The sequence below is a fragment of the Triticum urartu genome, chromosome 1A (genome assembly GCF_056163025.1).
Source record: "Triticum urartu cultivar PI428250 chromosome 1A, HENAU_Tu73, whole genome shotgun sequence".
In the NCBI taxonomy this organism is placed as follows: domain Eukaryota; kingdom Viridiplantae; phylum Streptophyta; class Magnoliopsida; order Poales; family Poaceae; genus Triticum; species Triticum urartu.
In genome coordinates, this window is record NC_141873.1 from 506,960,470 (window position 1) to 507,031,913 (window position 71,444).

The window sequence follows — 71,444 nt, forward strand, 5'->3', positions numbered from 1 at the left end:
TATCAAGCATAGAAGTAGTTTCATCATAAGTATCATGCATAGCAGAAGTGGCATCATCAATAACATGCGACATATCAGAACGAATAGTAGAAGCAGGTTTAGGTGTCGCAAGCTTAATCAAAACAGAAGGTGAATCAAGTGCAGAGCTAGATGGCAGTTCCTTACCTCCCCTCGTAGTTGAGGGATAAATCTTGGTTTTAGGATCTATCAAGTTCTTCATAATGATAAGCAGATATAAATCCCAAGTGACTCAAAGAATAGAGATATGCTCCCCGGCAACTGCGCCAGAAAATAGTCTTGGTAACCCACAAGTATAGGGGATCGCAACAGTTTTCGTGGGTAGAGTATTCAACCCAAATTTATTGATTCGACACAAGGGGAGCCAAAGAATATTCTCAAGTATTAGCAGCTGAGTTGTCAATTCAACCACACCTGGAAACTTAATATATATATAGCAAAGTATTTAGTAGCAAAGTAATATAATAGTAGTGGTAACGGTATCAAAAGGTAATGATAGAAAAAGTAATGTTTTTGGTATTTTGTAGTGATGATAGCAATAGCAACGGAAAAGTAAATAAGCGAAGAACAATATATGGAAAGCTCATAGGCAATGGATCGGTGATGGAGAATTATGCCGGATGCGGTTCATCATGTAACAGTCATAACCTAGGGTGACACAGAACTAGCTCCAGTTCATCAATGTAATGTAGGCATGTATTCCGAATATAGTCATACATGCTTATGGAAAAGAACTTGCATGACATCTTTTGTCCTACCCTCCCGTGGCAGCGGGGTCCTAGCGGAAACTAAGGGATATTAAGGCCTCCTATTAATAGAGTACCGGAACAAAGCATTAGCACATAGTGAATACATGAACTCCTCAAACTATGGTCATCACCAGTAAGTATCCCGATTATTGTCACTTCAGGGTTAACGAATCATAACACATAATAGGTGACTATAGACATGCAAGATAGGATCAGGAACTCTCATATATTGATGAAAACATAATAGGTTCATATCTGAAATCATGGCACTCGGGCCCAAGTGACAAGCATTAAGCATAGCAAAGTCATAGCAACAACAATCTCAGAACATAGTGGATACTAGGGATCAAACCCTAACAAAACTAACTCGATTGCATGATAGATCCCATCCATCCCATCACCATCCAGCAAGCCTATGATGGAATTAATCACGCATGGCGGTGAGCATCATGAAATTGGTGATGGAGGATGGTTGATGATGACGATGGCGACGGATTCCCCTCTCTGAAGCCCCGAACGGACTCCAGATCAGTCTCCCGAGAGGTTTTAGGGCTTGGCGGCAGCTCCGTGTCGTAAAACGTGATGATTTCTTCCCTCTAATTTTTTTTCTCCCCGAAAGCAAAAATATAGAGTTGGGGTTGAGGTCGGAGGTGCTCCAGGGGCCCACGAGGTAGGGGGCGCGCCCCCACCCTCGTGGACAGGTGGTGGCCCCCATGGCCTTCATCTTTTGCAAGGATTTTTTTATATTTTCCGAATAGATGTTTCGTGAAGTTTCAGGTCGTTCCGAGAACTTTTGTTTCTGCACACAAATAATACCATAGCAATTCTGCTGAAAACAGCGTCAGTCCGGGTTAGTTCCATTCAAATCATGCAAGTTAGAGTCCAAAACAAGGGCAAAAGTGTTTGGAAAAGTAGATACGATGGAGACGTATCACGCATGTTCACGCATGTAGTTGAAACAAAATCAACATAGCCTTCACGATATTTATGTTCATGGTGGATTATATCCTACTCATGCTTGCATTCGGTGTTGATTAATTTTAATGCATGTTCATGACTGTTGTCGCTCTCTAGCTGGTCGCTTCCCAGTCTTTTGCTAGCCTTCACCTATACTAAGCGGGAATACTGCTTGTGCATCCAACTCCATAAACCCCAAAGTTATTCCATATGAGTCCACCATACCTACCTATATACGGTATCTACCTTCCGTTCCAAGTAAATTTGTATGTGCCAAACTCTAAACCTTCAAATAAATATCCTGTTTTGTATCAACTAGGGCTGTCCGTATCTTCCATGTTAGGCGGGTTATTCTCAAGAGGAGTGGACTCCGCTCCTCACTCACGAGAAAAATGGCCGGTCACCGGGATGCCCAGTCTCATGCTTTATGCAAACTAAATCAAAATAATTGCAAACAAAACTCCCCCTGGGACTCTTGTTAGTTGGAGGCACTCATTGTTTCGAGCAAGCCATGGATTGATGCTTGTTGGTGGAGGGGGAGTATAAACTTTACCATTCTGTTTGGGAACCGCCTATAATGTGTGTAGCATGGAAGATATCGCCATCTCTTGGTTGTTATGTTGACAATGAAAGTATACCGCTCAAAATATTATTCATCTCTATTTTAAAACCGAGCTCTGGCACCTCTACAAATCCATGCTTCCCTCTGCGAAGGGCCTATCTATTTACTTTTATGCTGAGTCATCATCCTCTTATTAAAAAGCACCAGTTGGAGAGCACCGCTGTCATTTGCATTCATTATTGTTAGCTTACATTGAGTATGACTTGACTGGATCTCTTTTACCATGAATTACAATGTCTAGTCAGTCCTTGATCTTTAAAGGTGCTCTTCATTTATGTTTTGCGGTCTCAGAAAGGGCTAGCGAGATACCATCTTGTTATACCATATTATGATTGTTTTGAGAAAGTGTTCTCATCTGAGATTTATTATTATTGCTCGCTAGTTGATTATGCCATTGATATGAGTAAACTTGAGACCTAAGCGTTATTGGGAATGTGGTTAGTCATAATCTTTGCTGGAAACTTGAATGCTGGCTTTACATATTTACAACAAAAAGAGCAAACAGAGTTTGTAAAAGTTTTTCTTTATCACTTTCAGTTTATCAACTGAATTTCTTGAGGATAAGCACAGGTTTAAGCTTGGGGGAGTTGATACGTCTCCGTCGTATCTACTTTTACAAACACTTTTGCCCTTCTTTTGGACTCTAACTTGCATGATTTGAATGGAACTAACCCGGACTGACGCTGTTTTCAGCAGAATTGCCATGGTGTTATTTATGTGCAGAAACAAAAGTTCTTGGAATGACCTGAAACTTCACGGAACATCTTTTTTGGAAATAATAAAAAAATCCTTGCAAAAGATGAAGACCAAGGGGCCCACCACCTGTCCACGAGGGTGGGGGCGCGCCTGCCCCCCTAGGGCGTGCCCCCCTACCTCGTGGGCCGCCTGGAGCTCCTCCGACCTCAACCCCAACTCTATATATTTGGTTTTGGGGAGAAAAAAATCAGAGAGAAGAAATCATCGCATTTTACAATACGGGGCCGCCGCCAAGCCCTAAAACCTCTCGGGAGAGCTGATCTAGAGTCCGTTTGGGGCTCTGGAGACGGGAATCCGTCGCCATCGTCATCATCAACCATCCTCCATCACCAATTTCATGATGCTCACCATCGTGCGTGAGTAATTCCATCGTAGGCTTGATGGACGGTGATGGGTTGGATGAGATTTATCATGTAATCGAGTTAGTTTTGTTAGGGTTTGATCCCTAGTATCCACTATGTTCTGAGATTGATGTTTCTATGACTTTGCTATGCTTAATTCTTGTCACTAGGGCCCGAGTGCCATGATTTCACATCTCAACCTATTATGTTTTCATCAATATATGAGAGTTCTTGATCCTATCTTGCAAGTCTATAGTCACCTATTATGTGTTATGATCCGTTAACCCCGAAGTGACAATAATCGGGATACTTGCCGGTGATAACCATAGTTTGAGGAGTTCATGTGTTCACTATGTGCTAATGCTTTGTTCCGGTACTCTATTAAAAGGAGGCCTTAATATCCCTTAGTTTCCAATAGGACCCCGCTGCCACGGGAGGGTAGGACAAAAGATGTCACGCAAGTTCTTTTCCATAAGCACGTATGACTATATTCGGAATACATGCCTACATTACATTGATGAATTGGAGCTAGTTCTGTGCCACCCTAGGTTATGACTGTTACATGATGAACCGCATCCGGCATAATTCTCCATCACTGATCCATTGCCTACGAGCTTTCCATATATTGTTCTTTGCTTATTTACTTTTTCGTTGCTATTGCTATCATCACTACAAAATACCAAAAACATTACTTTTACTACTGTTACCTTTTGCTACCGTTATCACTACTATCATATTACTTTGCTACTAAACACTTTGCTGCAAATATTAAGTTTCTAGGTGTGGTTGAATTGACAACTCAGCTGCTAATACTTGAGAATATTCTTTGGCTCCCCTTGTGTTGAATCAATAAATTTGGGTTGAATACTCTACCCTCAAAATTGTTGCGATCCCCTATATTTGTGGGTTATCACCCGGTCACCCGCTCCCGTGCTCGCAGCTGCTACCGTTGTCGTTGCTTGCTGCCACTCCCACCGCTGCTGCCGCCTTCCACTGGCCCCGCCCGTGCCGGCTCCAGCCGCCATTGCTCCCGCGGCTTCCCGAAGCCCCTCCGCCCGTGCCGGCTCCAGCCGCCGCTGCTCCACTGGCCAACTGCCGGCAACCCACATCTGTGTGTTCGTGCATGAGCACCGGCATATAGTGGCTGGCATGTGCCACCGACACGTGCGCCCTAGTAGATTAGATTAGGAACTAATTTGATTAGTCTAATTTGCTCACCGCTAATAGACACTAATAGTAGGGCCCCACCTACTAATTAGGACAAATTAAACTAAAATAAAACCCTGTTAAATAGTCTGAGTCAATGACATGTGGGCCCCACTGACCATATTGACCAGTTGACCAGTCAACATTGACTGGTCAACTGCTGACCGTACATACTGATTCAGCCCCCTGGACCCCACTGATCATACACATCGACTAGCCAATACCCTAGTAACAAAAGTATTTAGGGATTTAAATTCTAATTGAATAATTCCAGAAATTAAAAAATGATTTAAAACTTTGAAAACTAATAGAAAATAAACCGTAACTCGGATGAAAATACTTTGTACATGAACGTTTCTCAGAACGATGAGACGAATCCAAATACGCAGTCCATTCGTTCACCACACGTCCCTAGCATAGCGAACCTGCAACCGTCCCCCTCCGGTCCGTTTGTCCAAAAACGTGAAACACCAGGAATACTTTCCCGGATGTTTCCCCCCTTTGCCGGTATCACCTATCCCTGCGTTAGATCACCCCTGGCACCGCGTATTGCCTTTTTATATTTTGTGATGCTTTGTTTGCTCCGTATTTACTGTTTCTCCCCCCTCTTCTTCTTCGGTAGACCCCGAGACCGGCGCTGATGCCACTGAGTACGACTACATCACCGACGACCCTTCTTCCTGTACAACAGAGCTTCCAGGCAAGCCCCCCCCTTGATCAACCCGATATCGCCTATTCTTCTCTCTACTGCTTGCATTAGAATAGTGTAGCATGTTATTGTTTTTGGTTAATCCTATTCTGTTGCATAGCCTGTCCTTGTTGCTACAGTTGTTGATACCTTACATGCAATCCTAAATGCTTAGTATAGCATGCTAGTTTATCATCAATGACCCTACATTCTTGTCCGTCTGCCATGCTATACTATCGGGTCGTGATCACTAGGGAGGTGATCACGGGTATATACTATATATCTTATACATGATACATGTGATGACTAAAGACGGGTCGGCTCATAGAGTACCCGCGAGTGATTCACGGATTGGGGGCTGAAAGGACCTTTGTCCCGACGGCCCTCTGGGTGGATCTTTGTGGCAGAGCGACAGGGCAGGTTGAGACCACCTAGGAGAGAGGGTGGGCCTGGCACTGGTCGGCGTATGCGGTTACATCAATTAACACGCTTAACGAGATCTTGGTATTTGATCTGAGTCTGACCACTGGCCTATACGCACTAACCAACTACGCGGGAACAATTATGGGCACTCGATGTTGTGGTATCAGCCGAAGCCTTCTTGATGTCAGCGACTGAGCAGCGCGCGCCGGATTGGACCATAGGCCTGCGCTTGAATTAAGGGGGCTAGGTCTGCTTCAGGACGCGTACGCAGCGTGCAGGTGTGCAATGGGCGATGGGCCTAGACCCCTGCGCGCATAGGATTTAGACCGGCGTGCTGACCTCTCTGTTGTGCCTAGGTGGGGCTGTGATGTGTTGATCTTCTGAGGCTAGGCATGACCCAGGAAAGTTTGTCCGGCCAAAGGAGATCGAGCATGTTGGGTTATGTGGTGCACCCCTGCAGGGAAGTTTATCTATTCGAATAGTCGTGTCCCTCGGTAAAAGGATGACCCAGAGTTGTACCTTAACCTTATGACAACTAGAACTGGATACTTAATAAAACACACCCTTTCAACTGCCAGATACAACCCGGTGATCGCTCTCTAACAGGGCGACGAGGAGAGGATCGCCGGGTAGGATTATGCTATACGACGATACTTGGTGAACTTACCATCTACTCTCTTCTACTACTTCAAGATGGAGGCTGTTAGAAGCGTAGTCTTCGATAGGACTAGCTATCCCCCTCTTATTCTGGCATTCTGCAGTTCAGTCCACAGATACTACCCATTTCATTGATACCAATGCATATGTAGTGTAGATCCTTGCTTGCGAGTACTTTGGATGAGTACTCACGGTTGCTTTGCTCCCCCTTTTTCTACCTGGTTGTTGCAACCAGATGATGGAGTCCAGGAGCCAGAGGATCCCGAGGATGATTCTATGTGGAGTTCGACTTCGAGGAGTAGTTAGGAGGTCCCAGGCAGGAGGCCTCGCCTTTTTGACCGTTGCTACTTTTGTGCTAGCCTTATTAAGGCAATCTTGTTTAACTTATGTCTGTACTCAGATATTGTTGCTTCCGCTGACTCTTGTGTCTTCGAGCATTTGTATTCGAGCCTTCGAGGGCCCTGTCTTGTAATATAAAGCTTGTATTATTTTATTTGTGTCTAGAGTTGTGTTGTGATATCTTCCCATGACTCCCTAATCGTACACATTTGAGTGTATGATTAGTGTACGGTAAAATCGGGGGCGTCACACCTGCAAGCTTAAATAATCCACAAACTTCATCCACATAGATTAGGTGCATATCGGGATGTAATGTTCCATCTCTTGTAAAAGGATTAGCTAGCAGTTTCTCTATCATACCCGAAGGAATTTCAAAGTAAACATTTTCAGTAGGTTCGGTAGGTTGAGGAGCAACTCTTTGCTCTACTGGTCGGGGTGAAGATACCCCGAACAAGCCCCTCAAATGATTGTTTTCCATAGTAACAAGTGACAGTAAATTTCAGCACACTATATAAATTTTTTCTTACCAAATTCCACTTACCAAAGGCGCTTCACTCCCCGGCAACGGCGCCAGAAAAGAGTCTTCATGACCCACAAGTACAGGGGATCTATCGTAGTCCTTTCAATAAGTAAGAGTGTCGAACCCAACGAGGAGCAGAAGGAAATGACAAGTAGTTTCCAGTAAGGTATTCTCTACAAGCACTGAAATTATCTATAACAGATAGTTTTGTGATAAGGTAATTTGGAACGAGTAACAAGTAACAAAAGTAAGCAAGGTGTATCAAGGTGGCCCAATCCTTTTTGTAGCAAATGACAAGCCTGGACAAACTCTTATATAAAGTAAAGCGCTCCCGAGGACAGATGGGAATTATCGTCAAGCTAGTTTTCATCATGCTCATATGATTCGCATTTGTTACTTTGATAATTTGATATGTGGGTGGACCGGTGCTTGGGTACTTCCCTTCCTTGGACAAGCATCCCACTTATGATTAACCCCCTTCGCAAGCATCCACAACTCCGAAAGAAGAATTAAGGTAAACCTAACCATAGCATGAAAGATATGGATCCAAATCAGCCCCTTATGAAGCAATGCATAAACTAGGGTTTAAGCTTCTGTCACTCTAGCAACCCATCATCTACTTATTACTTCCCAATGCCTTCCCCTAGGCCCAAACAATGGTGAAGTTTCATGTAGTCGACGTTCACATAACACCACTAGAGGAAAGACAACATACATCTCATCAAAATATCGAACGAATACCAAATTGACATGACTACTTATAGCAAGACTTCTCCCATGTCCTCAGGAACAAATATAACTACTCACAAATCACTTTCATGTTCATAATCAGAGGGGTATTAATATGCATAAAGGATCTGAACATATAATCTTCCACTGGATAAACCAACTAGCATCAACTACAAGGAGTAATCAACACTACTAGCAACCCACAGGTACCAATCTGAGGTTTTGAGACAAAGATCGGATACAAGAGATGAACTAGGGTTTGAGAGGAGATGGTGCTGGTGAAGATGTTGATGGAGATTGACCCCCTCCTGATGAGAGGATCGATGGTCATGACGATGGTGATGATTTCCCCCTCCTGGAGGGATGTTTCCCCGGCAGAACAGCTCCGCCGGAGCCCTAGATTGGTTTCGCCAAGGTTCCGCCTCGAGAGGGCGGTGCTTCATCCCGAAAGCTTCCTTCTGATTTTTTCCCGGGCGAAAGACACCTTATACCAGAAGATGGGCATCGGGGGGCTTCCAGGTGGCCCACGAGGGAGGGGGCGTGCCCACGGGGTAGGGCGCGCCCTCCACCCTCGTGGACGGTGGGTGGCCCCCTATGGTGTTTCCTTTCCCAATATTTTTTATATATTCCAAAACCGACTTTCGTGGACTTTTAGGACTTTTGGAGTTGTGAAGAATAGTCTCTAATATTTGCTCCTTTTCCAGCCCGGAATTCCAGCTGCCGGCATTCTCGCTCTTCATGTAAACCTTGTAAAATAAGAGAGAAAAGGCATAAGTATTATGACATAATGTGTAATAACAGCCCATAATGCAATAAATATCAATATAAAAGCATGATGCAAAATGGACGTATCACTAAGTATAGGTCTTTCTTGAGCTAACCCAGGTAACTAAGCATATTAGAGCTAATTTAGCATTTTAGAGCTAACTTAGGGCTAACTTAGGTCATTTTGGAGCTAACTTAGGTAAAATTGATCATTTTCGAGCTACTTAGGCTTATTATGTCATTTCAAGAAAAATAAGCTAACTATATGTCATATATGAGGTTACCAAGATTGTTATGCCATTTCAAACCTAAGTAAGCTAATTATGCCATTTTTACATAAGTAAGCCAAGTGTATTTCATTATTGAGCAAACCTAGGTAACTAAGCATATTAGAGATAACTTAGCATATTAGAGCTAACTTAGGTCATTTTGGAGGAAACAAAGCAAAGTATAGATCATTTTGGAGATCTGACATACCTGACATAGTTCACTCCTCCTTCTCCTTCATCATTCTGATGCGCTTAGAGCGGCGAGGCAGTGAGATGTACTCTTCTACCACAATTGGCATGGTCATGTCGCTCGGTTGTGGGATCGCCGGCGCCACCACCATCGCGAGGTCATTGTCAGGCACCACCACCATCGCGAGGCCATCTTCAGGAAACACCATCGCTAGGTCATCCTCATCCACCACCATCTCTTGCCCATCGTCAGCCACCACCATCGCTTGTCCATCGTCAGCCACCACCATCGCGAGGCCATCGTCAGATAGAATAGGCTGCACCTCCTCATCCCCACTCTGCTCCTCTTCTTCCCTACTCCATTCCGGATCATCCTCGCTGTTGCTTTTGTTGTAGCCAGACTCGGTGTTGCTTTTGTTGTAGCCAGAGTCACTATCGCTGCTCTGATTGCCTGGCCAAATGCAACAAAGTTTTTTTAACAATCAGTGTGATACAAAGCCAAATGGAGAGGAAGAAGAGGCAGAGCATACTGGCATCGCCGTCCTCCTGATAGCGCATGCGGCACATATTCGCGTTGAACACCTTCACGGTGAGCATGGCGTCGCCGTCGTACCTGAAGACAAGGAAGTACCTGTGCCGCAGGTCATAGGCACGGAAGAACTGCTCACAGCCACGACACAGGTACATGTGGTCGTTCTTGATCACCACCTCCACGTCCCAAAGCCTGCGAAGCCCGCTGCCGGCCTATCGCAGGTTCACATTCTTTGGCCGATGGCCGTCCAGCATCTCCATAAAAATGTCAGGCGGCCTCTGCAACGTGGGTCAAGGAGTGATGTAGGAAACAACAGAGTTATGATAAAGAGATGGGTGAAGGGGAGATATCTCCTTTTATATACCTGCCTCTTGGAGGAATTCTCAAGTATGATCGTGAAGAACTCGAAACCTTCCAAGTCATACTCCAGTGTGGCAGAGCGCAGCCTGCGGTGGCGGCCTCCCCCCCCCCATCTCTGATAAGCAGCAGAAGAGACCAATTACTACCCTTACAACATTATCATATAACATTACAGTAGCAGAAGTTTTGAGCAGAAGATAATCAACTACAGTTAATTAATTTGGTACGTTAGTTAGCAATAGTTGGAACAGAGCCAAGTTTTTAGACATGAAAGAAAACTAAGAAAAAAAAGCAATGCACTTGTGCTCAACAACATCAACAACACTTAATTAATTTCATAGGTTAGTTGGCAATGGCAATTGGCACCCTTCAAAACTAGGGATTTTTTAGACATGAAAGAAAACTGAAAATGTTGAAAAACAGAGCATAGTAATATAAAAAACAGAGCATATTTTAGGTGGCTCTAGGTTGACATACTAGAGCTGAGCACAAGATTTATTAGCAGCATGTTATTCAATATATTCTTGATCATCAAATGAAAGAGTATATATATCGTCACCATGCCTATATGGTTCAATTTGTAAATCAGCCATAAACCCCCGCGGAACTACTCTCATTGCACTACATGGAAATTTACTAGGTGACATGGCAAAAATTTCAGGAACAAAGCAGATTTGACGTTGTGGTCCATGGCAGTTTTCTACACGAACTGTTCTAAATCAAGTGTGTTATCCTCATTTTTATTCTAAGTGTGGCAGTGTTTACATACAACATGGCAATTTCACACAATCTCCTGTCGGCTACATGAAACAGAAATTAAACCTAAACTAAATGTCAATTTTTCATCTTCTTCTTCCTCCTGTCGGCTAAACCTAAACAAACAGGAAGTAAACCTAAACCTAAACACACAGAGAGAGAGAAGAGGAAGGGTGGTGCACCTCGGTGTTGGAGACGGCCGGGGTCGGAGGCAGAGGTGGTTGGGCGTCCTTCTCGGGGGAGGGCCGGGCCGGGGGGTCGACGGTGACGACGTAGGAGGGGCCGGAGCTCGGGGCGGTGGTGGTCGACGACGGGACAACGACAGCGCGATGAGATGGCCGTGTTCAGCGACAGCGTTGGCGAGGCGAGGCAGAGGACTCGGGCGGCGACGCACGGGGGCGAAGGAGGGGCGAGAAGGTGACAGCCAAGGCGAGGAGGAGGCGGTGACGGGCGGGGCGGCGCCGGGGACAGCGGATGGCGGCGGGGCGCATCAGGGCACAGCCCGATCCAGAACTGGATCTGGCGGCGGGGCGGGGCGCCGGGGCGGTGAGGGCAGGGGGTTGGGGGTGGGGGCGCTGGTGAGGTGAGGGCTGGGAGAGAGAGAGTGACACCCTCGATTCAATCGTACACTAATCATACACGCAAATGTGTACAATCAAGATCAAGGACCCACGGGACGATATCACAACACAACTCTAGACACAAATTTAAAATAATACAAGCTTTATATTACAAGCCAGGGGCCTCGAGGGCTCGAAAACATAAGCTCGAAGACACAAGAGTCAGCGGAAGCAACAATATATGAGTACAGACATAAGTTAGACAAGTTTGCCTTAAGAAGGCTAGCACAAAAGCAACATCGATCGAAAAGGCAAGGCCTCCTGCCTGGGAGCCTCCTAACTACTCCTAGTCGTCTGCGGTCTTCACGTAGTAGTAGGCATCCTCTGGGTAGTAGTAGTCATCAGTGGCGTCGGCTGGCTCCTGGGATCCGTCATCTGGTCGCAACAATCGGGTATGGGGGAAAAGGAAGTAGCAAAGCTTCCGTGAGTACTCATCCAAAGTACTCGCAAGACTTACATCATATCTAAACTAAGTATGCCTCTGTATCAAAGGAATGGGTTGTATCTGTGGACTAAACTGCAGAATGCGGGGAAAGCCTAGCCTATCGAAGACTAGCATCTTCTGGAAACCACCATCTTGCAGCAACAGGAGGGAGTAGAGTAGCATAAAGTAAAGTAGCAGTAGTGTTATCAACCTCGGCCAGAGATCCTTTCTCGACTCCCTGCGAGAAAGAAATCCCAGAGCCATACTATCCATTTCTCATGTCCATTTCTCATCACCATCCATTTCTCATCACAATCCATTTCTCATCTCAAGTAACCAATTCTAGTTGTATCGATCGGGATACAACTCCAAGTGTCTGTTACCGTAGGACAGGCTATCGATAGATGTTTTCTTCCCTGCAGGGGTGCACCAACTTACCCACCACGCTCGATTAACTCCAGCCGGACACACTTTCCTGGGTCATGCCCGGCCTCGGCCAAACAATACGCCGCAACCCGACCTAGGCTTAATAGAGAGGCCAGCACGCCGGACTAAACCTATGCCCCCAGGGGTCATGGGCCATCTCCCCAGGAACTCATGCACGTTGCGTACGCGGCCGGTGAGCAGGCCTAGCTACCTCCTTCAACAAGGCAGGAGCTTACGCAGTCCAACCCGGCGCGCGCCGCTTAGTCACTGACGTCCACTAAGCTTCGGCTGATGTATACGACGCAGAACACCCATACTATGCCCACGTGATGGTTAATGCTATCAGGTCAGAGGCCCCTCGGATCAAATATCCAAACCGTAGTGGATTAGGAGCACGCGGTAACGAGCAGAGACTCACGATCGATGTGACCCCGTCGCCCCGTCTCGAGTACTTGCGGCAAGGGCTAAGAATGCCCAGCCACGCCTCGTAAGTATCTCGCGGGCACCTTCCAATTCAACCCGACTCCACATCACTCGCTATTAAGCTCGCGCGGGTACCTCTCAGGACCGACCCGTCTTTAGTAACATGGCTCAGTGCAAATTCATAGTAACCATAGTAACTGTGTGTCTAACACCAAGGGGAAAACCCGAGGAATCACCCCCGGTGAATTCCACTCGATGTTATGATCAAGGTGAACGTAAGAGGATCCACACTCGAGGTTCACACTTGAGGGGTTGCACGACAGAGCCGTAACGGAAGTGGTTAAGGAGGAAATCACCCTCGATGATCACGACCGAATAGCTACACTACAGAGATCTCATCAGGAGTGATGTATGAGGTTCACCCTCGGCACTCGATAGTAACTCTGTAGCGTCGTACAACTAGGGGGATGATGTGCGGTGTCGGGGCCTGGACGTCGATCACGTTGATCGAGTCATCGAACATAAAGCGGGGCAACTGGGACAAGGTGGGGTCACTGATTGATCACTAACCAACCTATACTAAGCAGTTTAGGATAAGCAGGTAAGTATGAAAGCAGGTAACAAAAATATAGGCTATGCATCAGAGTAGGATCATACAGAAAGCAGTAGCAGTTCTAATGCAAGCATGAGAGGGAAAGAAATGGGCGATATCAGAATGCTCAAGGGGGGTTTGCTTGCCTGGTTGCTCTGGCAAGGAGGGGTCGTCGACGACGTACTCGATCACAGGGGCGGCATCGGTCTCGGGGTCTACCGGAGAGAAGAGGGGGAAGAAACAGTAAATATAAAGCAAGCATAGCATCACAAAGCATAACATGGCAATATGCTGAGCCGGGTGTGACCTAACGTATGGCTACACGATAAAGGTGAAGGGGGAATTCAACCGGGAATGATTTCCCGGTTCCGGACCTGTGTCATACACATGACCCGAGAGGGAATGTTCCATGTTCAGCATGCTAGGGGCATGTGATAGATGAACGGATCGCGTATTCGGATTCGTCTCGTCGTTCTGAGCAACTTTTATATATAAAGTTTTTCAATCCGAGCTACGTTAATTTTCTATGAATTATTAAAGTTTTAGCGATTTCCTGAAATTATTATTAAATATTAAATTTGACAGAAATTGAATAATGACGTTAGCATGAGGTCAAAGTGATGTCAGCGGTCAACTTTGACCTGTTGACAAGTCAAACTGACAGATGGGTCCTACTGTCATAGAGACAGTTTAGTTAAACAATATTAGATTAACTAATCTATCTAGTTAACTAGGTTATTAAGCATGTTAATTAAGTTAATTAATTATATTGCTAATTAATTATTATTTTTACTTTTTAATTTTATTTTTCGTTCTTTTTTTTACAAGGGCCGGCCCACATGTCATAGGATACAACTAAAACTAAGTGTAATATAAATTAGTCTAACAAAGGGACTTGTTTTAGCTGGGGATTAGCCCCTAAGCTAGCAAGGGGCCGGCCACACACGGCCGTGGCAAAACCCAGCCACACACAGCACGTACGCACGCACAACACGCACAGTCACAACTCACGCACACACACACTGCGCTCTCACGCACCACGGCCATGGCCTTTGCCGTGGCTAGCATCAAGCAGAACAGAGGCAAGGCAGCGCAGAAGCACGCAAGGAGCATCAGCAGTGCGGCGGCAGTACGCAGCAGCAGCGGCCAGCAGCAAATGGAGCAGCAGCGCAGGCACGCACACGCAGTAGGGGCGGGCGAGCACGGGACAGCAGCAGCGACAACCGGCAACAACGATAGTAGAAGAAGTAACAGGCGGCAGCGAGCGCACGCACATACGCGTACACGGGGGTTCGAGCTCGACGGAGATGACGGCCTACGGCGTCCAAATCGAAGGGCTAAAAGGGGGACCCGAGGGAGAAGCTCACCCCGGTTCTCGTGGACGAGGTTAGAAGGTCGGAGGCGGCCCGGAGCAGTGGCAACGACGACGAGTTGGTGACGTCCGCGGCGGAGAAGGGCTCGATAGCGAGCACACGGACCGTCCCGGCTTGAGGTGGTCCCCGGAGCGGACGGATCCGGCCGCGGCGGACCTCCTGGACATGCTCCCGCACGCCGGAGATGACGGTGGCCGCGGATGACGGCGAGGTCGGCGGGGCAGAGGCGGACCGGTCAGGGCGCAGAAGGAGGAGGGGGCGCGAGGGAGAGAGATGCGAGGGGCTAAGGTTTCGGTGGGGTGTGGGGGTTCCCTTATAGGTCAAAACGAGGGGCTCGTGGCAGCCATCCATGGCCATGGCGCCGTGGATGAGCGCCACGCCCTCCTGGTCTCCTGTAGAGGAGGAGGGAGAGGTGGAGGTGGGCTGGTTGTTTAGCTAGATGGGCCAAATGGCCCAGGGGAGGAGGGTTTCTCTTTTCTCTATTTTTTGATATATATATTTTCTGTTCCAATGTTAGCTGTTGTTTTCTATTTAAAAGTAAGACTAAATGAGTTTTGTTAGATTTGAGACTTGTCACATAAATCAAGTACATTATTTCTAGGAGTCACAAAATGTTTGAGGCCAAAAGGAGATGTTTAACCATTTTTAGAAATTGAAAAGGCCAATTTTAAATGCCGCTGGACCACTAAATAATTTCCAGGGGCACTTCGGGAATCCAAAAGGGGTTGGTTCCAACATGAAAAATATCCAGGGATTATTTGGCACACTTTGACCATTTTAGTTTTCATGTTTGGAAAATTTGAATTTTTTACTTTGAATTTGAGTTTGAACATGAACAGTGATTTGGATCAAGTGAGGATTAGCAACGGTAGTGTGATGACATGGCACCATCAACAGGGGATTACTGTAGCATGACACCGGGGGTGTTACAGAGAGAGAGAGGGGGGAGGGAGATCACTTAGCGGGGTGGGGCCGGGGGGAAACGGCCACTTTCTTTGTCGTCTGCTGGCTGACGGCAAATAAGCTTTGTCGCCCGCTAGCAGACGGCAAAGAAAGTGGCTGTTAGGTCGTCCTCATAGTCCGCCACCCACCATCTGCAAAGCTTCTATGCAGTTAGCTAGCAGACGGCAAATACCTTCTTTGACGTCTGCTCTTTCTTTGCCGACAACTTTATTTAAGTTGATGGCAAAGAACTTCTTTGTCGTCAGCTAGCAGACGGCAAAGAGCTGGCTGACAGCAAAGATCCTGATTCCAGTAGTGACTAGCATGAATGTAATATCACCATAATCATATCTCAAAACAATCATAAGGAATCAAACTTCTCATAGTATTCAATGCATTTTATATGAAATTTTTTATTATATCCCTCTTAGATGCCCATCATATTAGGACTAAATTCATAACCTAAGAAAATTACCATGCTATTTAGAGACTCTCAAAATAATATAAGTGAAGCATGAGAGTTCATCAATTTCTTCAAAATAAAACTACCATCGTGCTCTAAAAATATATAAGTGAAGCACTAGAGCAAATGACAAACTACTCCAAAGATATAAGTGAAGCACACTAAGTAGTTGAATAATTATGCAACTATGTGAAGACTCATTCTCATAAATAAAATTTCCAATCTTAAGTACTTTATTCAAACAGCAAACAAAACAAAATAAAATAAAATTACATTGCAAGGATAGCACATATCATGTGAAGAAGCAAAAACTTATGTTAGAAAGGTGGGATGCCAACCGGGGCATCCCCAAGCTTAGATGTTTGAGACTTCTTGAAATATTAATTTGGGATGCCTTGGGCATGCCCAAGCTTGAGCTTTTGTGTCTCCTTAATTCCTTTCATATCGCGGTTTTCGTAAATCTCAAAAACTTCATTCACACAAAACTCAACAAGAACTCGTGAGATAAGTTACTATAAATCCATGCATAAACCGTATCATTCTCTACTGTAGAAAATCACTAAAGTTATTATTTGATATTGCCTACTAAATGCCTCTGCATATTTAAGAGTCCTATATTCAAATAGAATCATTAAACAAACAAACATATGCAAACAATGCAAACATAACAGCAATCTGTCTAAACAGGATAGTCTGTAAAAAATGCAAGAGGAATCATACTCCTTTAACTCCAAAAATTCTGAAAAATTACCACACTGTAGAAAATTTGTTGTTACTAATTGTGTAAAAATTTCAAGATTTTATCATGTTCTAACTATTCATCAATATTCAAAACATAACAACAAACTTTCTGTTTTTAAAACAGCAACATATAGACTTGCAAAATAAGCATGGTAAAGGTTGTACTTTACCTTTTTATTGAACTAAAAGATGCAAAACATTATTCTAAATAACAGAAAGCAAATTCTAATAAAATAAAATGATGCTCCAAGCAAAACTCACATCATGTGGTGAATAAAAATATAACCCCAAGTAAAGTTACCGATGAATGAAGACGAAAGAGGGGATGCCATCCGAGGCATCCCCAAGCTTAGTTGCTTGGGTATTCCTTGAATATTACCTTGGGGTGCCTTGGGCATCCCCAAGCTTAGGCTCTTGTCACTCCTTATTCCGTAGTACATCGAAACTTCACCCAAAACGTGAAAACTTCACAACACAAAACTCAACAGAAAATCTCATAAGCTCCGTTAGTATAAGAAAATAAATCACCACTTTCGGTACTATTGTGAACTCATTCTTTATTTATATTGGTGTAATATCTACTGTATTCCAACTTCTCTATGGTTCATACTCTCCGATACTACTCATAGATTCATCAAAATAAGCAAACAACACATAGAAAACAGAATCTGTCAAAAACAGAACAATCTATAGAAATCTGGATATTTCAAATACTTCTGTAGCTCCAAAAATCCTGAGAAATTAGGAAGTCCTAAGAAATTTGTTTATTAATCTTCGGCAAAAAGAATTAGTATTTTATCACGCTTCTGCTAAAAATACGATTGTTTTCCTGAATGCAAAGGTTTCTGTTTTTCAGCAAGGTCAAATCAACTATCACCACAAAGCCATCCCAAATGTCTTACTTGGCACTTTATTGAAACAAAACCCATAAAACATGATTACTACAGTAGCATAATCATGTGAACACACAAAAACAGTAGGGGTAAATATTGGGTTGTCTCCCAACAAGCGCTTTTCTTTAATGCCTTTTAGCTAGGCATGATGATTTCAATGATGCTCGCATAAAAGATAAGAATTGAAACATAAAGAGGGCATCATGAAGCATATGACTAGCACATTTAATTCTAATCCACTTCCTATGCATAGGTATTTTGTGAGCAAACAATTTATGGGAGCAATAATCAATTAGCATAGGAAGACAAAACATGCATAACTTCAAGATTTTCAACACATAGAGAGGAAACTTGATATTATTGCAACTCCTACAAGCATATATTCCTCCCTCATAATAATTTTCAGTAGCATCATGAATAAATTCAACAATATATCCATCACATAAATCATTCTTTTCATGATCTACAAGCATAGAAATTTTATTACTCTCCACATAAGCAAATGTATTTTCATCCGGAATGGTGGGAGTATCATAAGAAACTCGAATACTATAAATTGTTTCCGTATTAAAAGAATAATGTTCAGAAAAAGGGTAATCATAATTATGACAAGCTTTATAAATATAATCATCACTACATTTTATAACATAAGTGACATCACAATAATCATCATAAGTAGCAACTTTGTTGTCATCATAATCGATTGAAACCTCTTCCAAGATAGTGGAATCATTACTAAATAAAGTCATGACTTCTCCAAATCCACTTTCATAAATATTGCAATCATCATAAATAGGAGGCATACTATCATCATAATAAATATGCACATCAATACTTGGAGGACTAAAAATATCATCTTCATTAAACATAGCATCCCCAAGCTTGGGACAAACATTAATTGCAGCAAATAAATTCTCAAACATGTCATTTTCATCAAACATAGCATCCCCAAGCTTGGGCCTTTGCATATCACAAGCATAATCACTCTCATCATTAATAGTATGAATAGCACCAATTGTATAGCAATTATTATCACAACTTTCTAAGTTGGTGCCAAAAAGATTTTCAAGGTTATAACAAGTATCATTACTTTCCCAACCATAATCATCATAATGAGTAATAGGCATAACAATAATAGGAGCAACATCATCTGGGAGGGATACCTTTTTACCTTTGCTTCTCCATCTTTTATTTTTCTTCTTCACATCATGTGTGGGTTTTATCACCCTTTTGGAGCTCCTTATTTATGATATTGGTTGAATAAAAGGCTCCTCCTCATTACTTGATTCATCATAAGAAAAAACAGGAGGATATTGGGAAACCTCTTCACCTTCATTAGTATTCTATTCATCTTCTATTTATTTTCTTATGATGAATCAGGTAATTTACCGCACAATACATATAAATTTCCTCTATATCAAAATAAAGAAATTTATCAAGGTTATATTTTGGAATGCCCTTAGTTATACGTTTTATTTCTTCATAACCCAAAAGCAAACTAAGTTCATTATGATGCGCAAGGGAAATCAAGTCATCACAACTTTTGGACACGATTCGATCATGAAACAATTTGCATTGGAGATTTAAATGACCATGTTCATTGCAAAGTTCACAAGGATGGCTAAACATTTTAAATTTTTAGCACAAACATCTAGCCTCTCTTGCAACCATTTAGTTTCTCAATGCTTATGTTCTTGCAAAATCTATCTTCCCTTTTTGGTATGTAACAACAAACTATGCACTCCACAAAAATTTACATGCTTATAAGAAACATTTTTATCATGACTAGTGCAATCATCATTAGTACTATGGATATTCAAAGAATTCATACTAACAACATTGCAATCATGCTCAACATTCAAAGATTGTATGTCAAACATTTTATTGCGTTCTTCCTCTAGCAATTGAGCACAATTATCGGAATCCTTATTTTCACAAAAGACATTAAAAAGATGAAGCATATGAGGCAACCACAATTCCATTTTTTGTAGTTCTCTTTTATAGACTAAACTAGTGATAAAACAAGAAACTAAAAGATTCGACTGCAAGATCTAAAGATATACCTTCAAGCAGTACTCCCCGGCAACGGCGCCAGAAAAGATCTTGATGTCTACTATGCACCCTTCTTCTTGTAGACGTTGTTGGGCCTCCAAGTGCAGAGGTTTGTAGGACAGTAGAAAATTTCTCTCAAGTGGAGACCTAAGGTTTATCAATCTGTGGGAGGCGTAGGATGAAGATGTTCTCTCTCAAACAACCCTGCAACCAAATAACAAAGAGTCTCTTGTGTCCCCAACAAACCCAATACAATGGTAAATTGAATAGGTGCACTAGTTCGACGAAGAGATGGTGATACAAGTGCAATATGGATGGTAGATATGGATTTTTGTAATCTGAAAATATAAAAACAGCAAGGTAGCAAGTAACAAAAGTGAGCGAAAACGGTATTGCGATGCTTGGAAACAAGGCCTAGGGTTCATAATTTCACTAGTGCAAGTTCTCTCAACAATGATAACATAATTAGATCATATAAAAATCCCTCAACATGCAACAAATAGTCACTAATAGCGGAGAACAAACGAAGAGATTATTGTAGGGTACGAAACCACCTCAAAGTTATTCTGTCTGATCAATCTATTGATCTATTCTATAAGTGTCGCAAATAGCCCTAGAGTTCGTACTAAAATAACACCTTAAGACACACATCAACCAAAACCCTAATGTCACCTAGATACTCCAATGTCACCACAAGTATCCGCGGGTTTGATTATATGATATGCATCACACAATCTCAGATTCATCTATTCAAACCAACACAAAGAACTTCAAAGAGTGCCCCAAAGTTTCTACCGGAGAGTCAAGACGAAAACGTGCACCAACCCCTATGCAAAAGTTCACAAGGTCACAGAACCCGCAAGTTGATCACCAAAACATACTTCAAGTAGATCACGTGAATATCCCATTGTCACCACAGATAAACACATGCAAGACATACATCAAGTGTTCTCAAATCCTTAAAGACTCAATCTGATAAGATAACTTCAAAGGGAAAACTCAATCAATTACAAGAAGGTAGAGGGGGAAAACACCATATGATTAAACTATAGTAGCAAAGCTCGCGGTACATCAAGATCGTGTCATATCAAGAACACGAGAGAGAGAGAAAGAGAGAGAGAGAGATCAAACACATAGCTACTGGTACATACCCTAAGCCTCGAGGGTGAACTACTCCCTCCTCGTCATGGAGACCGCCGGGATGATGAAGATGGCCACCAGTGATGATTTCCCCCTCCGGCAGGGTGCCGGAACAGGGCCCCGATTGGTTTTTGGTGGCTATAGAGGCTTTTGGCGGCGGAACTTCCGATCTAGGTTCTGTTCTGGAGGTTTGGGGATATATAAGAGGTGTTGGCGTCGAGAACAAGTCAGGGGAGTCCACGAGGGGCCCACAAGTTTGGAGGGCGCGCCCTCCACCCTTGTGGAGGCCTCGTGGCTCTTCTGGCCCAACTCTTTTGCTTCGGGGGCTTCTTCTGGTCCAAAAACAATCGTCGTGAAGTTTCAGGTCAATTGGACTTCGTTTGATATTCCTTTCCTACGAAACTCAGTAACAAGGGAAAAAATAGAAACTGACACTAGGCTCTAGGCTAATAGGTTAGTCCCAAAAATCATATAAAATAGCATATAAATGCATATAAAACATCCAAGATAGATAATATAATAGCATGGAACAATCAAAAATTATAGATACACGTTGGAGACGTATCAAGCATCCCCAAACTTAATTCCTGCTCGTCCTCGAGTAGGTAAATGATAAAACAGGTTTTTTGATGTGGAATGCTACCTAACATATTTATCCATGTAATTCTCTTTATTGTGGCATGAATGTTCAGATCCGTAAGATTCAAAACAAAATTTTAACATTGACATAAAAACAATAACACTTCAAGCATACTAACAAAATAATTATGTCTTCTCGAAATAACATGGCCAAAGAAAGCTTGTCCCTACAAAATCATATAGTCTGGCTATGCTCCATCTTCATCACACAAAACATTTAAATCATGCAAAACCCCGATGACAAGCCAAGCAATTGTTTCATACTTTTGATGTTCTCAAACCTTTTCAACTTTCACGCAATACATGAATGTGAGCCATGGACATAGCACTATAGGTTGGAGACGTATCAGGCCACCAGGGAGCGACAAACTGAGGGGGCGCGCCCCACTCCCTCGGTGCACCCTCTGAGCTTGTGGGCTCCATGGCAGGCCTTCGGTGCTCATCTTCTGCTATATGAACCCATTTGCCCTAGAAAAAAATAAGAAGACTTTTGGCACGAAGCGCCACCGTCTCAAGGCAAAACCTGGGCAGGAGCAATTTTGCTCTCTGGCGGAGCGATTCCGCCAGGGTAACTTCCCTCCTGGAGGGGGAAATCGAAGCCATCGACATCACCAACGATCCTCTCTTCATGGAAGGACCAATCTTCATCAACATATTCACCAACACCATCTCATCTCAGACCCTAGTTCATATCTTGTATTCAATCTTTGTCCCCAAATCTCATATTGGTACACGTGGGTTGCTAGTAGTGTTGATTACATCTTGTAGTTGATGCAAGTTGGTTTATTTGGTGGAAGATTAAGTGTTCAGACCCTCAAGTATATTCAATACACCTCTGATCTTGAACATGAATATGATTTGTGAGTAGTTACTTTTGTTCTCGAGGACATGGGAGAAGTCTTGTCATAAGTAATCATGTGATGTTGGCATTTGTTTGATATTTTGATTATATGTATGTTGTTGCTTCCTTTAGTGGTGTCATGTGAACGTCAACTACATGACACTTCACCATACTTGGGCCTAAGGGAAGACATTGTGGAGTAATAATTAGATGATGGGTTGCTAGAGTGGCCGAAGCTTAAACCTTAGTTTATGCGTTATTCAGTAAGGGGCTGATTTGGATCCATATGTTTCATGTTATGGTTAGATTTTTCTTAATTCTTATTTCGTAGTTGCGGATACTTGCGAGAAGGGGTAATCATAAGTGGGTTGATTGTTCAAGTAAGAACATCACCCAAGCACCGGTCCACCCACATATCAAAATATCAAAGTAGTAAACACGAATCAACTAAACATGATGAACGTGACTAGATGACAATTCCCATGTGTCCTCGAGAGCACTTTGCTTTACATAAGAGAATGTTCCTGCTTGTCCTTTGCTATAAAGGATTGGGCCACCTTGCTGCACCTTGTTACCATTGTTACTTGTTACTTGCTACGAATTATCCTACTACAAAACTATATGTTACCGTTACTTCCAGTGCTTGCAGAAAATACCATGCTGAAAACGGCTTATCATTTCCTTCTGCTCCTTGTTGCATTCAACACTCTTACTTATCGAAAGGACTACAATTGATCCCCTATACTTGTGGATCATCAGTATGCATCAACACAATGAGATGAGACATGCAACACATACTATACAACACCCATTTTGTTCTTTTTTTAGCTGGAGAAGCTTTTCATTTTGCATCATTATTGGGGTCTACTCTAGTTACATGAAAAACCGTGAACACACGTCACGTTTATTGGATAGCTAAGGTGCATGCATGCCCAAGCACCATGCAAGCTGCAGAGAGTTCTATCACTGGCTAGCCGACAATGCGTCGCCCCCCTCCATCTGGCACATTGTCGGCAGCTGTGCCACCGGATGGTGCGCCTTTGCCACCTTTGGGCTGGCCGCTTGCTGCTCCACGCTAACATGGTATGGGCTGTCGTAGCCTTGTTGCTCTTGTCCTGATTGTTGCCCTTGTCCTGGTTGGTGTCCTTGTCCTAACTGTTGCCCTTGTCCTGACTGTTGCTCTTGTCCTGGCTGCTGCAGAGAAGTTGGGTAGTATCCTTGTTGCCCTTGTCCTAGTTGTTGCGCTTGTCCTATTTGTTGGCCTTGTCCTGGTTGTTGCGCTTGTCCAGAAGTTGGGAAGTGCCCTTGTTGCCCTTGTCCTGGTTGTTGCCCTTGTCCTGGTTGCTGTGGAGAAGTTGGATAGTACCCTTGTTGCCCTTGTCCTGGTTGTTCCTCTTGTTCTGGATGTTGCCCTTGTCCTGGTTGTTGTGTTTGTCCTGGTTGTCCTTGTCCTGGCTGCTGCAGAGAAGCTGGGTAGTGCCCTTGTTGTCCTTGTCCTGACTGCTGTAGAGAAGCTGGGTAGTGCCTCTGTTGACCTTGTCCTGGTTGTTGCCATTGTTCTGGCTGTTGCCCTTGTCCTGGCTGTTGCGGATAAGTTGGATAGTACCCTTGTTGCCCTTGTCCTGGTTGTTGCTCTTGTTCTGGTTGTTGCCCTTGTCCTGTTTGTTGCCCTTGTCCTGGTTGTTGCCTTTGTTCTCGCTGTCCTGTTTGTTTTCCTTGTCCTGGCTGCTGCAGAGAAGCTGGGTGGTGCCCTTGTTGCCCTTGTCCTGACTGCTGCAGAGAAGCTGGGTGGTGCCCTTGTTGCCCCTGCCCTGGCTGGTGCTGAGAAGCTGGGTAGTGCCCTTGTTGCCCTTGTCCTGGCTGCTGCAGAGAAGTTGGGTAGTACCCTTTTTGCCCTTGTCCTGGTTGTTGCCATTGTCCTGGTTGTTGCCCTTGTCTTGGCTGCTGCGGAGAAGTTGGGTAGTACCCTTGTTGCCCTTGTCCTGGTTGTTGCCCTTGTCCTGGTTGTTGCCCTTGTTCTGGTTGTTGCCCTTGTCCTATTTGTTGCTCTTGTCCTAGTTGTTGCCCTTTTTCTGGTTGTTGCCCTTGTCCTATTTTTTGCACTTGTCCTGGTTGTTGCCCTTGTCCTGGGTGCTGCGGAGAAGTTGGGTAGTACCCTTGTTGCCATTGTCCTATCTGTTGCCCTTGTCCTGGCTGCTGCAGAGAAGTTCGGTAGTACCCTTGTTGCCCTTGTCCTGGCTGCTGCAGAGAAGTTCGGTAGTACCCTTGTTGCCCTTGTCCTGGCTGCTGCAGAGAAGTTGGATAGTACCCTTGTTGCCCTTGTCCTAGTTCTTGCCATTTTCCTGGCTGTTGTGGAGAAGCTTGGCCTGGATAATATGACCCCTGCTGAGGAGATATTACACTTGGGTAATACCCTTGTACTGTTTGTGAAGATGTTCCCCCAAATATTCCTTGTTGGAGTTGCTGTAGTGGCGTGGTCTCGCGAGAGTAGAAGGATCCGCCCTTGGGCGGCACCGCGGTTTGCCCATATTGTCTTGCGACTTGGCTGACGGCGACGGGGCGACACTTGGCACTAATATCTCGGAGCTGCTGGCAGCACCGCATCTGGAGCCCCGTGCTCCATGGCAGCCGGCCGGCCAACTGTTGGTCCACGACCAGCCGGCATGCCTCAAGCGAGCTCTCCTGGAGCTCGCGCTCGCACTGTAGTTGCCTAGAGGCCTCACCTTCAGCGACGGTGAGAGCCACGAGGCCAATGACTACTGTCGCAAAGAGGACCAACCGCTTAGCCATTTCGGTGGACTGTCAGTGAATTGATCTCTATTTTGTGGTGCTCGGTGTTGTGGGTGATGATGAGATTGTGGGGATTGGTTGGGCTTTTATAGGGACGTGGTGAAGGTTCATGACAATGGTTGTGTGTACGGTGATGTTAGTTCAGCCTAAGAAGAAACACGAGAAGAATAAAGTCAGTTGTAAAAGAGCAATTTGCCAACACAAAAGAAGCTGGATAAGCAAGGAGCAATTGGAGCTTTGCAAAACAGATTTTTGGACGGTCTGCTAAAGCCACGTAATCAGTTCAATCCTAATTCTGGCTTTTGGGTACTGTTTACAGAAGTGTAGACGTTTGTATATCGATCTGCTATTTTTATCTAAAAGAAGTGGTTATGCAGTGGAAGGTAGCTTGCATGGATAAGGAAAGTTGATAAATCATCTTTCAAAATCACATTTATGTTTTGTTTCTTTTCATGTAGTTGAATTTTTAGGCAACACAAATGCATGCTATGACTCACAATATCTATCCAATGACTCGCAACATTTATGTGTGCTATGACGCACCGTACCAAAAGCTGGTAGAATTTTTGGGCTTATGTAAACACCTTTCGATGACAAGACTCAACTAACTGAAACCTTTGGTCATTCATGTCTAAAATTAACATAGGATCTTGAGAGAAAACTCGCGTCAATTAGTTTGATTTACACCAGAATAGGGGATTTTTCCACTTCCCAAATGAGTTCAAGTAATGTGGATTTAATTGTCCATTATATCCTCCTCCTATGTTTAACCTCTTATGTTCTTCTATGATCTCCATGTGTTTCTTCCTCGCCCCCGCCCCTCTGCATGTCCATTGTCTTTCCCTGGCCTTTGTAGACGGTGCACTTCTTCTCTCCTTGGCATTATCACTTGCAGGCCATCACTAATACTCCCTTATAACTAGATGTACCCCACATGTTGTCGTGGAAATGTTTTGCAGTATATTTGAATGAAATTTGGTTATATGAAACATTTATATTTGGAGTAATAGTGTGAGAACCAAAACTGAAAACACATATGATTTATTCGGTTTGATTATTGTATATCTGTGAAATTTTATCAAATAAATAGCCTAGTAAAATGAAAATTTTGATGCATGGTTGCTTGTTGAAGTGGACATTTTTCCATGCATGCTACATGCTGAGGTGGCATGCTTGCATGTTGAGGGAAATATGTTATTTAGATATAGAAGATTGCGGCTGTGTAACTGCAACTTTGAGTTGGCTGTTTGTTTCTTGTCGGTATTAACAAAACATATAAGAAAACTAAGCTTCATTATCTCTGTTAATTAATACTCCCTTTGGGCCCATGATTTGCAGGGGGTCTGAATTTCAGCCCATACGCTGGAGGCACCCGAGCAGAACCGCTCAGCCTGAAAAATAAATCTATATGGGTTATTCCGGCGTTACTTTTGAGATCGAACCGGCGACCTCACGCGAGCCTAAATAAACATCGACCACCTCAGCTACATTTCCTATGTGAAGCAAAATGGAATAAATGCTACTGGAATTATATAAGACTCCTTGTCCGCTCGTCGTTTGTAAACCTTTAACTCCATAGCTAGCGTTCTTTTTAGTCTTTTCATGCAGAATGATGATTTGAGGCGTCATGAGAAACAGTTTAGCATACCATCTAAAGAAAGACACCTTAGCTTGGAAGGTATCCTGAAGTGTTTTCCCTTATTGCCTTTATATAGGTAGGTTTTAAGACATTTTTTGATGGAAACGCCATGGGAAAAAATTAAGGCAAATTTTCTAAAATATTTCAAATATAACTTTGATGAAAAAAGGACTAAGAAATTGTACTCGATCATGGATGACGTTTTGGTCATATGTTGCAGTGCATCTCTTTGCCGGACGTTCTTCTAATGGTAGGCCCACTTTTAGAGTTTGGCACAGGGCCCCTAAGTTTGCCGGCCCGGCCCTGACTCCTAATACACATCTTGTGGTTGCTAAATTATGCTTTGTTAACCTTAATCATTGTATCAGCAACAAAAAGAGATAGCCATGAAAGCAAATAAACTGTTGAACAAATAATAAAACAGGCAAAAGATAGATTGTCATAATCCACCTCAACAACAAATGCAGACATCCCCACAAGAAAAAACACAAACGTCCTCAATCCTCCAATGCCGCCTTGCCTCTAGGTTTGGTGCAAAAACTTGTGTATATTACTTCTCGTTCCACTCATAACTAATAGAAACTTGTATTAACAACAAAGCATTCATCACCACTAGAGATTGTAATTGTTTGCCTGAGGCGAGGATGCATCAATGGGGAAGCGGATCAACTAGGAAAGAATTCCTGGAAAAAAACTAGGAAGGAATCCAAGTGAAGTCATGCATGCAGAAAATTTGGCAATAGTTGTTTATTGTGTCACATAATCCGCCATTTATTAATTGTGTTTAGCATGCAATCAATTCTAAGTATAACTTAATAGTACTAAAAATACAATTATAGTTATAATTATAGTTATACTAAGTGCAGTACAAAATATGTAAAACTTAACAACCGCTATGTCTTAACTACAAGTGAGCAAAAAACAAAATGGTGGGCACTCGCAGAGGAGGCCGGGAGAAACCACCGGAGAACTATGTAAAACTTAATGTTGATGCGGTCTTAATCATTCTCGAGAAGAATGACGCTTCAGGTGTGGTGCTTCATGATAATCATGGCAGGCAAGCAACTGCGTTGTAACCTACATCAACTCGGCTACCATGGTAGAGGCTATCGCCCTCCGAAATAGCCTGGTCCTTGCTGGACAGGTGGGGTGTAACACAATTCTATTGAATTCAAATTCCATGATGTTGCCGGCACGATGAAGAATGGAGGCAATTCAATTGGTGTTGCGTCTGCAATTTACGAAGAATGCTCCTTTCTATGTCAAGGTTTTGTGAATGTCAAATTCGATCATTGTCCTAGGGAAGCCAATCAAATTGCGCATATTTTAGCTTGTAATTCTAATGTTTCTCTTACTAACAGGCGGCAGCTAGCAGGAATCTTCCCTTTTTTATCTTAATGAAATCAGCAACCGATGTAACTTTTACACCTTATGAATAAAGTCACCATGATGGCTTTTCCCTTAAAAAGAAAGTGTCAACGCAAAACTTATTCACTTCAAAATTGTCACCATCCAGTCATTTAGAACATGACATTGTACTATCACTTATAACTACACGCCCTCCCATCCAAAATAAATGTTGTGGTTTTAGTTCAAACTAAAACCACGGCATTTATGTTGAAAAGTTAAAAGCGTGCATTTTTAAGTTCCAAAAAGATTCCTTAATAAAAATGTGATGCACTGAAAATGAAAATGAAATGTGGTGATCCATAATTTCAAATCGTGATGTGCCCTCGACCTGCAAATAAAAGCATTTTCCCATAAGAGTTTTCAAGATTTATTTTGTATTCCTGTGCCGTGTACATGCATACATCAGTGACTTTTTTGGGAGTTTTGTGAATCACGCGTTTTAAATTTTGAAAGTAAAAGAGTTACGGGATACTTAACCGGTTCTGCCGAATAAACTCATTTCATTATTCATTGCCTTTTCATTATCACTGTCATTTCCGCATGGAGGATTGTGATTACAGGTCACACTTATTATCAGAGCTCACACATTGCATCGACCAATCAGCTAGCCTAGTAGTAGTACTGGTCGGCGGAGAAGACGCTACACTCCTGGGGCTCGATCCGGCACGCGGTCGGCAGCCGCACCTTCGTCAACCTCACGCGACCGGCCTGCGGCTTCTGCTGCGCCCCCTCGCCGGAGAACCCTTCTCCCTGCTGCCGCTGCGGCCTCTTGTGACAGAGCACCTGTCCTTGCCGCTGGCCACCACGCCCGACGGTCACCCCGTGGTAGCCTCCTCCCTGCTGCTGCTGCTGGCTTCCTCCTGTCTCACTGCCATACTGCCCCCCTTGTACCTCCTGCCGCTGCTCCGGCTCCGTGGACTCGCCGGAACATCCCTGCTCTTGTTGACGCTCCCCCGACGAGGGCATGGACTGCTCGTAGTCCCGCACCATGCCGCGGAGGGCGGCGCAGCGGCACTCGCGGCTGACGCTCTCGAGCTGCCGGCAGCACCGCTCCCTGGCGCCCCACTGCGCCTGAAACAACGGGACGCCGACGGCGCCCTCGCCGGCGCGACCGGTCAGCTGCTGCTCGAGGATCTGCCGGCACGCGAGGAGCGGCTTCTCCCGGACCTCGCCCCGGCACTGCGCGTCCGTGAGGCTCTGCTCGAGCACGCCTTGGGCGGCGGAGACGGACACCAGAGCCGCCAGGAACACCGCGAAGAAGACGAACTTGCCCATATCGAGTCCAGTACGAAATGTGGTTGCGTTTCCGATTGTGGTTTATTTGTTGTGTGGTGAGATGCTGAAGAGATTGAGATTGAAACTGAGACGATCACGTTGCAGTGACAAATTTTGGAGTCTGCTATAAACGATTTCCGGATAATGTCGGATGAGCTGGAAAGTTGCTTTTACTGCCAACAATCTTATCGTGTAAGTATGGATGTAGCACTCAGCATGTAACGTCTTTTGCACTAGTCATGAGTCACGATGATGAGGATCATGTATGGAATTATCCATAATAATAGTTCCTTGAAAAATCTCATCTATGATAATCTTGTTCTGGCTGCATGCATCATTCTGATGCAGAGGCCGAGGATGATCCTCCTTTTAAAAAAATGATAATCTTGTTTGTACTTTGTACACTTTGCAATGAATTTTGAGGGTTTCCTAAATCTGATATAGGAACTATGCAAAGGGTTAATCAATCAGCTTTAGCTGTACTTTTCCTTTGGAGTTTCCCTTGTTTTGAGTGGTATTTCAGGAGGAACTGGCCAACGCTGGGTATCGAAGTTAGAAAGACCACTGTGACCATCTGGATTCTCTCTTCCAAACCAAAATACTTAACTGATAAGACGGGAAGATATGTTAATACTACTCCGGTCACTTCGGTGAGGTGCTGCAACGCTGTCCGACCACTGCCCTATTCAACTTCAGTGTGAAGCCAATAAGAAACTTCCATTGCCGGTAGGGCACTAGCCTGTCGGCCGTGGTCTGCATGCTAGACTGTCGAAATCATCATAAAATTCATGGTCTGCATGCTTGACTGTCTGAAATCATGCTAAATTCCAGTGGAAACTCCCGTGTGCGAAAAGTACAATGCGTGAAGCATGGCAAGACTTGCTCTGGCCGGCGCTTTCTACTTGGTGGATGAGTTTCGGGTTGGCCGGATACAAAGGGTAGTGGTATGTTTACTCCTTTGGCTCTGCAGCTATTGTTCCACCGTGATGTCTGGTTCAAAAGAGTGAAGATGTCACTGTTAGAGTAGAACGAGAGAAGTAATGAAACTGTGTGTCCTTTATTACTAAGATGAGATCTGCTATTTATACAAAGGGAAGAGACACCACTAGGAAGGCGTCTGTTCAGGGAGGTGCCTATTCGACAGGGATCAGTAAAAGCAGGGATTATCCCTTAATTAATAATCATTAATTAATCCTAACAGTCACCACAGAGTAGAAAAATTGACAACTGTATTCGATGCTGAAAATGATGACCCTTTTTATCAGTTTACAGATATATGCTGGGGGCAATCTATGGAAGGTCAAAATAATAATGAAAATTTTCTTGTGTTCTTTGTTTTGACAAAATCGGCACAAGATAGTGTTCCATTGCTTTTGTTTGAGACTGGAACTATATGATAGACTAGTGTAAAGCCTGCGCTTCGCTGCAGATATTATTAGGCGATTTTAGTCAGTTTTATTTTGAAATGTTTATATATATAATTTGTATTTTAGCAAGTATAGAGTTACAAAGTTTAAATATTTTTGAAGTGCATAAGAAATTGAGATGTAAAATTTTGCGATAGTATTTCCCTGCCGTCGATGAGTCTCATAGTCTTCTAATTTATTTCGCTTTTGCGATAGTATTTCCCTGCTGTGGGCGACTCTCATAGTCTCCTGATTTTCATTGACTAGTACTCCCTCCGTTCTCAAATACTTGTCTTTCTAGACATTTCAAATGGTTACAACATACGGATATATGTAGTCATATTTTAGAGTGTAGATTTACTCATTTTACTTCGTACGTAGTCATTTGTTGAAATTTCTAGAAAGACAAATATTTGGGAACGGAGGGAGTACATCATAGGTGCATGGTACACAATTGCAGTTCCTACTTGTATGGCGCCCCCAACCAGCAGCTGGTATTGATTTTCTTTGCCTGGCCATGGAGATCAGACGATGGCTCCTCCAGTTTCTTGCCCTTCTCACCATGACCACTGCCCTTCTTTTGAACCCATCCGCTTCCACTTCCAGCTCCATCAGCACCGTCGACGACCTCCCCACTCTCCTATCATTCAAATCCCTCATCACGAAGGATCCCTTGGGCGCACTCTCCTCATGGACAATCAACAGCAGCTCCAACGGCAGTACTCATGGCTTCTGCAGCTGGACCGGCGTGAAATGCAGCAGGACTCACCTGGGCAGTGTCATGGCACTGCGCTTACAAGGTCTTAGCCTCTCCGGGACGGTTTCACCATTTCTTGGGAACCTCTCCCGCCTCCGCGTACTCGATTTGTCCAACAACAAGCTTGAAGGTCAGATCCCTCCTAGCCTTGGTAACTGCTTTGCTCTCCGCAGGCTCAACCTGAGCATGAACTCCCTGTCCGGTGCCATCCCTCCCGCCATGGGAAACCTGTCAAAGCTGCTTGCTATGGGTATTAGCATCAACAATATCTCGGGTACCATTCCTCTTTCGTTTGCAGATCTTGCTACAGTCACCGTGTTAAGTATAACAAGTAACTCTGTGCATGGGCAAATACCACCATGGCTTGGCAATTTGACAGCGCTGAAACGTTTGAGCATGGCTGAGAATATGATGAGCGGCCATGTTCCACCAACTTTGTCTAAGCTTATCAACCTTCAATATCTGACTCTAGCAGTCAATAACCTGCAAGGTTTGACCCCTCCAGTGTTATTTAATATGTCGTCACTTGAGTACCTCAATTTTGGGTCAAACCAACTGTCAGGCTCTCTACCACAAGATATTGGCTCTATGCTTCCTAACCTGACAGTTTTCAGTGTATTCTACAACAAATTTGAAGGCCAGATTCCTGCCTCCTTGTCAAACATATCTGGTCTTGAACTTATCGTTCTCCATGGGAATAGATTTCGGGGACAGATCCCATCAAATATTGGCCAAAATGGATGTTTGATTGCATTTGCAGTAGGGGACAATGAGCTGCAGGCTACAGAGTCAAGGGATTGGGATTTTCTGACCTCCTTGGCTAACTGCAGCCGCCTATTTTCTGTAGGTCTTCAACTGAATAACCTTTCAGGGATTTTGCCAAATAGCATCAGTAATCTGTCGCAAAAACTTGAAACTCTTAAAGCAGGAGGAAACCAAATTGCTGGGCATATACCTACAGGCATAGGAAGATATTACCAACTCACGATGCTTGCGTTTGAGGAAAACCTTTTCACAGGAACCATCCCTTCAGATATAGGAAAGCTATCCAACCTCAAAGCACTATCTCTATCTCAGAATAGATGCCATGGGGAGATTCCATCGTCAATAGGCAACATATCACAACTAAGTCTGCTAACCCTTTCAGCCAACAATTTGGAGGGTAGCATTCCAGCTACTTTTGGCAACCTTACTGAGTTAATCTCCCTGGACCTTTCCTTGAACCTCTTGAGTGGGCAAATCCCAGAAGAAATGATGAGCATTTCCTCCCTGGCTGTATTTCTCAATCTCTCAAACAATTTATTAGATGGACCTATTTCTCCACATGTTGGGCAGCTAATCAATCTTGTAGAAATGGATTTCTCATCAAACAAGTTATCAGGTGCAATCCCAAATACTGTTGGTAGTTGTGTAGAATTGCAATTTCTATACTTACAAGGGAATCTCTTGCATGGAAACATTCCAAAAGAACTCATGGCATTAAGAGGGCTAGAAGAGCTGGATCTCTCTAATAATAACTTATCAGGACCTGTCCCTGAATTTCTTGAGGGCTTCCAGCTTCTGAAGAAGCTAAACCTTTCATTCAATCATCTATCAGGTCCGGTGCCAGATAAGGAGATCTTTTCAAATGCAAGCGCTGTATCTCTCACGAGTAATGGCATGCTATGTGGTGGCCCTGTATTCTTTCATTTCCCTACATGCCCATACCCAGCGCCTGATAAACCTGCACGTCACAAACTGATTCACATCTTGGTGTTTACTGTGGCGGGAGCATTCATCCTTCTCTGTGTCAGCATTGCTATACGCTGTTACATTAGGAAGTCAAGAGGTGATGCCCGCCAAGGTCAGGAAAACAGCCCTGAGATGTTTCAGAGGATCTCATACGCTGAGTTGCATTCGGCTACAGATTCATTCTCTGCAGAAAATTGGTTGGCCATGGAAGCTTTGGCAGTGTATATAACGGGACTTTTGGTTCTGGTGCACATTTAATTACTGCGGCAGTGAAGGTACTTGATGTCCGACGACAAGGAGCCACAAGGAGCTTCATCTCTGAGTGCAACGCTCTCAAAAGGATTCGACATCGCAAACTAATCAAGGTTATCACAGTGTGTGATAGCTTGGACCACAGTGGCAGCCAATTCATGGCACTTGTGCTAGAGTTCATTCCAAATGGAAGCTTGGACAAATGGTTACACCCGAGCACAGAAGGCGAGTTCCTGACACCAAACCTGATGCAGAGGCTAAACATTGCTCTTGATGTGGCGGAGGCACTGGAATATCTCCATCACCATATTGATCCTTCAATTGTTCACTTGTCAGGACCCCGATTCCAAGTCACATCGATCTAGCCGGTAACACCTCATATCACTTTGCGGCCTCACGCATGGTATTCCCATGGGTGTCGCCTTACCATGGCCCGGGACCGTTTGCGCCTTTTGGCTCACGTATATGATAGTGTCGCTAGCATCCATATGACAGAGAATCCGGGCCGACATGGCTAATCGTGAACCTAAAGCGGCACTAACCTATGGGGACAGGCATACATGAATCACATCGAGCGTGTCGGTCAGTAGCGTGTGAATCCGGGCTGTAGCACTGGGTAACAGGACTCCGGGAACCCGGGCTGTAGCAGGCTAGGCAGGACTCCGGATGTCACCGCGTGACATTTCCCCGAAGGGACAGACAAAGGAACGAAGTGAAACACATGCCGGCCAGTCAAGTGTCCTGAGCAGTAGTGCTGGGCTAGCAGGACTCCGGTGAATCGGGCTGTAGCGGACTACTATGACTCATGGAAGCACTAGACTACATTTCCCCATAAGAAAGGCTGCCAAGGATAAACCACTAGATTGTCGGATCCCACACATACCAAGCATTTCAATCATACACACAATATGCTCGATATGTGTAAATACAACATGGCATCACAACATAACTCTACAACTCAAGTATTTATTCATTAGGCTCCGAGGAGCAAGATATTACAAACATGGGTCTCATGACCCAACAATCATAGCATACAAATCAAAGCACATGCGAAAGCTTAACATGTCTGAGTACAGACATCTACAAATGGAAAAGGCTGAGAAGCCTGACTATCTACCAGATCCTGCCGAGGGCACAAGATCGTAGCTGAGGTATCAAGCTAAACGTCGAAGTCCACGCGAAACTACTAGCGAGACTGAAGTCTCTCTGCAAAACATAAATTAAGCAAACGTGAGTACAAATGTACCCAGCAAGACTTACATTAGAACTATCTACACATGCATCAGTATCAATAAAGGGGGTGGTGGAGTTTAACTGCAGCAAGCCAGCTTTGACTCAGTGGCTAACCTGAACTACGACTGCAAGCAACTCTTTTGAGGTGGCGCACACGAGTCCACATATTCACCATTCAATACACCACTATGGATCCGCTCCCATCTCCCTACGGGAAGGCCATCCATAGCACTCACACTTATCTTGCGAGTTTTAGAGTATCCACTTTCACTTGTCTATGAACTGTTATAGGCAACCCAGAAGTCCATTACCGCGGACACGGCTATTCGAATAGATGATGATAACCCTGCAGGGGTGTACTTCTTCACACACGCTCTCACCCACTTACCGTCGTTTACACGACATGTACTCGACAACCTTCAAGCGGAAGCCCAACGAGGGTGTCGGCCACGGCCTACCTAAACACTCAAGTCTCTAGTCCAGGTTTATCGCCTATCCAGGTTCCATCCGCAGGGAGTCCGGCCGTGGTTTTCCACATACGGCCCCGGACGATGTGTACAGGGTTCCGAGACACCAAACGGGCGCCCGGCATGCCCGGCCACGGTGTATCTACCGCATCATAGCCCACCCCTAGGGTCAGCGCTACACACGGCCGCCAACACATATCCTATAAACACCAGAAACTAGTTGCAACTCCTGGACAGAGGACAAGGGTGATCAAGAAGCCGAGAGGGTCCATTGGTTTCGGGCCCAATGCGTGGTAGTAACTGTTTCATGGATCACAAACACAGAACTCGGATCCTAAGGACGGCTTCAATGAGACAACCCACCATGTACTCCTACATGGCCTCTCACTGCTACCTTTACCAAATCGTGTTCACACACTTAGCTCTCAACAGTAGGACATGTTTACACACCTCCGATTCATCCCCGATGAATCAGACCTGACACAACTCTATGCAATAGCAGGCATGACAAACAAGCATGAATGAGTAGGCACATCAGGGCTCAAACAACTCCTACTCCTACTAGTGGGTTTCATCTATTTACTGTGGCAATGACAGATCATGCAGAGGATAAGGGGCTCAACTACCGCAGCAAGTAACTGTTGAATCGTTGTTGTCCTAATGCAGTAAAAGAGAGCAGGAGCGAGAGAGTGGGATTGTATCGGAATGAACAAAGGGGTTTTGCTTGCTGGCACTTCTGAAGATATCATTGGGTCTTCATCAGTGTCAACGATCACAGCATCGGTACAACGTCTATCGAGAGGGGACAAACACCGGCAACTGAGAAAGAACTCAATCAACACATGACGATATGCAACAATATGATGCATGCTATGACATGGCAATATGAATGTGTTTTGCACTAATGCATCTAGCAACAATTTAGATGAAGTCCATATGGACCAAGGGTTCATATGCAAACTCCATATTTAGCATTTAAAATGCCATTATCATGTTTTCACTTATACAGTGGGTATAAGTTGGTTGAACATGCATGAAAGTAGTATAAATGGATAGATTGGATTTTCTGATAATTTTTCATATATAGATTATTTCATTTGGAGTTACGGTTGAATTTCTATGATTTTTGAAAGTTTTGGACATTTTTTTGAATTAAATAAATCATTTCTGATTTATTTAAAATCCAGAAAGCATTACTGCGTCAGCCTGACATCAGAATGATGTCATGAAGTCAACAGCGTCAGCCCAGGTCAAACCTGACGTTGGGACTCACTGGTCAGTGTCTCAGGCTGGTTTGGGTCTATGACAGGTGGGACCGGTCAACGTTGACTTGACCAAGTCAAAGCTGACACGTGGGGTCCACACCGATTAGCACTAATCTAAACAGAAATTAAACTAATTAATTTTTGGCGCCGGGGCCCACACGGCAGTGGCACTAGGGTGTTAGTTAAGGCGTCATTAGAGGCTAATGACATCGCCACGTCGGCTTCGCCGGAGTTAGGCCGCCGGCGATGGCCAGGCGCGGCGGAGGTGCTCGGAGTCGAGCTGTGGTGCTTCGTTCGAAGCTTGGTTGGGCTCTCTGGAAAGCTGGCGCGACGGTGCGTCGAGTGGTGGTGGTTGTCAGGCCTGGGACGGCCGGAATCGACGCCGGCGACGAGCCTTGCGGCTGCCGGAGTTCGGGCGAGGCCGAACTCGTCGTTGCTGTGGCTCTGGAAGAACGGGGCCAGCTCCTACGTGATCTACACGATGCGGTGAGTGTGTTGGACGCGTCGGGCGGACCATTTGGTCGCCGGAGTCGCGTCGGCGGCGAGCGCAGGCGGCGGCGGGTTCGGGCGTAGGCGGTCCGGTGGCTACGGAAACCTACGGGGAAGAAGAGAGGGATGGGCAGGGTCGGAGGCTCACGGCGAGTCGGACGAGGAGGTCAGCGAGCTCGGAGACGGTCCGGAGCAGCCGGGGCGGCAAGGAGGATCTCCGGCGACCGGCGAGGAAGAGGATGACGTTGGCGGCATCACAAGGCTTCCGGCGCCCTCCGCCTTGGTGAGGAGAAGAGGGGAACGAGGCGGGGCTTCTTGGCGCGTCGGCGAGGCGTGGGGTGGCCGTGGTAGAGCACGGCGGCGCCCTCTGGTGCGCTCGGGAAGAGAGGGAGAGGGAGCCAGAGGAGGGGAAAGAGGTCCAGGGAGAGAGGGGAGAGGACGAGGGGGTCGGGGGGTGTGCGTGGCGGCGACCCTGGAGTTACGAGGGAGGAGCCAGCGCGGCTCGCCGGCCATTGGGCACGCAGCTGCTTCTCTTCCTGGCAGGAGGAAGAAGACAGTGCTGCCCCTGGTGGGCCGGGCTGGCTTTGGCTAGTCGGCCACTACAGTGGTGGGCTGCACGATAAGGTACCTCTTTTTTTTTATATTTCTTGTTTTCTATTATTCTGCAACTTTGTGGCTTTATTAAAAATACTTAGGCACTTCCAAAAATCACCAAACTGCTCATGCTCACTGTATGGAATAAACCCAACATGAAACATTTCAGTTTGAGATTATTTGGACATTATTTCTTATATAACAGAAATAATTCCAACCCAAATATATTATTGATTTAAATCAAAGGCCCAAATAAATTATTTCTATGACTCCCAAAATATTGGTTTGAATTTCACCTCATGCCAATATTTTCACAGAATAACAGGAACATTTTCTTGGACTCATTTGATGAGATTTAAATGTTGGTTATTTTTAGAGGTTTTCTGAGGCTTGGAAAATTCCTCAATTTAAATTTCAATTGAATTTAAACATGATGCAGCAACCAAACTAGTCCAAGGCCAGGGTAAAGCTAGGGCTGTGACATCACTGTGATGTTAAACCAAGTAATATTCTTCTTGATGATAACATGGTTGCACATCTTGGTGACTTTGGACTATCAAAGATAATTAGGGCAGATGAAAGCAGGCAATCACTCGCCGATCGAAGTTCCTCGGTTGGAATCAAAGGCACAATTGGGTACCTTGCACCAGGTATGCTGTTTCCTTCTTACTCCACATTTTCAGTAATTGCTTGATAGATATTTATGCAAGGCTTTATTAACATATAGACAAAAGATATGGTAACCTGCATCATATACCAAACATGAATTACAAAATAGAGTAGTAGGTTACATTTGTTCACCAGTTCAGGTACGCATCAACACAATTAGTAGATTGATTACCTCACATTTGTTCCTCTCCCAGCAGCCGCTTGGCTGCACCGTACATTGTTATTGTTGACTTGACAGTCGGTAACATTGTCTTAAAAAATCAGCCAAAGGATTATAAGAAGCTTTAAGCCTCCAATTCTTTTTAGTAATTATAATAAGCTTTAAGCCTCCAAATCGTATGGTTCCATAATAATAAGAAAAAAAACTGATTTCTTGTGTAGCTTCTATGCGATCCTCTTGTGGTCACCATATCAAATGAGAATCTAAAAAAAATGTGTATCCATTTACCATAATTTGTTGTGCCGAGAATACAATTAACTACTACTCCCTCTGTCCCATAATGTAAAAGTTTTTCCACACTAGTGTAGTGTCAAAAAGCGTCTTACATTATGGGACGGAGGGAGTATATGTAAACGACTAAGGAATTTGAGTGGAATGAATTATATTTATACCATATACTCCCTCTGTTCTGAAATAGTTGTCGTTGGGGAACTTTTCCGACCAGGTGAAAACAGGATAAAGTACCAAACTACCCTCAATTTGAAATTCTTGTCGCCGGGGATCTTCGTCTTACTCCATCGCTCCTCCCCTCCGCCAGGCTCCATCCCACTGCTGCAGCTCCGGCGTCCGTCCGCAGCTCCCTCGTCGGCCGCCTTCCTCCGCTCCAATCAAGAGCCCAAACTCGTACGCAGCTCCCTCGCCGTCCGCCACAGCCTCCAGCCGCCCGCGACTCCTGGCCTTCGCGCCGCCCATGCTCCTCCCCGCACCGACCAGCAGCAGCGCCGCCCGTGCTCCTCCTCCTCCTGCCTGAGCCTTCCAGCTCCTCGATTCAGGCACTGGAGCTCCGGATCCGGCCAATTGACCTCCGTCCGTGCTCCTCCCCGCACTGACCAACAGCAGCAGCAGCGCAGCCTGTGCTCCTCCTCCTGCCTCAGCCTTCCAGCTCCTCGATTTAGGCACTGGAGCTCCGGATCCGGCCAATTGACCTCCGCCCGTGCTCCTCCCCGCACTGACCAACAGCAGCACTAGCGCTGCCTGTGTTGCTGTTTGAATTGATCAAAATTGTTAATCGCCAAAGAAATTGATCGCCGGAGTTGTACCACTTCTTCTCGCCACAGACTGAAATTGATCAGATGTGGTGATTGACCAGGACGTCTTCTCACCAGTCACAGCAAGCTTGAATTGATAGCCAGAGCAATTTTGAATTGATCAGCAAGGAGCAGCCACTGTCCATCTGTTCACCTGTCAAAACTAGCAGATCAACAGTAGGAGCAAGGATCAGCAAGGAGCAGCAAGGATCAGTAAGGAGCAGAAAATTGGCAAATTAGCAGATCAACAGTAGGTGAGCTACTCCATTTTTATGTGCTCCATCTGCTACGAGAAATTCAGTGTACTCATGCTTGTAATTGTACTCTTGCAACAAATTACTCCATGCTAGTACTCCAGATCATGATTAAGAACTCAAGAAAACAATGTTAGTTCTGGCACTAAGTGTGGCTCTGCATCTGTGAGATCACTTCTGGTGTTAGTATTGGGTCATGCAACTTCGGCTAGGATGTTCTTGGTTGCTTAATAACTTAACTAGATAGACATACTTAATGCAAAAAAAAAGCAGGCACAAAGATTTCTTATACTAACCGTGTAGGATATGACACCAACACCAAATCCTTCAAGCAATCGTCCCATATACAGGAAAGAAGTGTCCTGTAAAACAAACGCCGACAAGCGCGACAGGTTCAGAAGCAGCAACAGCAAGTGGTGAAACTAAGCCTTTGGAAAATGCACTACTGTCATACTTTTGCGAAGGAGATGGCAAGCCAGCCGATGATGTTAGGAATAGCAGCAATCATACCACCATCCTAATCCTAATTTTAATTTTGCTCCTAGCTACTCCTAATTTTTAAGTACTCTACAGTAACAGAAAAGGTACTGAATTTTCTTAATTTGATCATACCACCATCTCAATGAATCAATGTTAATTAAAGGAGTACATTTTTTTAATTTTCAGTAGTACAAATTCCAACAACATCATCAGTCCAAAACATTAAGCTATTAACTGAATTTTGTGTGCATAACTGAATTTAACTGAAATTACATCTATCTCTGAAATTAATACCAACTGGTCCTTTGGTCTAAGTGGTGGTAATTCTTGAGTAAGTACATTCTTGACAAAGAGAAGAGAAGAGAGAAAAGATTCATTTATTTTTAAAAGTACTGATGCAAGCAGTAGAGTACACAAAACCTTCATTAGAGTATAAAAAAGTTTATGCAAGCATTAAAGGAACAGTTTCAGTTATTTTAATTAACTGGGAAAGTTCCGGCTAATTTTATTAAAGGAAAAGGTTGAGTTAATTTTAATTAAAATAAAAGAAGAGAAGAGAATAGCAGAGCAAGCAATGCTACTGGTCCAAGCTAATCTGACTGCAAATCATAAACTACTGCAAGCAGCTCCATGAAAAGAAGTACTGCAAGCAGGCTACTCCAACCAGTACTACACTAAGTAATGTCACTTCAAGTAGTACTACACCAACTAATCTCTACTGATGTCATTTAAAGCAGTAATCTCTTCAACTAATCTCTACTGATGTCATTTACAGTATTTTTGTAAACTGAATTTTTTGCCAAGGAAACAAAATTTTATAGCTTCAGGCCTAAGTACAGAATAGCTTCAGGAGCAAAGGAAAAGAAAAACATACCCAAATTTCTGAAGTGTTTCAGGCATCTCCCAACAATCTGGACGGGCAAAAAGGGAGTTCTATTCTCGTCTATGAAATTCATACCAACAATTCTTCCTTCCAAATCAATCAGAAGACCACCAACGAAAATCTGAAGAAAATGGTACCAATGTTAACAAGTACTCATTCAATAAGATCCATACAAAGAATGTGAGCACTTATAGAGCTCAGCATGTCGAAAGAGAAACTGAATGTTGTACACCTCAGCATGTCGTCCCTTTTCGACCAAATTATCTACAGAAACATTGTACATTCAGTTTTCAGGCAAAAATGTTCAGAGATAATTAAGATACAGAAAACTAATTATGGCTGGTAATGTTTCATTAACCTAGGGAACTAATTCTTGCTTTGACAGTAAACGGACAACAATTGACCATAACAATATTGTCATTCTTGCTTTGACAGTAAACAGACAGCAATTGACTAATTCTTGCTTTGACAGTAAACATACAACAATTGACAGTACACAGACTGAATTTATATGTACTTCTTCTTCTTCTTCTTCTTCTTCTTCTTGTACTTCTACTTCTACTTCTACTTCATCTTACATATTCATATCTTCAGGAGAAAATGGATCTCCCAGACCTCAACTTCACTCCACCTGCAGAAGATGTGGATGAAATGGATGAAAATGCAGAAAATGAAATGGAAGGACATGTAGGAGATGATATGGAAGGAGATGCCGGAGAGGGAATGGAAGGAGATGAAATTGTTCAAAATCCAGGTACAGTTACACTTGATCATTTCACCACTTGATCATTCCATCACTTCATCACTTGATCATTTCATTTAATCATTTCTTTGTTGTATGTCTTGGTGCAGGTGCTGGGCAAGTTGGTAGAAAAAATAAAACCCTCAATGACCAGCAAAAATTTGCTGCTTATGTAGCATTGCATACACTGTGTATGAGTAGAGGAGGCACTTTTAAGAAAACTGATACGCAAGATATTGCAAATTTTTTTGGAGTGGGTGTTTGGAATATACAAAGAATTTGGAGGAAAGCAATATTGCAAATTCAACAAGGTCAAGAGGTAGATGTTGCCGATCAGAGAAAAGGAAATTCTGGAAGAAAGCCTAAGGACATTAACCTAGAAAAAATCCTAACAATCCCATTAAACAGGAGGTCTACTATTAGATCACTAGCCTGGCAACTGGGATGTAGCCCTACTACACTTCATAGAAAGTTCATGCTAAATTTGATTAGGAGGCATACAAACTGTGTGAAGCCGGCTTTAAAGGAAAAGAATAAGATGGATAGGATGAATTTTTGTTTGTCGATGCTTGATGAGGCAACAACAGCAACTGCGAGGCCTAAGTTCAAGACTATGCATAACGTTGTCCATATTGACGAGAAGTGGTTTAACATGACAAAGAAGAATAGAACATATTATCTGCTGGATGGGGAGGAAGAGCCTACGAGGCCTATACACGGCAACTGTATTGGCAAGGTGATGTTTTTAACGGCCGTTGCTAGGCCAAGGTGGGACAGCGAAGGAAACGTGACCTTCTCTGGGAAAATCGGTATCTGGCCATTTGTGAAAGAAGTTCCTGCTCAGAGGAGAAGCGACAACAGGCCCAAAGGTACAATAGAGACAAAGTCAATAAAGGTCGACAGAAAAGTGATGAGGGAGTTCCTGATAGAGAAAGTCTTGCCAGCGATACAAGCAGTTTGGCCGGAAAGTGATGCTGGACAGACCATCTACATTCAGCAGGATAATGCTAAGCCCCATATCTTGCCAGATGACCAGGAATTTCTAGCAGCTGTCGCAAAAACTGGACTTGACATTAGATTAGTACAACAGCCTACCAACAGTCCTGATTTGAATGTGCTTGACCTTGGGTTTTTCAACTCGCTGCAATCGCTGACAGATTGTCTGAGTCCTAAAACACTACAAGACCTTATTGCAGGTGTTTTGGAGGAATTTGAAGGCTATGATGTTTACAAGCTCAACAGAATTTTCCTAACTCTAAAAATGTGCATGATTGAGATCATGAATCATGCGGGGGGAAATGGGTATAAAATACCACATGTTAACAAGGAAAGGCTTGAGGGTCTTGGGCAGCTACCTCCAAGACTAACATGCCCGAAAGAGGTTTACACGAATGCCCTATACAACTTAGAGGTAATGGGGAGGGTTCAGTGATGAGGCTTGTTCGGATGCTTGAGATGAGGCTTGTTCGGATGCTTGAGATGAGGCTTGTTCCGATGCTTGACATGAGGCTTGTTCAGATGCTTGAGATGAGGCTTGTTCCAATGCTTGACATGAGGCTTGTTCAGATGCTTGAAATGAGGCTTGTTCCGATTCTTGACATGAGGCTTGTTCAGATGCTTGAGATGAGCTTGTTCAGATGCTTGAGATGAGGCTTGTTCCGATGCTTGACATGAGGCTTGTTCAGATGTGGAGTATGTGTAGTTCCTTGAGATAAGACTTGTGCGGAGTGCATCCCATGTGAAATTACTCCATATGTGTAATACTCCATTTTGTGAGGCTTGTATGTGTAACTCCATTTTGTGATCATTTTTACTCCATATATTTTTTCTCCATTTTGTGAGACTTGTATGTGTAATTCATTTGCTTGTGTGGAGTACTCCATTTAAATGAAAGAGAAGAGAAGAGAGTAGTAGGAGACAAGATGAGTGAATTTAGAGATGAGAAGATAATTTAGAGAAGAAGAGAACAAGCAAAGTAGTAGGAGAGGAAATGAGTGGGAGAGGAGAGGAGTATGGAGGGCACAAGGGAAGTACACTAAACTACAGATGCAAGAAGAGAAAGAGAAGAGAGAAGAAGAGAGAAGAGAAGTCCTGTTGTAACTGAAAAAGTTTCAGTTAAGTAACTGAAAAAATTCAGTTAATGAACTGAAACTTACACCAAACTATTGCTGTCCTACACTAAACTACTGATGTCCTACACTACTGCAAGTGCTATACTACTGCAAGTCTGCAACTGTTAAATTAACAAAAAAAGTTTCATTTAGTTTTACTTAAAGGAAAAGATTCATTTTAAGCTAATGTACCAAGTCAACATAAGATTCATGACAAGATTAACAGTAGCAGAAGCTTCATGTGCTAAAATCTGAAGCTTCATGTGCAAAATTGCAGAATTTGCAAAACTGAAAATGTGATTCAGAAAATAAATAGCAGTGGAAACACGGGCCTCATTGCAGAATTTTGGAGCAGACTACTGAAAAGAGAAGAGAAAGAGAAGAGAAGAGAAGCGAAGAGAAGAGAGCGAGAGTAGAGAAGAGAAGAGTAAGAGAAGAGAAGAGAATTCTTCGCACTGCTCCTCTTCCTACTCCAAGAACTACTCCTACTCTTAACAGAAAGAAATTAAGTTAATTAACTTAAAAAAGTTTTTTCAGTTAATTAACAGGAGTAGTTCTAAGGTGCAGAGTAGTTTCAGTTAATTAACAGGAGTAGTTCTAAGGTGCAGAGTAGTTTCAGTTAATTAACAGGAGTAGTTTTAAGGTGCATAGTAGTTCTAAGAACTACTCCTACTCCTAAATTTAATTTACTGAAGAGAAGAGAAGTGAGTAGAATTACTCAAAGCCTTGCTAAACAGCAAATCCTATACTCCAGCACATAAAAGTTCCTACAGAGCAAGCAATTGGCTTTCTTCCAATTAGCTTGATACTCCACAGATTAGGTTGCAGCAAAAATGCACTACAGAGCAAACAATTACTCCAAACAAGCACTATTGATCAGCATCCTACTCCTGAAAACAAGCACTACTTGCACTTACAAATTCGGTGTTAATTACTGTACAGTAACACTGATCATGGGAGTACAAAAGGTTTAAGTTAATTTAAATTAACTGAAAAGGTGTAATTTATTTTCAATTACTGGACAGTGCAATTGAGAGTTTATTTACTGTCATTATTTAAGTTGCGATACAAACTATATGTGCATCCAAAAGAATTCGGCTATGAGTATCCGCTTACTAAGATTCGGTGCATCTTTTTCCTGAAGTTTAGCCAAGTGTTCTTTTCCTGAATGCTCACCTGCAGCAGCAACATTGCACAAAGAGGCGAATTCAGTCAAGTGCAGAGACGAGTCAGAGGCAAATTCAGTCAACATTTGCACAAAGAACTGTTGTCTCATGTAACTACAGAGGCCAGAGCGCCCTCATCGCCCACCAGGACCAGTCTGTACTTTTGTTTGCACGGGAGTGGTTGTCGTCCGCTTCGGCGAGCATCGCTGCCACGGTCCTGCAGTAGAGCATTCGCATAAGAGCAGAGCAGAGGGCAGCTGCTGCTCCCCATGTTCTCTTCTTCAGTCTTGAAATTGAGAGAGCAAGCAGCAAGAGGGGATGATTGCTGGAATTACCCACAAACGGCAGGCGATTCAGTAGAAATTCGCAGCTGGAGGCTGGCCGAATCGGCTCTGCCCCAAAAAAATTCATGGAGAGAGGGAGAGTAGTGAACTGACCTGGAGCTGGATCTGGACGGAGGAGGTCAGAACTGGCCATGGCGCTCCTCCCTCCGACAGGCTCTCCATCTTCCTCGGCGGCGGCAACGACATGACGAGAGCGAAGAGGACTACACAAAGTAAGAGCGGCCGGCACCACCCCCCTATTCCCGCTGCTCCGGTCCAGCACCACTGCTCCAATCCAGCACTGCCCTCCTCCTCCCGCTGCTCCAACACGGATCGAGCACCGCCGCCCACAGATCGAGCACCCCGGCTGGTAAAAATTTCACCTTTGACCGACGAGGGGGAGACGGGTTGCTAGTTTTAGGGGTGGTGAGGAGCAAGGCTGCGGTGAGGAAGACACCGACGAGAGGGAGAGGGCGGCGACTGGCCGGCGGCGCAAGGGATCTGGGCGGGGAGGAGCGAGTGGTCGGGGAGAGAGTGTTGGCCGGGAGAGAGCGTGTGGTCGGGGAGAGAGCGAGTGCGAGGGCAAAAGGGGAAACGGGAGAAATATCGTAACGTGACAAAAAATGAACTGATAATCCCCGACGACAACTATTTCGGAACAGAGGGAGTAGTTTATAAGAAAGCTAACACAAACCCTTTCTTTTCCTTTCTTTACCAGAGTATGGCACGGGGACAGGAATATCTGTGGAAGGCGACGTGTACAGCTATGGTGTGCTATTGTTGGAGATGCTTACTGGGAGAAGGCCAACTGACCCATTTTTCGGTGATACTACGAATCTACCAAAGTACGTTGAGATGGCATGTCCTGGTAATCTGTTGGATATAATGGACGTCAATATAAGATGCGATCAAGAGCCTCAAGTGACTTTAGAATTGTTCGCTGCTCCAGTTTCAAGACTTGGTCTAGCTTGCTGCAGGGGCTCTGCAAGACAGCGCATAAAGATGGGCGCTGTGGTGAAAGAATTGGGTGCCATAAAACGGATAATCATGGCCAACCAGAATTATGTGTCTTGGTCCACAGTGCAGTAATATTGATTGGACGGACGGCTTGTTCTACTTCTGTTATAGTAATATTAAAACAGCATTAGTTTCTCGTGTATTTTACTTTACCATAGCCGACCGGCACTGTCTGTATCATACACAACTGGCCTGTTCCATGGACTTACAAATTATTGGGCAAGATCTTCTAGCTGTTGGTTCACGGGAATCAATTATGATCAGAGAAAGATCGAAACTGGTTATCTTACACTCAACCATTATATACAGTGGTATTGCATACATTTTTAGTGTATTGTATTCAACAACAACTACGAAATTGTAGGACTAGAACAAGCTAGATTTTGCAGAATAGTCAGAAACATAGATAATAATGTTGATCTTCTTCATGTTAGTTTACAAAATACTCCCTCCGTTTCTTTTTAGTCTGCATATTAGGTTTGGTCAAAGTCAAGCTTTGTAAAGTTTCACTAACTTTATATTAAAAAATATAAACATTGACAATATGAAATCAATATTATCAGATGCACCACAAAATGTATTTTCATACTATATAGTTTTAATATTATAGATGTTCATATTTTTTATATAAATTTGGTCAAACTTTGTGTAGTTTGACTTTGACCAAATCTTATATGCGGAGTAAAAAGAAACAGAGGGAGTACACTCATAACTTTAACTGTATGCATCAGCTACTCCATAACAAAAGAAAGTGTACCAAAATACTACTCCCTCCGTCCCAAAATAAGTGTCTTTTATTTAATACAACTTTAGCATAAACTTGTACTAAATCAAAGACAGTTATTTTGGAACGGAGGGAGTACTTAACCATGGAGTATTAAATTAATCAATATAGATCAGCTCCTATCCCTGTGCTCCTAAATTGCATAAGAACATCTTCATAGGTGTACTTCTCCATGATTTTACTCTTTATGCTGACTATCAAGCTATTGGCTAGAAAATTATCTTCCATCGTATATGTAGCATTGTCTTAATAATCTCAAATTCGAGCAACAACACAGGATGCTTGGTTCTGCTTGGATTAATGTTGGTTTGTTGGCTTCAGACTCACCTCTCTTTCTTTTGTAAGATGCATCAATGGTTTCCCCCTTGACCAGTTTTGACGGGATCCCCTTAACCATCAATGCCTCCTTTTCGAAACAACAATTTTAATTTAGTACAAGATTCTATGGCCTAATTAGAACTTTCCCCAACTAATTAAGACGAACGAATCTACACTAAAAAGACAGAATCAAGAGAGTTGGACTTCAGCTCACCGGATCTCTGCACGCGGCGCCGGCGTCGCCTGCCCGGCCGCGACGAGACGAGCCCAGGAGCCATGACCAGCCTCTGGCCTCCCAGCTCTTTCCGGGCGCTCGCCACCCCACTCGCCGGCAAGCCCCAGTGACCAGTCCGCCGGTCGCAGGAGTCCACGCCAGACTGAAAATAGTAGAAGACGGCGGCAAGACGGGTTGGTTCTTGTCTGCCAGGCAGAACGTGAGAAGGAGATGGTAAATGGGCCTTATGCGGCAGATTGGCGGGGCAACGAAGAGGCGGCCGCCCTACTGGGCCGGACCACTGGCGCATACAGCGAAACTAGCGGGCATATGCAGCGAAGCGGGAAACTGGGCACTATATCAAACTGGACTGAGTACTCTAGCGGATCGAACCGAATCCTGTAGCGAACCGTCCCGAGTTACTGTATCGAAACATGAACATTTTTTAAATTTTGAATGTTACCTAAAACACGAATATTTCACGAAAATCATGTAGAAATTTTGAAATTCCACACATTTTTTAAAACTTCAAACACTATTTGAATTTTTCTGTATTTTGAAACAGGTCCTTATTTAAGTTTTCGAATTTTACCCAATTTTGAAAATACGTTCTTCAAATTTGGGGAGATTTTTTTAGTTTTTCAACATTTTTATTTTATTATGGAAAATAAAAAATCAAAAAGTAAGTAAAAAGGAAAGAAAAAAAGAAGAAAAATGGAAAGAACTGGGATGCCCAAGTCACTGCTGGAGGACGAATATTTTACGAAAATCACATAGAAATTTTGGAATTCCGAACAATTTTTGAAAACTTCAAACACTAGCTGAATTTTCCGTATTTTTTTCAAAACAGGTCCTTCTTTAAGTTTTTGAATTTTTCCCAATTTTGCAAATATTTTCTTCAAATTTGGGGATATTTTTTTAAAACCCGAGATTTTTTTAATTTTCCAATATTTTTATTTTATTATGGAAATTCAAAAAAACAAAAAGTAAGTAAAAGGAAAGAAAAAGAAAAAAACAAGAAAAATGGAAAGAACAACGATGCCCAATTCACTGGTGGAGGACGAATATTTTACGAAAATGACATAGAAATTTTGGAATTCCGAACATTTTTTGAAAACTTCAAACACTAGTTGAATTTTTCGTAATTTTTTTAAAAAACAGGTCCTTCTTTAAGTTTTCGAATTTTTCCCAATTTTGCAAATATTTTCTTCAAATTTGGGCATATTTTTTGAAAACCCGAGATTTTTTTAATTTGCCAAAAAAATATTTTATTTTGGAAATTCAAAAAAAATAAAAAGTAAGTAAAAAGGAAAGAAAAAGAAAATACAAGAAAAATGGAAAGAACAAGGATGCCCAAGTCACTAGTGGAGGAGATCAGACGTGATGACGCCGCCGAACAAGTGCGAGATGAGCAACTGTGCAGGCGCCATGGAGTGCAGATCCCTGGTGGAATTACAGCGGAGGATCACCGCCTTGGCTCACAGATCCTTCACAGAGAAACCAAACAAGTCAAACTCAACCGAAATAGGATTGTCATGACAAATTTGACGAACAGAAAGAAGACTTTTGATCAAGGAAGGCGAAACAAGAATGTTACATAGTTGGATGGGAGAGGTGCCAGAAATGAGAGAACCAGAACCAGTGTGTGTGATTGCGAGGTGCTCACCACTGTCGACGATGATGTGAAAGGAGGAGGTGGAGGGAAGGAGGACGTGAAGATTACCGGGGGAATTAGTCATGTGGGAAGCAACACCTGAATCCATGTACCAGTCGGAGGTACTGCGTGAGGAAGACAGCCCGGCGATGGCGTTGTGGAGCACGGCCAGGAGCGAGGCCATGTCCAGGGGGTTGTTGCGGCTGCTGTGCGCCAGGCGAGAAAGTGGTGTAGACCAGCAGTGGGCCGTAGCCAGGAGGAGGTGGTGTGTAACCGCCATAGCCGTATGCACCAGGAACCAACAACAGCATGGCCGGAGCAACAAACATGGCCTACTAATGCGGCGCCCCAGGGCGCTGGTCAAACACGCCGGAGCCTGGAGTGTTGGGGAACGTAGCAATAATTCAAAATTTTCCTACGTGTCACCAAGATCAATCTAGGAGATACTAGCAACGAGAGAGAGGGAGTGCATCTTCATACCCTTGAAGATCGCTAAGCGGAAGCGTTACAAGAAAGCGGTTGATGAAGTCGTACTCGCGGCGATTCAAATCGCGGAAGATCCGATCTAGTGCCGAACGGACGGCGCCTACGCGTTCAACACACGCACATCCCGGGGATGTCTCCTCCTTCTTGATCCAGCAAGGGGAGAGGAGAAGTTGAGGGAGAACTCCAGCAGCATGACGGCATGGTGGCAATGGAGCTCGTGGTTCTCCAGCAGGGCTTCGCCAAGCACTATGTGAAGGAAATATGCCCTAGAGGCAATAATAATGTTATTATTTTATTTCCTTATATCATGATAAATGTTTATTATTCATGCTAGAATTGTATTATCCGGAAACATAATACTTGTGTGAATACATAGACAAACCAAACGTCACTAGTATGCCTCTACTTGACTAGCTCGTTAATCGAAGATGGTTATGTTTCCTAACCATAGACATATGTTGTCATTTGATTAATGGGATCACATCATTAGGAGAATGATGTGATTGACATGACCCATTCCATTAGCTTAGCACCCGATCGTTTAATATGTTGCTATTGCTTTCTTCATGACTTATACATGTTCCTATGACTATGAGATTATGCAACCCTCGTTTGCCGGAGGAACACTTTGTGTGCTACCAAACGTCACAATGTAACTGGGTGATTATAAAGGAGCTCTACAGGTGTCTCCAAAGGTACATGTTGGGTTGGCGTATTTCAAGATTAGGATTTGTCACTCTGATTGTCGAAGAGGTATCTCTGGGCCCTCTCGGTAATGCACATCACATAAGCCTTGCAAGCATTACAACTAATGAGTTAGTTGCAAGATGATGTATTACGAAACGAGTAAAGAGACTTGCCGGTAACGAGATTGAACTAGGTATTGAGATACCGACGATCGAATCTCGGGCAAGTAACATACCGATGACAAAGGGAACAACGTATGTTGTTATGTGGTCTGACCGATAAAGATCTTCGTAGAATATGTGGGAGCCAATATGAGCATCCAGGTTCCGCTATTGGTTATTGACCGGAGACGTGTCTCGGTCATGTCTACATCGTTCTCGAACCCGTAGGGTCCGCACGCTTAAGGTTTTGATGACAGTTATATTATGAGTTTATGCATTTTGATGTAACGAAGTTTGTTCGGAGTCCCGGATGTGATCACGGACATGACGAGGAGTCTCAAAATGGTCGAGACATAAAGATTGATATATTGGAAGCCTATATTTGGATATCGGAAGTGTTCCAGGTGAAATCGGGATTTTACCGGAGTACCGGGAGGTTACCGGAACCCCCCGGGAGGTATATGGGCCTTAGTGGGCTTTAGTGGAAGAGAGGAGAGGTGGCCAGGGCTGGGCCGCGCGCCCCTCCCCCCTAGTCCGAATAGGACAAGGAGAGGGGGGCGGCGCCCCCCCTTCCTTCTCTCTCTCGTCTTTCCCCCTCCCGAATCCTATTCCAACTAGGAAAAGGGGGGAATCCTACTCCCGGTGGGAGTAGGACTCCTCCTGGCGCACCCTCCTCCTGGCCGGCCGCACCTTCTGTAACACCCCGGATGTAACTTTCCAATTTGTACTCCAACTCTTGCCGTTTCTGGCGTTAAGTTATATTTATTTCCTCGGGTTCGGGTCTTTGTCTCCGTGTGTTGTTATCGTTGTCATGCATCTCATATCATGTCATCATGTGCATTGCATTTGCATACGTGTTCGTCTCAGGCATTCGAGCATTTTCCCCGTTGTCCGTTTTGTATTCCGGCGCTTCGTTCTCCTCCGGTGGTCATTTCTAGCTTTCTTTCGTGCGTGGGGATTAAACATTTCCGGATTGGACCAAGACTTGCCAAGCGGTCTTGGTTTACTACCGGTAGACCACCTGTCAAGTTTCGTACCATTTGGACTTCGTTTGATACTCCAACGGTTAACCGAGGGACTGAAAAGGCCTCGTGTGTGTTGCAGCCCAACACCCCTCCAATTTGGCCCAAAACCCACCTAACTCTGCTCCATCATTTAGAGCGTTCGATCATGATCGCGTGGCCGAAAACCGCACCTCATTTGGACTCTCCTAGCTCCCCCTATGCCTATTTAAACACCCCCCCGATTTTCGGATCTCCTCCTACCTCTGAAACCCTAAAAAATCGCCCCTCCGCCATCGGACGTGTCCGTACCCGTCGGACACGCCTGCGCCGCCGCGCCCAACCACCCAGGAGCCGCCACGTGGCCTCCCGCCGCCGCCCACCGCGCGGGCCCGCTCGGCCCGTGGCCGGCCCCCGCGGCCCGAGCCGCCGTCGCCGCAACGCGCCCGGCCCCGCCGCCTCATTCGCCTGCGCCGCCCCTCTCCTCGCCCGCCGGCCGCCGCCCGCCGGATTCCCGCCGGCGCCGACCTCCGCTGCCGCCCGGCCCACTCCGGCGCCCGGCCGGCCTAGCTCCGGTGGCCGCCGCCCCTCCTCACCGCCTCGCCCTCGCCGTTTCCTCGCTGGCCCCGGCCGCCGCCGACTCGCCGGAGCAGTGCGTGCCGCCGTCCTCGGTTCGCGTGCCTCGGGTCAAACCCTAGATCTGGGAGGTTGATTTTCGTCTAAGTCCCTGATATTTTTAGTTCAAGTGCTCATGTTCGTAGCTCCGTAACTTTGCATCCGTAATTCTGATTCATGCATATAGCATATCAAAATGTTCATCTCAGAGAGTACATCATTTCATTCCATTGCATCATTTTCATTTGAGCTCATATTGATGCCCTAAATGCTGTTAGAAGAGGTCTACTTGAGATAATTGTCAGATCTGCTGCTCCGTTTAGGCTTTTGTCATTTTTGCCATGATTATTGTGTGCATGATATGCCCTGATGCTCTACATGTGTTTTGTTAAGGGTTTTGTCATCTTTCCATAGGTGCAACCCATGTATTTTTGTGATGTGTGTGGTGACTTGTGCAAGCTTGCAAAGTGGTGCACTTGCTAATTCTGTTTTCAGGGACTTAGTAATTTCACTAAGTCCTGCAGCTGTTTATCTCATGATGCCAACTGTTCATGTTGTTTCCTAGTGATCCGTGCCTCTTTTGAGGATGATCAGTAAGGATGTTTTGTTAATATTGTAGTGCTCTATCCATCCATGTCTTTGTTTGCAATTATTGAGCACCCTAGCTTGAGTCAATCGAGCTCTACTTTTGCTACTTTGTGAATCTGGGCAGATTGTCAACTTGTTTGCAATTTTGCCGGTGATGTTGTAGTTGATCCGTGCATGATATGCTATTGTTTTTGCCATGTCTAGCTTGCATTTTGTGCCTTCTTGATGGGTGTATGCTTGTCTTGCCATGACTTGCTCTGTAGTGAGTGCATCGAGCTCGTAAACATGCCTACTTGAGTTATATTTCAGCATGTACCAGTTTTCACTAAGTCTGAAAACTGATTATGTTTTTGCTATGTTCACATGCTTGCAATTATATTTCCTGATCCCTTTTGGCTCAAGGTCACTAATGGACTTTTGTTAAGATCTTTGAGTAGCTCCATGCCATGCTTTACTTTGCCATGTTAAGATCCTGTAGCATATAGTTTTGTTGCTCCGAAGAGGGCTACCTGATCTGAAATTCCAGACAAGTGTTAATTTCACTAAGTTTGAGATCTGTTTTCCATATGCATTTTTGCCATGCTTGTTTGACCCTGTTAATGGATGAATTGGCCGTAGCTCAGTGCTAGACTTTTGTTAAGCATCTTGTGTGCATCCCTGCCATGTATTTTGTTGTCATGTGTGGGTGCTGTAGTATGTTCATCTCATTGCATTTAGATGGCTACTTGCTGTAAATCGCAGACCGGTGTCATTTTTGAATCGCTTGCCATTTCCAAACCGCAACTCCGATTCCGGCGTTCTTTATATCGTTTTCAAGTGATTTCGTCTCATATTTCCAGTGGAACACTTGGTTTTCCATGTTGAGGCCAGTTTCAGGCATTTCCTATCATACCTTGCATTTTGCATCCCGCATCGCATCCCGCATAGCATATCATCTTTGCATCATCTTATTTGGTCCTTGCACGTGGTTGATTGTATCCTTGTTGCTTGTTTGTCTTGTTTGGGTAGAGCCGGGAGACGAGTTCGCTAACGAGGAGCCCGTTGAGTTTGCTTTCGAGGATCCAGTCAACTCTGACAACTGTGCAGGCAAGATGATCATACCCTCGAAATCACTACTATCTTTGCTATGCTAGTTTTGCTCGCTCTTTTGCTATGCCAGTGCTACGATGCCTACCACTTTCTTTCAAGCCTCCCAAATTGCCATGTCAAACCTCTAACCCACCTTGTCCTAGCAAACCGTTGATTGGCTATGTTACCGCTTTGCTCAGCCCCTCTTATAGCGTTGCTAGTTGCAGGTGAAGATTGAAGGCCGTTCCTTGTTGGAACATCTTTTATTTACTTGTTGGGATATCATTATATTGCTATGTTATCTTAATGCATCTATATACTTGGTAAAGGGTGGAAGGCTCGGCCTCTCGCCTAGTGTTTTGTTCCACTCTTGCCGCCCTAGTTTCCGTCATATCGGTGTTATGTTCCCGGATTTTGCGTTCCTTACGCGGTTGGGTTATAATGGGAACCCCTTGATAGTTCGCCTTGATTAAAGCTTTTCCAGCAATGCCCAACATTGGTTTTACCATTCGCCACCTAGCCTTTTTTTTCCCTTGGGTTCTGCAGACTCAAGGGTCATCATTATTTTAACCCCCCCGGGCCAGTGCTCCTCTGAGTGTTGGTCCACCTGTCAGCTACCGGTGGCCACCAGGGGCGACTCTGGGCTGGCCTACCCGTACCTAGGACGATCTGAGTGTGCCCTAAGAAAGAGATATGTGCAGCTCCTATCGGGATTTGTCGGCACATTCGGGCGGCGTTGCTGGTCTTGTTTTAACCTGTCGAAGTGTCTTGAATTACCGAGATACCGAGTCTGATCGGAACGTCTTGGGAGGAGGTCTATTCCTTCGTTGACCGTGAGAGCTTGTCATGGGCTAAGTTGGGACTCCCCTGCAGGGATTGAACTTTCGAAAGCCGTGCCCGCGGTTATGGGCAGATGGGAATTTGTTAATGTCCGGTTGTAGATAACTTGAACTTTAACTTAATTAAAATGAATCAACTAAGTGTGTTACCGTGATGGCCTCTTCTCGGCGGGACCCGGGAAGTGGACACGGTGTTGGAGTAATGTTTGCGCAGGTTGCTCTCTAGTTCCTCGCTCGCGCTTTGCCTCCTCTTCTCGCTCTCTTTTGCGAATAAGTTAGCCACCATATTTTGCTAGTCGCTTGCTGCAGCTCCACTCATATTTACCTTGCCTTACCTATAAGCTTAAATAGTCTTGATCGCAAGGGTGCGAGATTGCTGAGTCCCTGTGGCTCACAGATTACTATTACACCAGATGCAGGGCCTGATGATTCCGCTCCAGGAGACGCGTATGAGCTCAAGTGGGAGCTCGACGAAGACTCTCAACGTTACTACGTTTCCTTTCCCGATGATCAGTAGTGGTGCCCAGTTGGGGGTGATTGGGACTGTGTCGCTTGTTGGTTATCTTTTATTTTGGCGCCGTAGTCGGGCCATGAGTGTCTGGATGATGTAATGTTATTTATGTACTTGATTGACGTGGTGAGTGTAAGCCAACTATGTTATCTCCCCTTTATTATTTATATTACATGGGATGTTGTGAAGATTGCCTAACTTGCGACATATGCCTTCAATTCAATTATGTCTCTAAGTCGTGCCTCGACACGTGGGAGCTATAGTCGCATCGAGGGTGTTATAAGTTGGTAATCAGAGCCTTCCCCGACCTTAGAAGCCCCATTGCTTGATCGTTTTTAGCGGCCGAGTTATGTCTAGAAAAATGTTTTGAGTCATTTAGGAATTATATATCGGAGAGATTAGGAATTCTTTTTACTTCCCAGTCTCCTCATCGCTCTGGTAAGGCATCCTGACGTAGAGTTTTGACTCTTCTCTTCTCAAATTTCACTAAAAAAGTGTTTTAGGATCACGCGGGTATCTTGGAATCGTTCCGATGGTTTTATGATGAGAACATTGTCTTGGTGCCTCCTATCAGGGGTTTAGTGGAAGTGTCCCGGGGAGTTGAGCTCTGAGGTGTTGTCATCATAATTTTATCGTTGCAGTTCTGGAATACCTGAGTTTAGTACGCCGACATCGAAAATCTCTTTTATGCAGTTCGTTGGTGAGATAACCTCGACGCCACCCAGTACTGGGGCGGGAGTTCGGGAGTATCGCCATAACTTGTATAACGGATGCTTTTCGAAGGTTGAGGTAGATGGTTTCCGAAGGTTTCTTGGTTATGTGTTGAAGGATGGATACAGTTGGATGTAGGATTTGCTAGTTTGGGTGAGATATTATGCTTCCCCTGTATCCCCAACACCTGATTGCATAACCGGAAAGGTTCGGGAGTTTCATAGGTGGGAATTCTAGTAGCTCTAGTGCTTCATCCACGGATATTGGTTTGAGATTGGGATTTCTTACCGATTATTCGTTCTTGATCCGTACCTTGTTGATTTATTTCTCTACCTTAATTCTACGTGGCTTCTCAACTTATGGACATGTGACCATTTCAAGAGGAATGCATTCGTTCATTTTGTTTGGATGTGAAGACTATATGTTGCAATTTTCATTCCGTTGGATTCAGCTTCAATATTTGTCTGTCAATGTGCTAATGGTGGTCAACCTCTTCAGGATGGCTCCTCCAACGCGCACGACTCCGAATCCTGATCCGCCACCACCTCCACCTCCTCCGGAGGCATGGCAAGCTGTGATGGCCGCAACCAATGCAAACACACAGCTGATCATGCAAATTCTCCAAGAGCGCAATCAAGGCAACCAAGGGAATCAAGGCAGCAATCAGAATCACTTTGCTACACTCAACCAGTTCCTTGCTAACGGGCCAAAGACTTTCAGCAATTGTGTTGAGGCAACCGATGCTGACGATTGGCTTGTGGATCTGTGCAAGCATTTCGAGTGCAGTAACGTCAGGCCTGAGGACTTTGTCAAGTTCGCTTCCTTCCAACTCAAAGATCAAGCTGCAGAATGGTTCCAGCAGTACAAGGACTCCAGAGGTGGACGTGTTATCACTTGGGATGATTTCCGTCGAGATTTCCGAGCTCATCATATTCCCCAGAGCGTGGTTGAAAGCAAGCGTGAGGAATTCCGCAATCTGAAGCAAGGCTCTTTGTCTGTCTATGACTACAACAAGTTGTTCCAGAACCTCGCCCGCTTTGCCAAGCAGGACGTCCCTGATGAGAAGAGCATGATATATCAGTTCAGGGGTGGTCTCAGAGAAGAAATTCAGCTAGCTCTTGTTCTGTTCGAGCCCTTGAGATACGATGAGTTCTACAACATGGCATTGAAGCAAGAGGCTACTTAGTTGAGGTGTGATGCTTCCAAGAAGCGAGTCAGAGATGTTACTCCTTCTTCCTCTACTCAAGTGGCCAAGCAGCAGAAGTATTGGCTTCCTACTCCTCCGTTCCGTCAGCCGTATCAGCAGAAGAGCAAAGGTGGCAGTGGTTCTTCCCACCCACCCAACCCTGGCTTTCAGAACAAGACTTCGTCTCAAGCTCCAAGATCGAGTGCTCTGTATCACCGTCCGCTTTCAGAGGTCACGTGCAACAAGTGCCAACAGAAGGGTCACTATGCCAACAAGTGTTTCAACCAGAGGCATCTTCCTCCTCCTCCTCCTGTCAGATCGGCAAGTACAGCTATGGTCAAGCATAACCCCAAGCATGCCAAGGTCAATTTGATGAATGCAGCTCAGGCAGAGGACTCGTCAGATGTGATCATGGGTAACCTTCCTATTAATGATATACCTGCAAAAGTTCTTTTTGACACTGGTGCATCGCATTGCTTCATCTCGAGACCGTTTACAAATAGGCATGATTTGGTTTCGCAAGTTTTGCCTAGTCCTTTAGCAGTTGTCTCTCCCGGTAAGCGCATGCATGCTAACTCCATCGTTCCGGATGTTACTATCACTTTGGGTGACTACAAGTTTCTATCTTCTCCAACGGTTCTTGGTGACTCGGATATTGATCTTATTCTCGGGATGGATTGACTTTCTAAGCACAAGGCACATCTTGATTGTGCAGCCAGGCAGATTCAATTGACTCATTCGTCTGAGGATGTAATTGTCTTTGCCGCTCGGGATAATACCATCCGTCTGTTTTCTCTCAATGTGAAGGGTGAATTGGATGCTATTTCGCAAATTCCAGTCGTTTGCAAATATCAAGACGTCTTTCCAGAAGAGCTTCTAGGAATGCCTCCACACCGGCCAGTTGAATTCGTTATTGATCTTGAGCCTGGCACGGAACCTGTGTGCAAACGTCCTTACAAGCTCGGACCTGAAGAGTTGAAGGAGCTAAAGAAGCAACTCGATATTCAAGAGAAAATGGGTCTTATCCGGCCTAGTTCTTCTCCGTGGGGTTGTGGTGTTCTTTTTGTGAAGAAGAAGGATGGAACGGACCGACTTTGTGTTGATTGCCGTCCAGTGAACAAGAAGACCATCAAGAACAAATACCCACTTCCCAACATCAATGAGCTGTTCGAACAACTCAAAGGTGCCCAAGTATTCTCCAAGCTTGATGTCCGTATGGGTTATCATCAGATTCGAATCCGTGAGCAAGATATTCCCAAGACGGCTTTCAGGACAAGCTTTGGTTCATATGAATACACTGTCATGTCTTTTGGCCTCGTCAACGCTCCTCCGACGTTCTCTCGCATGATGAACTTCATCTTCAACGCCTACACCAATGACTTCGTTTTGGTCTATCTCGATGACATTCTGGTTTTCTCGAAGAACAAGGAAGATCATGCCAAGCACTTGCGTTTGGTTCTTGATAAGCTCAGGGAACACAAGTTCTACGCCAAGTTCTCCAAGTGTGAATTTTGGCTCGATGAGGTTCTTTATCTTGGTCATATCATCTCTGCCAAGGGTATTGCCGTGAATCCTGAGAAGGTGTCTGCAATTATGAATTGGGAACCTCCTCAGAACGTGAAGCAACTCCGTAGCTTCCTCGGTCTCGCAAGCTATTGCCGAAGATTCGTTGAAAACTTTTCTAAGATCGCGAAGCCTCTCTCAAATCTTCTCCAGAAGCACGTCAAGTACGTTTGGTCTCCAGAGTGCGATTTTGCTTTCAACACTTTGAAAGAAAAATTGATCACTGCTCCAGTTCTGACTCCGCCTGATGAATCCAAGCCGTACGAGGTCTTTTGTGATGCCTCTCTCCAAGGTCTTGGCGCAGTTTTGATGCAAGAGAAGAAAGTTGTTGCTTATACATCTCGCCAGTTGAAGCCTAATGAGAAGAACTACCCAACTCATGATCTCGAGTTGGCGGCAGTTGTGCATGCACTTTTGACTTGGAGACATCTTCTATTGGGAAGAAAAGTGGACATTTTCACTGATCACAAGAGTCTCAAGTACATCTTCACTCAGCCTAATCTCAACCTCAGGCAAACTCGATGGGTCGAAATGATTCAAGAGTATAATTCGAGTATCGAGTATACTCCAGGCAAGGCCAATGTGATTGCTGACGCTTTGAGCAGAAAGGCCTACTACAACAGTCTGATTCTCAAGCCTTATCAACCCGAGCTTTGTGAAGCTTTCCACAAACTTAACCTGCAAGTTGTTCCTCATGGTTTCCTCGCCAACCTGTAAGTCTCTCCTACCTTGGAAGACCAGATTCGCCAAGCCCAGCTTCTTGATACTATGGTGAAAAAGGTGAAGATTGGGATTGCCAAGAGTCAGTCCAAGTACAAGTGCTTCCGCCTTGATGACAAGGACACTCTCTTCTTCGAGGATCGTATTGTTGTACCCAAAGGTGAACTTAGTAAAGTGATCATGAACGAGGCTCACAATTCTCTCCTCTCCATCCACCCTGGGAGCACGAAGATGTATCAGGACCTTAAGCAAGCTTATTGGTGGACTCGAATGAAGCGCGAGATCACCCAATTCGTGAATGAATGTGATGTCTGCAGAAGAGTGAAGGCAGAACACCAAAGGCTAGCTGGTCTCCTCCAACCTCTTGCCATTCCAGAATGGAAGTTTGACCACATTGAAATGGACTTCGTGACTGGGTTTCCAAAGTCCAAGCATGGCAATGATGCTATATTCGTTGTCATCGACAAACTCACCAAAGTGGCTCACTTTCTGCCTATCAAAGAGTCGATCACTGCAGCTCAATTGGCGGAACTCTATACCTCTCGTATTGTTTCTCTGCACGGTATTCCACAAGTGATCTCTTCAGACCGTGGCAACATCTTTACCTCAAAGTTTTGGGATTCTTTTCAGAAGGCCATGGGCACGAACATCCGCTTCAGCACAGCTTTCCATCCTCAAACAAGCGGTCAAGTCAAGCGTGTCAACCAGATTCTTGAAGATATGCTCAGGGCTTGTGTGATCTCCTTCGGCATGAAGTGGGAGGATTGTCTTCCTTATGCTGAATTCTCCTACAACAACAGTTTTCAAGCAAGTTCGGGCAAGGCCCCATTTGAAATTCTGTACGGCAGGAAGGCCGTACCCCTCTCAACTGGTCTGAAACCGGTGAACGTCAGCTTTTGGGTAATGACTTAATCACAGAAGCAGAAGAAATGTGCAAAGTCACTCGTGATAACCTCAAAGCAGCCCAATCCCGTCAGAAGAGCTACTATGATAGTAAGCACCGTGATTTGGCTTTCGAGATCGGAGATCATGTTTACCTCCGTGTCTCTCCTTTGAAAGGTACTCGTCGCTTCGGTATCAAAGGGAAGCTTGCCCCTAGATACGTGGGACCTTTCAAGATTGTCAGCAAGAGAGGCGACCTCGCCTATCAACTCGAGCTTCCTTCAAACTTTGCAAATGTTCATGACGTGTTCCATGTCTCTCAGCTTCGAAAGTGCTTCAAGACTCCTGACCGCACCGTCAACTTCGAGGACATTGAGCTCCAAGAAGATCTCTCTTATCGTGAGCACCCAGTTGCTATTCTTGAAGAGACTGAACGCAAGACTCGCAACAAGTCAATCAAATTTCTCAAAGTCAAGTGGTCACACCATTCCGACCGTGAAGCTACCTGGGAACGCGAGGATCACCTTCGTTCTGAGTACCCGGCGTTCTTTCAGTCCTAGATCTCAGGACGAGATCCTTTCGTAGTGATGGAGTGTTGTAACACCCCGGATGTAACTTTCCAATTTGTACTCCAACTCTTGCCGTTTCCGGCGTTAAGTTATATTTATTTCCTCGGGTTTGGGTCTTGGTCTCCGTGTGTTGTTATCGTTGTCATGCATCTCATATCATGTCATCATGTGCATTGCATTTGCATACGTGTTCGTCTCATGCATTCGAGCATTTTCCCCGTTGTCCGTTTTGCATTCCGGCGTTTCGTTCTCCTCTGGTGGTCATTTCTAGCTTTCTCTCGTGTGTGGGGATTAAACATTTCTGGATTGGACCGAGACTTGCCAAGCGGCCTTGGTTTACTACCGGTAGACCGCCTGTCAAGTTTCGTACCATTTGGACTTCGTTTGATACTCCAACAGTTAACCGAGGGACCGAAAAGGCCTCGTGTGTGTTGCAGCCCAACACCCCTCCTATTTGGACCAAAACCCACCTAACTCTGCTCCATCATCTAGAGTGTTTGATCACGATCGCGTGGCCGAAAACCGCACCTCATTTGGACTCTCCTAGCTCCCCCTATGCCTATTTAAACACCCCCAGATTTTCGGATCTCCTCCTACCTCCGAAACCCTAAAAAATCACCCCTCCGCCGTCGGACGTGTCCGTACCCGTCGGACACGCCCGCACCGCCGCGCCCAACCACCTAGGAGCAGCCATGTGGCCTCACGCCGCCGCCCACCGCGCGGGCCCGCTCGGCCCGTGGCCGGCCCCCACAGCCCGAGCCGCCATCAGCCGCCGCCGCCGCAACGCGCCCGGCCCCGCCGCCTCGTTCGCCTGCGCCGCCCCTCTCCTCGCCCGCCGGCCGCCGCCCGCCGGATTCCCGCCGGCGCCGACCTCCGTTGCCGCCCGGCCCACTCCGCCGCCCGGCCGGCCTAGCTCCGGTGGCCGCCGCCCCTCCTCACCGCCTCGCCCTCGCCGTTTCCTCGCCGGCCCCGGCCGCCGCCGACTCGCCAGAGCAGTGCGCGCCGCCATCCTCTGTTCGCGTGCCTCGGGTCAAACCCTAGATCTGGGAGGTTGATTTTCGTCTGTCCCTGATATTTTTAGTTCAAGTGCTCATGTTCGTAGCCCCGTAACTTTGCATCCGTAGCCCCGATTCATGCATATAGCATATCAAAATGTTCATCTCAGAGAGTACATCATTTCATTCCATTGCATCATTTTCATTTGAGCTCATCTTGATGATCGAAATGCTGTTAGAAGAGGGCTACTTGAGATAATTGTCAGATCTGCTGCTCCGTTTAGGCTTTTGTCATTTTTGCCATGATTATTGTGTGCATGATATGCCCTGATGCTCTACATGTGTTTTGTTAAGGGTTTTGTCATCTTTCCAGAGGTGCAACCCATGTATTTTTGTGATGTGTGTGGTGACTTGTGCAAGCTTGCAAAGTGGTGCACTTGCTAATTCTGTTTTCAGGGACAGTAATTTCACTAAGTCCTGCAGCTGTTTATCTCATGATGCCAACTGTTCATGTTGTTTTCTAGTGATCCGTGCCTCTTTTGAGGATGATCAGTAAGGATGTTTTGTTAATATTGTAGTGCTCTATCCATCCATGTCTTTGTTTGCAATTATGGAGCACCCTAGCTTGAGTCAATCGAGCTCTACTTTTGCTACTTTGTGAATCTGGGCAGATTGTCAACTTGTTTGCAATTTTGCCGGTGATGTTGTAGTTGATCCGTGCATGATATGCTATTGTTTTTGCCATGTCTAGCTTGCATTTTGTGCCTTCTTGATGGGTGTATGATTGTCTTGCCATGACTTGCTCTGTAGTGAGTGCATCGAGCTCGTAAACATGCCTACTTGAGTTATATTTCAGCATGTACCAGTTTTCACTAAGTCTGAAAACTGATTATGTTTTTGCTATGTTCACATGCTTGCAATTGTATTTGATGATCCCTTTTGGCTCAAGGTCACTAAGGGACTTTTGTTAAGATCTTTGAGTAGCTCCATGTCATGCTTTACTTTGCCATGTTCAGATCCTGTAGCATGTAGTTTTGTTGCTCCGAAGAGGGCTACCTGATCTGAAATTCCAGACAAGTGTTAATTTCACTAAGTTTGAGATCTGTTTTCCATATGCATTTTTGCCATGCTTGTTTGAACCTGTTAATGGATGAATTGGCCGTAGCTCAGTGCTAGACTTTTGTTAAGCATCTTGTGTGCATCCCTGCCATGTATTTTGTTGTCATGTGTGGGTGCTGTAGTATGTTCATCTCATTGCATTTAGATGGCTACTTGCTGTAAATCGCAGACCGGTGTCATTTTTGAATCGCTTGCCATTTCCAAACCGCAACTCCGATTCCGGCGTTCTTTATATCGTTTTCAAGTGATTTCGTCTCATATTTCCAGTGGAACACTTGGTTTTCCATGTTGAGGCCAGTTTCAGGCATTTCCTATCATACCTTGCATTTTGCATCCCGCATCGCATCCCGCATAGCATATCATCTTTGCATCATCTTATTTGGTCCTTGCACGTGGTTGATTGTATCCTTGTTGCTTGTTTGTCTTGTTTGGGTAGAGCCGGGAGACGAGTTCGCTAACGAGGAGCCCGTTGAGTTTGCTTTCGAGGATCCAGTCAACTCTGACAACTGTGCAGGCAAGATGATCATACCCTCGAAATCACTACTATCTTTGCTATGCTAGTTTTGCTCGCTCTTTTGCTATGCCAATGCTACGATGCCTACCACTTGCTTTCAAGCCTCCCAAATTGCCATGTCAAACCTCTAACCCACCTTGTCCTAGCAAACCGTTGATTGGCTATGTTACCGCTTTGCTCAGCCCCTCTTACCGCTTTGCTCAGCCCCACAAATAACTCAAGTAGCCCTCTTCTAATAGCATTTCGGGCATCAAGATGAACTCAAATTAAAATGATGCAATGGAATGAAATGATGTACTCGTCGAGACGAACATTTTTATATACTATATGTCCAAATCAGAGCTACGGATGTGCAGATATCACAGGTCAAAGATTGCATAAAAAATTAGGGTTCGGAGGGAAAAGTCAACCGTCAAATTTTGGATCTCAGATCTGCACGCTTCCCGAGGCTCGCCGGCGCGCACTGTTCACCAGAGCACGGAAGTCGAGGAGGGAGAGGCCGGGGGCGGCGAGGCCGGGCGGCGGGGCCGGACGGCGGCGAGGACGGAGTGGAGCGGGGCGGCGCGGCTCCCGGGCGGCAGCGGCGAGGCGGCGGAGATGCGGGGCGGCGGCGGCCGGTGGCGGCGAGGGGCGGCAGCGAGGCGGCGGGGCCGGCGGACGGCGTCGGGGAAGAGAGAGGCGGCGGGCGGCGCGGATCTGGCCCGGTGGCAGCGAGGGGCGGGCCTCCCGCGGGCTCGCCGGGCCGCGCGGTGGAGGAGGTCGGCGGGGACACGTGGCGCCTCCCGGTTGGCCGCGGTCGCCGACGGACGTGTCCGGCGCGCGGGGATCTTTTTTTAGGGTTTCGGAGAGGGAGGGAGATCCGAAAACGGGGGGGGGGGGGCTATTTATAGGCATAAGTGGAGCTAGGAGAGTCCAAATGAGGTGCGGTTTTCGGCCACGCGATCGTGATCGAATGCTCTAGATGATGGAGCAGAGTTTGGTGGGTTTTGGGCCAAGTTGGAGGGGTGTTGGGCTGCAACACACACGAGGCCTTTTCGGTCCCTCGGTTAACCGTTGGAGTACCAAACGAAGTCCAAATGGTACGAAACTTGACAGGCGGTCTACCGGTAGTAAACCAAGGCCGCTTGGCAAGTGTCGGTCCAATCCGGAAATTTTTAATCCCCACACACAAAAGAAAGTTAGAAATGATCACCGGAGGAGAACGAAGCGCCGGAATGCAAAACAGACAATGGGGAAAATGCTCGAATGCATGAGACGAACACGTATGCAAATGCAATGCACATGATGACATGATATGAGATGCATGACAACGACAACAACACTCGGAGACAAAAACCCGAACCCGAGGAAATAAATGTAACTTAACGCCGGAAACGGCAAGAGTTGGAGTACAAATAGGGAAAGTTACATCCGGGGTGTTACAACACCCCACCACTACGAAAGGATCTCGTCCCGAGATCTAGGACTAAAAGAACGCCGGGTACTCAGAACGGAGGTGATCCTCGCGTTCCCAGGTAGCTTCACGGTCGGAATGGTGTGACCACTTGACTTTGAGAAATTTGATTGACTTGTTGCGAGTCTTGCGTTCAGTCTCTTCAAGAATAGCAACTGGGTGCTCACGATAAGAGAGATCTTCTTGGAGCTCAATGTCCTCAAAGTTGACGGTGTGGTCAGGAGTCTTGAAGCACTTTCGAAGCTGAGAGACATGGAACACGTCATGAACATTTGCGAAGTTTGAAGGAAGCTCGAGTTGATAGGCGAGGTCGCCTCTCTTGCTGACAATCTTGAAAGGTCCCACGTATCTAGGGGCAAGCTTCCCTTTGATACCGAAGCGACGAGTACCTTTCATAGGAGAGACACGGAGGTAAACATGATCTCCGATCTCGAAAGCCAAATCGCGGTGCTTACTATCATAGTAGCTCTTCTGACGGGATTGGGCTGCTTTGAGGTTATCACGAATGACTTTGCACATTTCTTCTGCTTCTGTGATTAAGTCATTACCCAAAAGCTGACGTTCACCGGTTTCAGACCAGTTGAGAGGGGTACGACACTTCCTGCCATACAGAATTTCAAAAGGGGCCTTGCCCGAACTTGCTTGAAAAATGTTGTTGTAGGAGAATTCAGCATAAGGAAGACAATCCTCCCACTTCATGCCGAAGGAGATCACACAAGCCCTGAGCATATCTTCAAGAATCTGGTTGACACGCTCGACTTGACCGCTTGTTTGAGGATGGAAAGCTGTGCTGAAGCGGATGTTGGTGCCCATGGCCTTCTGAAAAGAATCCCAAAACTTCGAGGTAAAGATGCTGCCACGGTCTGAAGAGATCACTTGAGGAATACCGTGCAGAGAGACAATGCGAGAGGTATAGAGTTCTGCCAATTGAGCTGCAGTGATCGACTCTTTGATAGGCAGAAAGTGAGCCACTTTGGTGAGTTGGTCGATGACAACGAATATAGCATCATTTCCACGCTTGGACTTTGGAAACCCAGTCACGAAGTCCATTTCAATGTGGTCAAACTTCCATTCTGGAATGGCAAGAGGTTGGAGGAGACCTGCTGGCCTTTGGTGTTCTGCCTTCACTCTTCTGCAGACATCACATTCATACACGAATTGAGCGATCTCGCGCTTCATTCGAGTCCACCAATAAGCTTGCTTAAGGTCCTGATACATCTTCGTGCTCCCAGGGTGGATGGAGAGGAGAGAATTGTGAGCCTTGTTCATGATCACTTTACGGAGGTCACCTTTGGGCACAACAATACGATCCTCGAAGAAGAGAGTGTCCTTGTCATCAAGGCGGTAGCACTTGTACTTGGACTGACTCTTGGCAATCCCAATCTTCACCTTTTTCACCATAGCATCAAGAAGCTGGGCTTGGTGAATCTGGTCTTCCAAGGTAGGAGAAACTTGAAGGTTGGCGAGGAAACCTTGAGGAACAACTTGCAGATTATGTTTGCGGAAAGATTCACAAAGCTCGGGTTGATAAGGCTTAAGAATCAGACTGTTGCAGTAAGCCTTCCTGCTCAAAGCGTCAGCAATCACATTAGCCTTGCCTGGAGTGTACTCAATACTCGGATTATACTCTTGAATCATTTCGACCCATCGAGTTTGCCTGAGGTTGAGATTAGGCTGAGTGAAGATGTACTTGAGACTCTTGTGATCGGTAAAAATGTCCACTTTTCTTCCCAATAGAAGATGTCTCCAAGTCAAAAGAGCATGCACAACTGCCGCCAACTCGAGATCATGAGTGGGGTAGTTCTTCTCGTTAGGCTTCAACTGGCGAGATGTATAAGCAACAACTTTCTTCTCTTGCATCAATACTGCGCCAAGACCTTGGAGAGAGGCATCACAAAAGACCTCGTACGGCTTGGATTCATCAGGCGGAGTCAGAACTGGAGCAGTGATCAATTTCTCTTTCAAAGTGTTGAAACCAATATCACACTCCGGAGACCAGACGTACTTGACGTGCTTCTGGAGAAGATTAGAGAGAGGCTTCGCGATCTTTGAAAAGTTTTCAACGAATCTTCGGCAATAGCTTGCGAGACCGAGAAAACTGCGGAGTTGCTTCACGTTCTGAGGAGGTTCCCAATTCACAATTGCAGACACCTTCTCAGGATTCACGGCAATTCCCTTGGCAGAGATGATATGACCAAGATAAAGAACCTCATCGAGCCAAAATTCACACTTGGAGAACTTGGCGTAGAACTGATGTTCCCTGAGCTTATCAAGCACCAAACGCAAGTGTTTGGCATGATCTTCCTTGTTCTTCGAGAAAACCAGAATGTCGTCGAGATAGACCAAAACGAAGTCATTGGTGTAGGCGTTGAAGATGAAGTTCATCATGCGAGAGAACGTCGGAGGAGCGTTGGTGAGGCCAAAAGACATGACAGTGTATTCATATGAACCAAAGCTTGTTCTGAATGCTGTCTTGGGAATATCTTCTTCACGAATGCGAATCTGGTGATAGGCCATACGGAGATCAAGCTTGGAGAATACTTGAGCACCTTTGAGTTGTTCGAACATCTCATTGATGTTGGGAAGTGGATATTTGTTCTTGATGGTCTTCTTGTTCACTGGACGGTAATCAACACAAAGTCGGTCCGTTCCATCCTTCTTTTTCACAAAAAGAACACCACAACCCCACGGAGAAGAACTAGGCCGGATGAGACCCATTTTTTCTTGCATATCGAGTTGCTTCTTCAGCTCCTTCAACTCTTCAGGTCCGAGCTTGTAAGGACGTTTGCACACAGGTTCCGTGCCAGGCTCAAGATCAATAACGAATTCAACTGGCCGGTGCGGAGGCATTCCTGGGAGCTCTTCTGGAAAGACGTCTTGATATTCAGAAACGACTGGAATTTGCGAGATGGCGTCCAATTCACCCTTCTCATTGAGAGAAAACAGACGAATGGTATCATCACGAGCGGCAAAGACAATTACATCCTTAGACGAATGAGTCAATTGAATCTGCCTGGCTGCACAATCAAGCTAAGCCTTGTGCTTAGAAAGCCTATCCATCCCGAGAATAAGATCAATATCCGAGTTACCAAGAACCATTGGAGAAGCCAGAAACTTGAAATCACCCATCATGATAGAAACATCCGGGACTATTGAAGTAGCCCTCATAGACTTAGCCGGAGAAACCACTCCCATAGGTTTACCCAACATTTGTGAAAAGGAAGTCATGCTTGGAAACAAATGATCTTGACATGAAACAATGCGATGCACCAGTGTCAAAAAGAACTTTTGCTGGAAAAGAGTTAACTGGAAAGTTACCCATGATGACATCTGATGATTCCTCTGCCTGAGCTGCATTCAGCAAGTTGACCTTGGCATGCTTGGGGTTATGCTTGACCACAGCTGTACTTGTCGATCTGACAGGAGGAGGAGGAGGAAGACGCCTCTGGTTGAGACACTTGTTGGCATAGTGACCCTTCTGTTGGCACTTGTTGCACGTGACCTCTGAAAGCGGACGGTGATACGGAGCACTCGATCTTGGAGGTTGAGACGAAGACTTGTTCTGAAAACCAGGGTTGGGTGGGTGGGAAGAACCACTGCCACCTTTGCTCTTCTGCTGAAACGGCTGACGGAACGGAGGAGGAGGAAGCCAAAACTTCTGCTGCTTGGCCACTTGAGTAGAGGAAGAAGGAGTAACATCTCTGACTCGCTTCTTGGAAGCATCACACCTCAACTGAGCAGCCTCTTGCTTCAGTGCCATGTTGTAGAACTCATCGTATCTCAAGGGCTCGAAGAGGACAAGAGCGAGCTGAATTTCTTCTCTGAGACCACCCCTGAACTGATATATCATGCTCTTCTCATCAGGCACGTCCTGCTTGACAAAGCGGGCGAGCTTCTGGAACAACTTGTTGTAGTCATAGACAGACAAAGAGCCTTGCTTCAGATTGCGGAATTCCTCACGCTTTCTTTCAACCACGCTCTGGGGAATATGATGAGCTCGGAAATCTCGACGGAAATCATCCCAAGTGATAACACGTCCACCTCTGGAGTCCTTGTACTGCTGGAACCATTCTGCAGCTTGATCTTTGAGTTGGAAGGAAGCGAACTTGACAAAGTCCTCAGGCCTGACGTTACTGCACTCGAAATGCTTGCACAGATCCACAAGCCAATCGTCAGCATCGGTTGCCTCAACACAATTGCTGAAAGTCTTTGGCCCGTTAGCAAGGAACTGGTTGAGTGTAGCAAAGTGACTCTGATTGCTGCCTTGATTCCCTTGACTGCCTTGATTGCGCTCTTGAAGAATTTGCATGATCAGCTGTGTGTTGGCATTGGTTGCAGCCATCACAGCTTGCCATGCCTCTGCAGGAGGTGGAGGTGGTGGCGGATCAGGATTCAGAGTCGTGCGCGTTGGAGGAGCCATCCTGAAGAGGTTGACCACCATTAGCACATTGACAGACAAATATTGAAGCTGAATCCTACGGAATGAAAATTGCAACATATAGTCTTCACATCCGAACAAAATGAACGAATGCATTCCTCTTGAAATGGTCACATATCCATAAATTGAGAAGCCACATAGAATTAAGGTAGAGAAATAAATCAACAAGGTACGGATCAAGAACGAATAATTGGTAAGAAATCCCAATCTCAAACCAATATCCATGGAAGAAAAACTAGAGCTACTAGAATTCCCACCTATGAAACTTCCGAACCTTTCCGGTTATGTAATCAGGTGTTGGGGATACAGGGGAAGCATAATATCTCACCCAAACTAGCAAAACCTACATCCAGCTGTATCCATCCTTCAACACATAACCGAGAAAACTTCGGAAACCATCTACCTCAACCTTCGAAAAGCATCCGTTATACAAGTTATGACGATACTCCCGAACTCCCGCCCCAGTACTGGGTGGCGTCGAGGTTATCTCACCAACGAACTGCATAAAAGAGATTTTCGATGTCGGCGTACTAAACTCAGGTATTCCAGAACTGCAACGATAAAATTATGATGACAACACCTCAGAGCTCAACTCCCCGGGACACTTCCACTAGACCCCTGACAGGAGGCACCAAGACAATGTTCTCATCATAAAACCATCGGAACGATTCCAAGATACCCGCGTGATCCTAAATTTTTTTTAGTGAAATTTGAGAAGAGAAGAGTCAAAACTCTACGTCAGGATGCCTTACCAGAGCGATGAGGAGACTGGGAAGTAAAAAGAATTCCTAATCTCTCCGATATATAATTCCTAAATGACTCAAAACATTTTTCTAGACATAACTCGGCCGCTAAAAACGATCAAGCAATGGGGCTTCTAAGGTCGGGGAAGGCTCTGATTACCAACTTATAACACCCTCGATGCGACTATAGCTCCCACGTGTCGAGGCACGACTTAGAGACATAATCGCATTGAAGGCATATGTCGCAAGTTAGGCAATCTTCACAAACATCCCATGTAATATAAATAATAAAAGGGAGATAACATAATTGGCTTACACTCGCCACGTCAATCAAGTACATAAATAACATTACATCATCCAAACACTCATGGCCCGACTACGGCGCCAAAATAAAAGAGAACCCAACATGCGACAACGGTCCCGTTCACCCCCAACTGGGCACCACTACTGATCATCGGGAAAGGAAATGTAGTATCGTTGAGAGTCTTCGTCGAACTCCCACTTGAGCTCATACGCGTCACCTGGAGAGGAATCATTAGGCCCTGCATCTGGTGTAATAGTAATCTGTGAGCCACAGGGACTCAGCAAGCTCGCACCCTCGCGATCAAGACTATTTAAGCTTATAGGTATGGCAAGGTAAAAATATGAGTGGAGCTGCAGCAAGCGACTAGCAAGTATGGTGGCTAACTTATTCGCAAAAGAGAGCGGGAAGAGGAGGCAAAGCGCGAGCGAGAAACTAGAGAGCAACCTGTGCAAACATTACTCCAACACCGTGTCCACTTCCCGGACTCTACCGAGAAGAGGCCATCACGGCAACACACTCAGTTGATTCATTTTAATTAAGTTAAGTTTCAAGTTATCTACAACTGGACATTAACAAATTTCCATCTGCCCATAACCGCGGGCACGGCTTTCGAAAGTTTAATCCCTGCAGGGGAGTCCCAACTTAGCCCATGACAAGCTCTCACGGTCAACGAAA

General features: G+C 45.1%; 4 protein-coding genes and 1 pseudogene across 49 annotated transcripts; 2 read left to right on the forward strand and 3 right to left on the reverse strand.

The window, feature by feature from the left end:
• Positions 1-8,071: 8,071 nt before the first annotated feature.
• LOC125523675 (uncharacterized) lies at positions 8,072-11,797 on the reverse strand. Its single transcript, XM_048688737.2, has 4 exons — positions 10,125-11,797; positions 9,759-10,038; positions 9,248-9,679; positions 8,072-8,751 (listed from the first exon to the last, which is right to left on the reverse strand). The coding sequence occupies exons 2-3, from the start codon at positions 9,913-9,915 to the stop codon at positions 9,258-9,260; spliced, it is 579 nt and encodes a 192-aa protein (XP_048544694.2). The 5' UTR covers positions 9,916-10,038; positions 10,125-11,797; the 3' UTR covers positions 8,072-8,751; positions 9,248-9,257.
• An 11,611-nt stretch (positions 11,798-23,408) lies between these two features.
• LOC125537024 (uncharacterized) lies at positions 23,409-29,665 on the reverse strand. The gene is made up of 2 exons (XM_048688699.2): positions 28,897-29,665; positions 23,409-25,244 (listed from the first exon to the last, which is right to left on the reverse strand). Exons 1-2 carry the CDS (start codon positions 29,557-29,559, stop codon positions 23,409-23,411), a joined length of 2,499 nt encoding a protein of 832 aa, XP_048544656.2. The 5' UTR covers positions 29,560-29,665.
• Positions 29,666-31,482: 1,817 nt separating this feature from the next.
• On the forward strand, positions 31,483-38,383 carry LOC125533008 (uncharacterized; annotated as a pseudogene).
• A 463-nt stretch (positions 38,384-38,846) lies between these two features.
• On the reverse strand, positions 38,847-48,164 carry LOC125523702 (uncharacterized). 46 transcript variants are annotated; one of them, XR_015607769.1, is made up of 10 exons: positions 47,963-48,162; positions 47,758-47,836; positions 45,744-46,748; positions 45,425-45,631; positions 45,257-45,316; positions 41,805-41,918; positions 41,520-41,551; positions 41,279-41,408; positions 40,221-40,286; positions 38,847-39,824 (listed from the first exon to the last, which is right to left on the reverse strand). XR_015607769.1 is itself a non-coding variant. In XM_048688806.2 (7 exons), exons 1-6 carry the CDS (start codon positions 45,781-45,783, stop codon positions 40,252-40,254), a joined length of 369 nt encoding a protein of 122 aa, XP_048544763.1. In that variant the 5' UTR covers positions 45,784-46,748; the 3' UTR covers positions 38,847-39,824; positions 40,221-40,251. The 46 variants fall into 46 exon arrangements, 11 of the variants coding, with proteins under 11 accessions (XP_048544763.1, XP_048544757.1, XP_048544785.2 ...); XR_015607771.1 differs by having other exon boundaries at positions 41,769-41,918; XR_015607747.1 differs by lacking the exon at positions 41,805-41,918.
• On the forward strand, positions 41,939-43,461 carry LOC147992022 (uncharacterized). The gene is made up of 2 exons (XM_087543016.1): positions 41,939-42,041; positions 42,140-43,461. Exons 1-2 carry the CDS (start codon positions 41,939-41,941, stop codon positions 43,459-43,461), a joined length of 1,425 nt encoding a protein of 474 aa, XP_087399142.1.
• Positions 48,165-71,444: the final 23,280 nt, after the last annotated feature.

Coding starts and splice junctions, on each gene's coding strand:
- LOC125523675 (XM_048688737.2), bottom strand. CDS start 9,915: ATGTACCTGTGTCGTGGCTGTGAGCAGTTCTTCCGTGCCTATGACCTG. Junction 9,680..9,758: donor TCAGGAGGACGGCGATGCCA/GTATGCTCTGCC, acceptor GCATTTGGCCAG/GCAATCAGAGCAGCGATAGT.
- LOC125537024 (XM_048688699.2), bottom strand. CDS start 29,559: ATGGGCAAGTTCGTCTTCTTCGCGGTGTTCCTGGCGGCTCTGGTGTCC. Junction 25,245..28,896: donor CCGCCGACCAGTACTACTAC/TAGGCTAGCTGA, acceptor ATTCACTGACAG/TCCACCGAAATGGCTAAGCG.
- LOC147992022 (XM_087543016.1), top strand. CDS start 41,939: ATGGATGAAAATGCAGAAAATGAAATGGAAGGACATGTAGGAGATGAT. Junction 42,042..42,139: donor TGAAATTGTTCAAAATCCAG/GTACAGTTACAC, acceptor GTCTTGGTGCAG/GTGCTGGGCAAGTTGGTAGA.
- LOC125523702 (XM_087527232.1), bottom strand. CDS start 45,836: ATGTCGTTGCCGCCGCCGAGGAAGATGGAGAGCCTGTCGGAGGGAGGA. Junction 45,317..45,424: donor ATGAGGGCGCTCTGGCCTCT/GTAGTTACATGA, acceptor TTGCTGCTGCAG/GTGAGCATTCAGGAAAAGAA. Junction 41,409..45,256: donor AAAAGATGCACCGAATCTTA/GTAAGCGGATAC, acceptor CATTTTCTTCAG/ATTTTCGTTGGTGGTCTTCT.